The sequence below is a fragment of the Monodon monoceros genome, unplaced genomic scaffold (genome assembly GCF_005190385.1).
Source record: "Monodon monoceros isolate NGI ecotype Baffin Bay Population unplaced genomic scaffold, NGI_Narwhal_1 Super_Scaffold_22, whole genome shotgun sequence".
NCBI classification, from domain to species: domain Eukaryota; kingdom Metazoa; phylum Chordata; class Mammalia; order Artiodactyla; family Monodontidae; genus Monodon; species Monodon monoceros.
This window is the reverse complement of record NW_021703779.1, coordinates 82,645,881-82,717,969: the sequence shown is the minus strand read 5'-3', so window position 1 is coordinate 82,717,969 and position 72,089 is coordinate 82,645,881.

Below are 72,089 nucleotides of genomic sequence, written 5' to 3'. Positions count from 1 at the left end.
GCAGAGTTATTGAATATGATTATAAAATATAAATCACCACATAGCAACAATTTTCAAGGTCATTTAGGATTAGTGGAGTCACAATTGTTAAATCTGTGTACCATAATACACTTTTTTTCTGCGAGGAACAAAACTAATCTGCAGTATATAAACCCTATATTCAGAAGCTGTCAAATTAGTTACAATTTGGGGCATTGTCATATTTGAAGACAGGATTATATTTCTCCATTCTCACGCTCACTATCTGATGTTTGAAATCACTCTAAGGTCAAGCAGTAATGTAATTGACATTGGGTTCTTCTCAAACAAAATGCAACCAATAATGGTAAATTTATGTCCAGCCATTTTTCTCCAGACAGCCAAAGAGCTTTTCAATGGGGAAAAAAGGGGCTGGCATTCATGACAATATGATAAGGTATTTTGGCATCCCTGCAGTGTAACTTTGGCTGATATACAGATGTCAGAACAACACATCTTTATGGTGTGCACTAATGGAAGGAACATGATGAATGCCCTTGAGCAGAGTGTAAGGAGGAGAGAAGAAGCAGAGCCCAGGGACAGATGGTGCTGATTTATTACTCTGAAATGTCAGAGGGTAAGTGTTTTCTGCATATTGAGTTAGAGGTAATGCAGAGGTAATGTTTGAGATTACTGTGTTGGGCTTGATATTTTGATACTGAATTTGAATCAAAATCATCTCATCTCTTAAGCAGACTTATTGACAAAAGAGATGGCTGGATTTGAAAAGGCCTGACTGACGTCTTTGGGGATATGATCAGGAAAACAATGCCCTGGGTCTATGGCTCATGAATATATTTGAAATGAACACAGGCTTTTTTTTTTCATTGTCTTCATTTTCTGTGACAATTAGAGTGTGATTCAAAGTGACATAACCAAAATTCATTGTAACTAAAGCAGCTACTGTATTGTGTTTTGCCAATGAGATTAAATCTAAAAAAGAATAATGTGGTCAGAACATCTACAAAGCACAGACATCCTCTTGGTTGTTCCTTTACTGATCAGCTTTGTGGTATGTGGATTTGGTCTCAAAGAAACAACTATCAAATGATTTTTTTGACCTCTTCATTACTTTAATATCATTTATGATAACAGATGTCTTAAATTGTTTAATAGGTACTTCAACTGTATTAGGTTTTTGATACTTCCAGATTAAACTAAGCTTCTATAAATTGCTTGGTGATTGAATTTAAAATAGGAAAGAACTCTTAATTTCATATAATCTGTACCCTATTATCTGAGAAGGGGACAAGATTCTGTACTGTACTATATATTTGACCACATTTTAAATTAAGCTTTCTCATTTATGAACTCTGAACTGAAATGTACACTCTTGGACAAGATATGTTTGCCTATCAGTGAGGTTACTATACAGTTTCACAAACTCCACAGCTGAACATTCTATAACTTGTTATTTTCATTTCATTATTCATTAAGACATTTTCATTAATTTTAGTTTTCAGGAACAGGTGAAGAGGAAGATATGACCTACCACATAAAAATATCAGATTGAGAACGAGACTGAAATTCTATTCTCAGTTTATTCTCCTGCTTAATTTCTCTGACTAAAGTTCCTCACCTATAAAAAAGTAATCATTTACACTTATTGTACACTATAAATATTGTGTGGAACATTTTCAAAGAACTTTGACCTCAGCATAAAATGAAACCTTTAAAATTAAGTGAGTAGCTAATATATTTAGATACACAACACATTTGTATAGCACTTTAAAACCTTGGCACATATTTTTTAAATGTTTTGTATATTGCTATGTGTAACAATTCTATTAGACAGTCAATGTCTGTATCATTGACTCCATTTTTGTACATGAGCTGAGATTCAAAGGGAATAAGTGATTGATTTATGGTCATTCAACTATAAAGTGGAGCAGGCCGGGTAATCACATAGGTCTTCAAAGACAAGCATTTATTGTCCTATACCACACTGCTTCATTTTATGCACAATGGGTATATGTGCACTATCATCATATTTCTACATTATGGGTAATGACACGTCTAGTCTGCTAATCATAAAAATAGCAGAAAAAAATAATGAACAGAAAATAAACTATGCAGACAATATAATATTTGTTGAATTAAAACATTTGTTGAATTAAAAAGTAAATTAAATAGCTTAGAGGACATTTCTTCTCTCTAGAAGTTTAATCAAGACAGATGGGAATATTTGTTGAACATCTACTAAATATCAGTCCCTGTAAAGAACTTTATATGTATTCACAGATTATTTTGCCCTGTCTAGCTACTTTGATGCAATCCTAAATTCATTTTAAATGTTAAAAAAGATTTCAATGATATAATAGTATGAGGAGAATGGAATGGCACCATCTATCTTTTAACAGAGCCCCCCAAAATTAAAAAAAATAGAAAAAAATTGAGATTCAATATCGTGCCATAGAAAGATGGGGAAAAAGCAAGAGAGCTGACCACTAAGCATGCCAGCCTAAGGGATCACTAGCAGTAGGCAGAAAAGCAAAGATCAAAGAAGCTGCCTCAGGTTCACATGCTATTGACCGGCCAACTAAGGCGGAAGCCTTTGTGGATATGACTTACACCAAATCCATACTCACCCTACAGAAATGTGATAAGGCCTAATTAGGTTGTTCAACTCCAAAAGATAATATTAAAGGGGGCAGAAAAAGCTCACTCCTTGAGGATTTCTAAAGATATGGTACTTTTCTGTCTGGCTATATTGTTCCACAGCAGTGTTTCTAACATTTCTACCAGTAACTACCATAAAGATTCTTATCATCTTCCCACTAATATCCTGTGTTCTTCCCTCAAACCTCTCCAGCATTTCTGTTTACAGGTCTCTTCACCATGGGACATAAAACTAACAAATCCAGCCAGACTGGGGCTCTTCTTTCAAATACATTTTAAATTAAACATTTATTTTATTGACATTAGTTGTCCCGATTTAACCACAATTATGGGAGAGAAAATATTTGCATATTGGCTCATTGTAGACAACCTCACCAAGGAAAACCCAGGGTAATGACCACAACAGTTTAAAAAATTAGCAAATTAATTAATTGTACTTTCATATACAGATTTATTCTCCAAGTTAATGATTTGTTTAATTAAAATCATTTTCACTTAATTGAGTGGATATATGGCATATTCAATAAGCTTAGCTTTCTAATGAGAAATGTTAGCTTCAAAAGAAAAAGATTTATGGTTTTATATGACTATAAACGTAATCTATACTTATAGTAGGAAATTTGGAAAATAATAAAACGTATAAAAATGTAGTATAAAATTATCCATAAATTCATCACTCAGAGATGAACATTGTTAACATTTTTGCATAAATAAAACAAACACTTCTCTGACTATACACACACACAAAAGCAATGAATTGAGTGGCAGTCGGCAGTAACCAATGACAATGACTTTAGACCATCAAAAAGTTTAGATATTGCAATTATAAGACAGAGATTATAAGTTTAATATTTCTAAACCAATAAAATAAAGAACTGAAAGTAAAATGATCATAGTTAAAGTCTTCGATGTCCTTGCAATGTTTGGGAGAAGGACAAATATACTTATTAATTTTAGATTTTGATAACATTAGTGAAACATACTATAGCTATCACCAAGATAGAGCAGCCATATTCCTTCCAGGTCCTTTCCTTTATAACTAAAATTACACTGGACATAACACAACAAACAAGCCTAGGAAATCCCTGACAGATGGAAAGAAGAAGACGAGCTGCCTAGGGACCTCAGAACATGAGAAAGGATACAGTGGTGAGTTCTCTGGGTCTCCTTATTATCCCCCATATATACCAGACAGCGTGCTACAGAAGCCCCCAACCCAGAAATACCAACAGGCACAGGAAAAGAAAGCTCCAAGAAAAACCTGCTCTATGTAACCAAAGGACTAGGAAATGGTGGCTTAACAACTGGAAAACATTTTGGCTGTATCTGCTTATAAAAGTCTGCCCTGGGCTGCCATAACACATGAAACAAAAGCTGATAGCACTGACAGGAAGAAAAGACAAATCTATAATTATAGTTGGGGACTTCAGCATCCTAACTGATAGAACTATCAGACAGAAAATCAACAAGCATATAGAACTGAATAATATAACCAGTAAACAGGATCTAATTGAAATATATAGAACACCCTACCATAACAAAATACTACAGACTGCATGGTTTAAAAAAGAGAAATGTATTTTCTATCACAGTCTAGAGGCTAGAAGTCCAAGATCATAGGTCAGGATTGGTTTCCCGTGAGACCTCTCCTCCTGGATTGATAGCTGCCTTCTGACTATATCCTCACATGGCCTTTCCTCTGTGCACATGTGCACAGAGGGAGAAAGATCTCTGGTCTCTCTTCTTCTTCTTGTAAAGACACCAGTCCTACCAATTAAGGCCTCATCCCTATGACCTCATTATTAATTACCTCCTTAAAGGCTCTATCTCCAAATACAATCATATTGGTGGTTAGAGCTTCAACACATGAATTTGGAGGGGGAGGGGAATATAATTCAGTCCATCATACCACCCTACTCCAGTCAAACACCAATAGGAAGTACTCCCCCATCACCCACCCCTACTGTAGTTTCAGCAGGGCCAAGTGAGGAATTGATCTTCATCCCATCTTTCAGCCCTGTTGGAGCAGACAGCATGCTTCGATTCCCCTGCTGGGTGGTGTTGGTGGAGCCTAACAAGGAGCTAATCTTCCCTACACTGTTAATGGAAACAGGTGGTATTGGCACCTTGACAGGTGGTATTGGCAGGTCAAACAGAGGAATGATCTTCCATTCCTTCTCAGGAGAATCAGAAAGTGCTCCCAAACTCCCCAAGGGTAGTGTCTATGTGCTCTAATGGTGAGCTGAGTCTCCACTGCTACCCAGAAGTCATGAGACTGAACAAAGTGGTGCAAGTCAATGCTAGTAAGCACTCCACTTTGCCCCGACCCCAGAGATCAACGAAGTCCATTGGGAAGCTGAACAACCACACTTACCCAGCAGCAACAAGACTGAAGGGGATGATGTAAAACAGGGCTAGTTGACATGCCACCTGCCTCCCCCCTCATTTGTCACTAGGATCCAATGGTAACATGAGCTTCCAGTTCCACCCTACACCAACAAGTTGGTCCAATAATGGGAGATTGGCTTGGTGACATTCTGCTCTCCCCTTGCCTTAGGGTCAGGGGGCTCCATGAGGAGTTAAGTCTCCACCCAATATGACATCAAGTCATTGGAAGTTATGAGGAGTGTAGCTAGTTGGTACTCTACTTCCACTTACTCCCCTCCCCTGGTGTTACTGAGGTTTAGTGGGTAGCTGAGCGTCTGCTACCCACCCTGCAGCAACAAAATGGTGTAGGTTAGCCCTCCACTTCCACACTCCCTAATGGCAATGTGGCCCAGTAGGGAGTTGATCTTATATATCCACTTGGAGGCAATATAGATGATAATTATATCATCATAACTAAGAAGATGATATACTCAATAAAACTACTAATAAGTCAAGATAGAATCCTAAAACAAATGTTCAAATAACCCAAAGGAAAAAAAAGATAAATAAACAAATAATCAAAAGGAAGGTAAGAATAAAGAAACAAAGGAGCCAAACATAAAACAAAAAATAAAATGGCAGAGTTAAGCCCTAATATATCAATAATTACCTTAAATATAAATGGTCTAAATACATCAAGGAAAAGGAGATATTGGCAAAGTGGATTAAAAAAACATGATACCACAATATGATGAATACAGTTGACCCCTGAACAACACAGGTTTGAACTGCACAGATCGACTTTTACTCAATTTTTTTTCAATACTATAGTACTACACAGTCTGCAGATGGATGAATCCATGGATGCAGAATTTCAGATACAGAGGGAAGACTATAAGGTTATATGCAGCTTTTTGACTGCACAGGAGACAGGCACCCCTAACCTCCACATTGTTCAAGTGTCAACTGTATATGAAACTCACTTCAAATATGACATAGGTAGGTTGAATTTAAAAGGATGAAAAAAAGATATACCATATAAAATTAATCAAAAGAAAGCAGGAATGTCTATATTATACCTGATAAAGTTGACATCAGAGCAATATATATATATATATATATATCATATATATTTATCTTTCATCCAGCACTACATGTTCTTTATATATATATACATATATATGTGTGTGTATATATGTATGTATATATGAGAGAGAGAGAGAGAGAGAGAGTGTGTGTGTGAAAGGGAGAGGAAGAGAAAGTTGATATAATGTATATATGTATATAAATAGTAATCAAGGCTATGCAGTGTTGGCAGAAAGATAAACACAGAGATCAATGGGTCAGAATAGAGAACTAGAAACAGAACCACACAAATATGCCCACCTGACATTTTACAAAGGTGAAAAGCAATGAAATGGAGGAAGGATGGTCTTTTTGATAAATTGTGACAGAGCAATTGGACATCCTTAGGCAAAAAAGATGAACCTTGACCTAAACCTCACATCTTATACAAAATTGAACACAAAATTGATCACAAACATATGTAAAATGTCAAACTATAAAACTTTTAGAAAAATCATAGGAGAAAAATCTCTAGGATTCAGGATGAATCTAAAAGTTCTTAGACTTGACATCAAAAGTAGAATCCATTTTTTAAAAATCAATAAATTGGACTTCATCAAAATTAAAAAAAAATGTTTGCTCTGCAAAAGACTTCACTAAGAACACATAAAGACAAGTTACAGAATGAGAGCAAATACTTGCAAACCACGTTTTCAACAAAGGACTACTATCTAGACTATATAAAGAACTCTCAAAATTCAACAATAAAAAACCAAACAATTCAACTAGAAAATAGGCAAAAGACATGAACAGACATTTCACCAAAATAGAATATACAGATGGCAAACAAGCATATAAAAAAATGTTCCACCTCAAATGTCATAAGGGAAATGTAAATTAAAACAACAATAAGATACCACTACGCATGTGTAACAATGGCCAAAATCCAGAACACTGACAACAAATGCTGATGAGGATTTGAAGCAATAGGAACTCTCATTCATTGCTGGTGGGAATTCAAAATGATACAGCCACTTTGGAAGACAGTTTGGCAGTTTCTTATAAAACTAAACATACTCTTACCATACAGTATAACAATCATACTCCTTGGTATTCACTCAAAGGAGTTGAAAACTATGTCCACACAAAACCAACACACAGATGTTTATAGCAGCTTTATTATTAATTGTCAAAACTTGGAAGCAAGCACAATGTCTCTCAGTAAGTAAATGGATAAATGAACTGTGGTACATCCAGATGATGAATATTATTTAACATTAAAAAGAAATGAGCTATGAAGCCATGAAAGACATGGGGGAAACTTAAGTGTGTATTACTTAGTGAAAGAAGCCAATCTGAAAAGGCTATATACTGTATGATTCCAACTCTATGACATTCTGGAAAAGTCAAAGCTATGGAGACAGTAAAAAGATCAGTGGTTTCCAAGGACTGGAGGGAGGGAAGGGATAAATAGGTGGAACACAAATGATTTTTAGGGCAATGAAACTACTCTGTGTGATACTGTAATGGTGAATACATATCATTATACATTTGTCAAAATCCATACAATGTAGATTCATCAATTGTAATAAATGTACCACTCTGATGGGGGATGTTGATGGTGGAGGAGGCTATGTATGTGTAGAGGCAGGGATATATGGGAAGTCCCTGTATCCTTTCACTCAATTTTGCTGTGAATCTAAAACTGCTCTACAAAAATAAATTCTATTAATAAAAAAAAATGCTCAATATCATTAGCCATTAAGGAAAGGCAAATTAAAGTCACAATGATATATCATTACACACTTGTAAGAATGGGTAAAATAATAATGATAACACTTAAAGATGGCTAGAACATGAAGAAACTACACTTGGAATATAAAATAGGGCAAGCACTGTGGAAAACAGTTCAGCTATTTCTTATGAAACTAAACATGCAACTACCATACAACTCAGCAAGTGTACCGCTTATGCATTAATCCTAGACAAATATAAATTTAGGTTAACACAAAAAAACCTGTACACAAATTTTTATCATAGCCTTATTCCTAACAATTAAAAACTGGAAAAAAACCCAGATGTCCTTCAACAGATTAATGACCAAACTGTAGTATATTTATGCCATGGAATTCTACTCAGCAATATGAAGAAATTCATACATTCAACCACTTGGAAGAATCTCCAGGGAATTATGTTGAGTATAAAAAGTCAATCCTTAAAGGTCACACACTGTAAATCCACGTATATAACATTTTTGAAATGATAAGGTTATAGACATAGATAACAGGTAGGTGGTTGCCAGGGATGGAGGCAAGTGGGAAAGGAGGTGGGTGTGGCTATAAAAGGAGAACAGGAGGAATCTTTGCAGTGATGAACTGCTCTACACCTTGACTGTATCATTGTCAGAATCTTGGTCTTGATATTGTATTATAGTTCTTCAAGACACCACCATTGCGGGGAAATGGGTAAGTGAACATGGAATATCTTTCTATTATTTCCTACAATCTTTGTATTATTTCTTACAATTATCTCAAAATCCTAGGTTTTATAAAAACTCTAGGATAAACACTGAAATAATAAAATAGAAATATGTATTTCAAGATGGTGATGAGGAAAAAATGGAAGGAGAAAAAATAAATCTAAAAGAAGGAAATGAGGAGGAAAAAAGAAAAACAGGAAATGTGGGACAAAGTGCAAAACAATATGTTACAGATTAATCCAGTGAAAATATTTAAGTAATCATTTCTCTTAATTCTGATGGATGTTGCTCTATTGTTTTATAATATTTCGTATTGTAGAGAAGTGTGTATAGAAGTTGATTTTATTCTTTTGAAAGTAGTCTTTCCCTCTAGAAGTTTATGGGGTCACTTTTTGAATGTTTCACTAGGATAAACCTAGCAATGCATCTCTTACATATATATATATATATATATATATATATATATAAACCTAGCAATACATCTGTTATATATATATATGTGTGTGTGTATATATATATACATATATATACGTATATATATATATATACGTATATATATATAGTTTTTTTATAAGTTATCTTTCTATCTCGCTCTCTCTCATACATGGTGATTACTTGTTTGCAAATAGTTATGTTTCCCTCTCTTTCTGGGCTTAAGGTAGGATATCATTTGCCCACCTTCCATGAAGTTAGGGATGGACATATATGACTTGCTTTGGCTAAAGAAATGTGAGCACCAGTGGCTGTGTGTAACTGTTTATTAGTGAATTCCTTAGTGTAACTTGAAATTTATTATTTTAATTTCTTTAACCCTTTAAAAGCTAAAATCATCCCATCTATTGAAATTCCCAAATTGATGACTGTGTGTTTATTTCTAGACTTCTAATTATTGGCTCTTTATCATATCCACAAAGATATTTTCATATATGCAAAGACTTGAGATATATATTCTCTAAGTATTCTTCCTGAAAAGTAACTGAAGCTGTTCTATTTTTTATGAAGAAAGAAAACAATAAATCTTGATAAAATGTTATAGTAAGAACTGATAATGAGCACTGAACAAAGTTATGTAGATTTGCCCAAATATACATTTTGCTATAATATAAATATCAACAATTAGTATTAAAAAAGAATATTACATTTGAAATATATTTGGAAGACTTAAAAAGAAAAAAAGTTTAAGGAAATGGATATGCATAATATATAAAAGCCAGATAAAATATTGCCTTCCATGAGTTGCTTTGAGGTTCCAGCATCAAATATTTCTGGCATATTACTTTCTACTTCACTTCTTGTTATTTTTAGAGAATTAGTAAGCTTTATAAAAGTGCACAGCTCAAAAATATCAATTTTAATGGCAGTCATTCATCCCTACAATTTTATTTCTTTATATTTTGAAGCCTTTGCATCCAAAAGAGTTCTATTTGAAAAGCAAATTCTATTGAAGGAAGTTTCTCCTTAAAAATCAGTTAGTATGTTAATATATAGATAGAACTATAGCATAGGATGCTACATTGATTGAAATTGTCTATGGGAATGACAAAATAAAATAGGGCTCTGACATGAGAGGTGAAAAGACCAGCAAATTCAAATTTCACATTTATGTCCATGGTCTAAATCATACAACTTAAAAATACATTAAAAGTGTGGCCCTACAATGATGCGTTGATGCTACATGGAATTTTCAGTGGAAATCAGAGGAAATTCACATAATAGCACCAATGTATGTGATTCAGTATGTACTAAATATGATCTGAATGATCTAAGGACAAAAAAAAATACTTTTAATGGGTGGTCATGGAAACAACTGCCTTTCATGCCTTTATCTATACTTTCCTGTGTCTCCTGTATCTTGAGGGGGAGGGAAAATTTAAAAATTGCCCCCTGATTTAGTTACTATATCTGTCATGCCTTCAAAAAACATGAAGGTAGAACCTTGAAAATTATCTAGAAAATAGATATATCTGTGTTTTTCAAATGGATATACTTGGGTTATATTCTTTTGGTCACCTATATCTGATTGACTATTGAGACATTGCAGCTAAAAATATATATATATGGGACTTGTCAAAATACAATATCTGAGGTAAGTTAAATGATGCCACCTCACTGTAAAGCACTCAACATTCATTCAATAAAAATATATAGTAAGCAATTTGCTATGTACATGGTGTTTGATCAGCACTTGGGAATATGACGGTGAAAAACAAACAAATGGTACTGGCCTTCCTGGAACTTATGCAGTGATTCCCCTACATTCGAACCTTCAAGTTGTGAACTTTCAAAGATGCGAACTTGTGTCCATCAGTGTCAGGTGTGAGTGAAATTGCAACTTGCCCTCCATCTCCTATTGCTGACGATCCTTCAGCTCTATCATCCCCCACCTCCCCTCCCTCCTCCAGTCAGTAACTCTTCTTGCCTGTTCACTCGCTGCCAGCGCCTGTACGCCAGCTGTTGTACTGTACTACTGTACTTTTCAAGGTACTGTACTGTAAGATTAAAAATGGTTTCTTTATTTTTTGTGTTTGTTTTTTTATGTATTATTTGTGTGAAGAGTATTATAAATCTATTACAGTACAGTACTATATAGCCTATTGTGTTAGTTGGGTACCTAGGCTAACTTTGTTGGACTTAAATTGGACTTACGAATGCACTCTCGGAACAGAACTTATTTCTATGTAGGGGACATCCTGTACTCTTGTGGGAAAGACAGTTAAAACTACTTCCAGGGCTTCCCTGGTGGCACAGTGGTTGAGAGTCCGCCTGCTGATGCAGGGGACACGGGTTCGTGCCCCAGTCTGGGAAGATCCCACATGCCGCGAAGCGGCTGGGCCCATGAGCCATGGCCGCTGAGCCTGCGCGTCCGGAGCCTGTGCTCTGCAACGGGAGAGGCCACAACAGTGAGAGGCCCATGTACCGCAAAAAAACAAAACAAACAAACAAAAAAAACTACTTCCAAAATTAACTATTTAATTACAGTTTTGACCAATACTCTAGAGATGTTTAGAGGGTGCATCACAGGGGCATCTGCCCTAGACTGGGACCTGAGAAGGGGAGAAGGAGAAAGAAAATTCCAAGCAGAGGGAAGAGCATGGGGGAAGGTCCTGAGATGGGGAGGAACAGAGTTCATTGCAGGAACTGAAAGTCTATGTGGGTCCAATTCAGAGTGGATGAAAAGTGGTATGAAACGAGCACATAAGGGCCATATGAGAGGTTTTAATCTTCATCCTAACAGCAATGGGAAGCAATTACATATTTCTAAGAAAGAGAATGTCAGAATCCAAAGGCAGTTTTTTTTTTAATAAATTTATTTACTTATTTATTTATTTATTTTTGGCTGTGTTGGGTCTTCGTTGCTGCGCGTGGGCTTTCTCTAGTTGCAGCGAACAGGGGCTAGTCTTCGTTGCAGTGCGCGGGCTTCTCATTGCAGTGGCTTCTCTTGTTGTGGAGCACGGGCTCAAGGTACGTGGGCTTCAGCAGTTGTGGCACGTAGGCTCAGTAGTTGTGGCTCACGGGCTCTAGAGTGTAGGCTCAGTAGTTGTGGTGCACGGGCTTAGTTGCTCCGCGGCATGTGGGATCTTCCCGGACCAGGGCTCGAACCCGTGTCCCCTGCATTGGCAGGCGGATTCTTAACCACTGTACCACCAGGGAAGCCCCAAGGCAGTTTTTAAAGATTATTGTGATTAGAGATAACTAAGTTAGATGAGTATTTCCACAGTTTAGGTAAGGAATCATGGTAACTAGGACAAAGATGTGGCAGTGAGAATGAGAAAAGCAGACATATTTGAAAGATTTGAGAGATGTTTTAGGTGTAAAAATTGACAGGACATTTTTTTTAGTTAAACTTTTTATTTTGAGATAATTGTATATTCACATGCAATTATAAGAAATAATACAGAAAAATTCTATGTGTACTTCACCCAATTTGCCTCAGTGGTAACATGTTGCAAAATTGTAATACAACATTACCACTAGGATATTGATGTTGGTACAATCAAGATACAGAACACTTCCATCACTACAAGGATCCTTCATGTGGCCCTTTTATATAGCTCCATGTACTCCTCCCGTGATTTCTTCCCACCTCCACCTCTCCTTATTCCTTGGCAACCATTCTATTACTCTTTGTATAATATTTCAGCAGGACTTTTATGACTAATTAGTTGTGGGGTATGAGAGAAAAGAGAGGAGTCAAGGATGACTGCCAGGTTTCTTGCTTGCATAATTGGATATATAAAGTGCTGAATGAGGACAAAGTTTGAGGAAGGTGATGATTTGTTCAGCTTTGTCCATGCTGAATTTGAGTGGTTTGTGAAATATACAAGTGGAAATGCTGAAGAGAGTTGTAAATATGAGTCTGACCTTTACTGTAACTTTTCACAGTGCCCTGTGTTAAAACGTGTATAATTTCCAATTAAATTATTCAATTAAGTAGTTTTGTCCCCATTTTACAAGTATTACGTCACTGTGTCTCCATCTCCAGTCAATTGTTTTTCATCTTTTTTACCAGTTACTTCTCACAAGAATATGCTCACAACATTCTTGGTAAGCCAAAATTTTTGAATTAATGTCGTATATAAGAAACAGTCACCTGAAAATTAGCAGGCTAAAAATGAAAGAGCTGGAGAGTAAATGTTTCCGTATCTCCTTAGCTACTGCTGACTTACCTATAATTTTTCCTTTCTGGTTTGTCTCTTTAACAGCTGTTTGAATAAAAATGTTGATACGACCATCAATTCTAAAAATATCTTTGCTCACTGTCAAATCACTTGAACATTCATATCTTATGAAGACAAGGAATAAGAGGGGCTAGAAATATCCCATCAAGGATGCATATTTTTGAAACTAATGAAGAGTTGAAACTAATGAAGTTGAAATAAAAGCCACAGGTGTTGACTAGAGTACATAGCTTTTCCCATGTATTTTCAAACACAAATGTCTTAGTTCTTTCCTATGCCTAAAATAGGTAGCACAACCCATCTCTGAATGCCAGCAGTACTGCTTCAAACACACACAGGCTGTGGAGGAGTCACATGGATCATATTTGTGCACAACACACTGGCAAACTGTGACACAGAAAGGCAGGAATGTGCCTGCTGAGTGTTCACTTTACTTGGTCCTGTACTTCACAAAATGTTTTTCTAACACTCTTGATTTTTTGATTGCTGATGCAGCATCCTCCAGACCTTCAAAAAACGATTTGAAGTTAAAATGAGGAAGATATATTTTCAGAAAAATGAACACTTGGTGTTATGTTTTTCCATTTCCAGGAAGGAGCATTAAGAGAAGCTGAAGGGGGTGGGGGCAGAGGGCTGCAGGGATTCTAGAAGGCTGGGAATATCAGTTAGTAGGAGGTAAAATCAACTTTGGTTTCCCAAATGGTTCTTGTTTCTAAGAGCAATTTTCACAATGAAAAGTGAACATTGAGTAGAAAAATCTTAACCTTAAAGTGCTTGAAAGGAATATAAATTTTGTCCACATAACTTTAAATGGCTGACCTTTTTAGTTGTTGTTCTTCTTCTTTGGGATCACTCTTTTATATAATCTGTTAGAAGGTCCATTTGGTATACATTTTTCTAATAAGAAAAAAGAAAGAATAGGTAAATATTATTATGAAGATTAGCCATGTTATTTTTATCTGCCTATAAAAGTTCAGAGAAATAGAGAAGAAGAAACAAATGAACACAGAGCCTAACACTGACTTTTGGGTTCCCACAATCGTTAATCAATTTGAGGAAGATATGTGGTTACCAGAGGTGAGGGGTGGGAGGAGGGGGAATTGGATGAAGTCAGTCAAAAGGTACAAACTTCCAGTTGTTAGATAAACAAGTATCAGGGACATAAGGTGCAACATGATAAATAACATTAACACTGCTGTATGCTATATATGAAAGTTGTTGAGAGAGTAAATCCTAAGAGTGCTCATCACAAGGAAAATATGTCTTTTGTTCTGTATATATATGAGAAGATGCATGTTCACTAAACTAATTGTAGTAGTCATTTCATGATGTATGTGAGTCAAATCATTTTGCTGTACACCTTGAACTTATATAGTGCTGTATGTCAGTTATATCTCAATAAAATTAGAGGGAAAATACATATATACATACATACAATACATACATAAATTTGAGGAAGGGAAGGTATGAATGTTTGCAGTCTATGGATCACCATAGAAACATCATACTCCTTCCACAATGCCCGCCCCCCACGTCAACATGTTTCACCACATCCTGCTTTTACTCCCTTCATTTCCCACTCCCCCATTCCCTACACATCGGGTCTGCTCCAGAAGTCTCTTGATTTTGGGGAGCCAAAACACAGCTCCTTTTCTCAAAAAAGGTTGCCACCCTAAAGACTTCTTCCTATGAGAGGCCTACTATGCCAGCCTCCTGCTGAGAACATTTCCAGATTGATTCTTTCAAATCTCCATCAGAAGCAGGGAGAAAGAAAAAAAATAAAAAAGAAACTGGGACAACTCTATATTCGCTGATGTAATCTCTCCAAACTTAAGAAATTTGCTCACACATGGTCTCACTAATGGCAAATTTAACTTGCATCTGCACACAGTAACTCTCTTCTTGAGTAAAGTTCATCCCTAACAGCTTCCTGGAACACACTTGCCTTTGCCAAAAAGCATATGGAAAAGAGAATGTTATCTTTTACAGGCCATTTTCAGCTACAAAGCTCTCAAGGTAGAGAAGAAAATTAGTTTTATGACAGTTAGGATGGAATCCTGTTTCATTTTCCCTATCTCATTCTAACTCAGCCATACTGGACTCCCTGCTTTCCTTCTAACCTGGAGGCTCACTCCTGCCTCAGGGCCTTTGCATTACCATTCACCCTGCCTCAGGAGTTGTTCCCCCACAAACCTCTCTTTCTTATCTCACCTCTTGTCTAGTCCTGTCAACTTATTAGAGAAGTTTCTCTGTCTCCTTATTCAAAACTGTAGACCTCTCTCCTCCATTCCAACTCCCATTCTCTGCTTTTACCTCTCTTCAAAACACTTATCATTATATATACTATTTGTTTGATTTTCTTTTTCTGTTATCACTAGAATATAAGCCCCATGAAGGTAAGGATTGTTTTAACATCTTTATTGGAGTACAATTGCTTTACAATGGTGTGTTAGAAGGTAAGGATTTTGATCTGTTTTATTCATTGGTACATCCTCAGCGCCTAGAAGAGTGGGAACTCAAATATTTGTTGAATAAATGAAACAGTGAATGAGTGAACAAATGAGTGAATGAGGAAATTAATATTGGGCTAAAATAGCACTAGATCTAAACCTGCACTCTAACTATCCTGTACAAATAAAAAGTATTAAATTGCACTGCAAGTGACTCACCATCATATTCAACTTAATCTTATTTTGACTTATAGGCAACATCGTATACTTTGTGTAGGGCAATAATTTAAGTCATTCATTGATTTATTTGTCAATGACATCATGAATACAGAAGAAATTTCCAATTGTGTGCTAGTAATTTAGCTAGGCTTTGAAATGCTGAAAGATTTGGTGTTCTCTGATGGTGGTTATTGTGTTGTTTCCCACCCCTACTGCATGTTAAATTGTCTTCTGTCATTCCTTTTTGGTGCTATTAGATTTGCTGTCTGCCATTGCAGTAATGGACAGCTCAAGAACAGATGTTTCTGAAGTATCATTGATAACAATGTTGTGTGGAGTCAAAGGCCAACAAGCTTGACTGATGAGGAGGAGGTTTGGGCAGCTGATACATTGCCTCAGTGAGGGAAGTTTTATACTTCCTATGCCTCAATGGCTTCTGGAAGCAGTCAGCCATTTTTAACCAGGAGCCACAGCTGTGTAGCAATACCTGATCTCTTGATTTTTACCATTTTGACATTCATCATTCTCCAATTTAGCTATCTTTGCATTATTTAGTTTCACGGCTGCTAAATTTGTGTCCTCCTACATCCTCTTCAGTAAAGTTGCTTCTCAGAACCTGTAGTTTATGCTGCAGAACTCTGACTTACAGTATCACCTGACTAGACTTCTTTTGCCATTCTGTATGTGGTCAAGTTAGACTACTAGGAGAACTTTTAAATAGAGCACTCTTAGCTTACCAGAATAATCAAACCCCTCCCCCTCCCTACCTAAAAACTCTATTACACTATTGTGAAATACTCAGTGTTGCTGTTTTTGTAGTTTTAACTGTTTTGAGGTAGTATCAACATACCTGTGATTTCATATAATCATAGATTGCATGGAACATTAGAGTTTACCCATTTAAATGACATTAGTTTTTCAGATGAGGGAATTAATGTTCCCAAAATATAAGTCTCTTGTGAAAGATCACAAAGCACTTAACTTCCTACACGAATATAATTCTATAATAGAACCTGTGCAAACCTGCTCCTTAACTCTTGTTATCTAAAAAATAGATGTGTTAATAACAAAAGATAAGAATATGTGTAAAATGTATCACTATAATCCTAATTTCCTTCACTATTCTAAAACATAGTCATAAAACATATTACATTGGGAAAATTCATTCAGTCAGTCAATATACATTATGTATCTGAATTGTGCTTGGGACTGTGCTAGGGAGCCGGGGATATAAATGTTCTTAAGAGTCATAATTCCTGTCATCACAGAGCTTACAAGATCTGTAAGAGCTTACAAGATCTATTTCCTCTATAAAATTAGAGGGAAAATACATATATACATACATACAATAGATATAATTGTATGTATTATACAATAGATATATACAATATATAATTACAGTTAAATATAATAAGTAGCAATACAGGAGAGAAAGAGCAATAAGGGAGCACAGAAGAGCAGTACATATCCTAGACTTTGATGGCAGTGTGGGTCAGGGAAAGTTCTCTAGAAGAAGTGATTTGAAATTGAGATATGAACAATGAGTAGGATTTAGCTGGGTGAAGAGTTGGTTGAGGGTACTGCAGGGAGAGGAAGAGAAGATCATGCATGAACGCCTTGAGGTAAGAGAATACATGACATGCTAGCAGATGGAAAGGAGGCTTAACATGGCTGGAAAATCAAATGCCAGTAGATTAAGGCAAGAGATACAGGTCAAGAAATAAGAAAGATTTTATAAATTCTACAAAGGAGCTATGGCTTTATCTTAAGACCAATGAAGAAATCTTTCAAATAAGGGAGTAGCATGATAAAAAAGTAGGGTTAAATTATTCTAGTTACCAAAAAAAAAAAGAAGAAGAAGAATGAATTAAAGAGTGTAAAACCGGAGTCAGGAAGAACAGTTTAAGATGCTTGTTCAATAATCTGGGCCTGAATGAGGGTCAATATGGAATTCAACAGATAGATGCAGTAGGGCATGGATATTGACTTGATGTGTTGGAAGAAATCATATATGACTACCAGGTTTCTAACTTAATAAGCTAGGTGGATAACAGTGTCATTTGTTGAGATGGGAAACACCAAAGAGTGAAATTGAGTGTGGAAAGCAAAACAATCAATTTTAGACATGTTCCATTTAAGGTGCTTATAAGACAGCCACATAAATTTGTATAGTAGGCCATTGGATATACAGGTCCAACGGTCAGGGAAGATATCTTGGTTGGAGATGTAGATTTGAGAGTCATCAGAACATACATGTTAGTTGCAGCAATGAGAGCAGATGATATCATCCATTGAAAGAATATAAATTAGTAGTGAAAAGGATGAAGAACAGAATCCTGTAGACCATGAATGCTTAAGTAATGAGCAGAGGAAGAGGAACTAGGTAAAGGCCATGAAAAATGAATAAACATAGAAGTCCAAGACAATCATTGTCTTGGAAAACAAAGGGAGAAAACTTCTCAGGGAGCACTGGTTAAAAAAAAATTCTCATATGCTGCTGAGCAACCAAGTGAAATAAGAATTTTAAAACATCTATCAGATTTAGTAACAAGGTTATTAACATCTTTAAGAAGAACAGTTTCAGTTATGGGAGTATAATCCTGGTTGGCATCCATTTGTCCTTTTAGTCAACAGATATATTTATTGAGCACCTGCTCTTAGGCTGGTACTATTAGATGTTGCAGATGCAATGGTAAGCAAGAGCATTATCCTCATTCTCATGGAGATTGCAATCTAGTGAGGGAGACAGATATTAATAAAAGAGTCATGTAAATAAATGCTAGGTTGCTGCTCTGACAAGGGAAAGAGTTATATATGAGTATACATGAAATAGAGGGGCTGTAACCTGGAAGTTTTCTCTGTGGAAATGACATGAACTAAAACGTGATGGATATGTGTAAATCAACTAGGCATAGTAGAGTGAGGATACTGTGATGATTAGTGTTTTGGGTGGAGGAGAGGGCATTTGCAAAGATCTGGGACAGGAAGAAACATGGCATATCTATGGAATTAAAAGAAGGTAAGTGTGTCTAGGTATAGAAAGTAAGGGGGAGCATGGTAAGAAATGAGGGTAAGAGAGTTGGGATCATGCAGATCATGCAGCTAAGGATTTGTTTTTTATCTGAAAAGCAGTGAGAAGCCATTGAAGGGGTTTAATTGTAGGCATCTGTCTTGGGGGGAGGGGACAGAGTTGACATGATCAGATTTGCCATTAAAAGGGTTTTTCTGGCTTCTGTTAGTAAAAAACATTTGAAAGAGAGGAACCGTAGATGCAGGGAAAACTGTTAGGATCCAAGTCTGCAGTGGTCCATGCAAGAGAGAGCAATGGTATGAACTAAAATAGTAGAAATGAAAAGAAGTAAATGGACTCGAGTTTATTTAGAAGGTAAAATGGGTAGTAATTTCTGATTGACTAGATATGAGTTTGAGAAAGAGAGAGGTGTTCAAAACAAAAATAGAAAAACACTTTCCAAGTTTCTGTTTTGAGCAAAGACAACTGTAACATATTTTCTGAAAAATTTGGCTGAGAAATTGGAGAGAGAAGAGAGAGTAGCTGGGGATAGACATGAGGTTAGTGAAGGAGATTTTTCCTATTTGTTTTTGTTTTTTAAGATGGCAAACATATAAGTATGATGAAATGTTGACCTAGAGAAAGGGAAGAAAATTCATATACAGGAGAAAGAAGAAATAATCAAAGACAGCGTTCTCTGAAAATGCAAAAGGAAGCAGATTCTACAAGACTTAGGAAAGAAGGAAATAATGTGTGGGGCTGCAAGTAAGTCATAAAGTTGGTGATGAGATGATAAGGACATCCTCTTCTGATGGCTGCTATTTCCTCTGTGAACTCATCTGCTGAAAATGAAATGGGATGTGATGGTGTCAACATCTGTCACTGTGTTATTTATAAAAGTGAAGTTTTAAGAGCAATACAAATACTTACCATTGGTAAAATAGATTATGATATGTGTTACACTGTTTTAGTAGGTAGTATTTAAAAATCATGTTGTAGAAGAATATTTTAGATCAAAGGGAACTATTTACTATGTGTTGCACATGAAAATAGCAGTTTACAAAAGAATATGCATGGTATACTCCCAATTAAAAAAATAAACTTTGAATATTTACAAAATAGAAAAGACTAGAAAGATATGCTACAAAATACTAACTATATATATTATATATACATATAGATATGTAGAGAGATATACATATATTATCTGTGTGTATGTATCATTTTTGTAGTTTGTAATTTCCATGCTGTAGCCCTAGGGTGCCTGGCTCACTGTAAATGCTCCGTAATTGTTGTTAAATTGATATAAACTAATGCTTTAACTTTATTTCAAAATAACAACATATTGTATGCTATATATGAAAGTTGTTAAGAGAGTAAATCCTGAGTTCTCATCACAAGAAAAAAATGTTATTTTTTTTTCATTTTTTAAAATCTGTATAAGATGATCGATGTTAATTAAACTTATTATGGTAATCATTTCACGATATATGTAAGTCAAATCGTGCTGTAAACCTTAAATTTACACAGTGCTATATGTCAATTATATCTCAATAAAACTTGGGGAAAAATTTGCTACTGTGATAAAATAATGTAACAATTAATTAGTATCTTCCCTTTAACATCTAGCTCCTGGGTCATATGGACTGCCTTAATAAAAAGAAACTGTTAATAAGAAATAATTTTTTACATGGCAAAAAAAAGAACAGCATAACTTATTCTACTATGAAGTATAGAAAATGTAAAGAAATGGTTGTAAAATTATATTTCCATTGAAAAAGCATAGGGCTGAATTGTTCCTTAATCAAAATTTTAAGCCACAGGCCAGATACTGTGGTTAGTGCTTCACCTTTGCAATTTGACGAGAAGGTCAATATGATAGCCACTTTATGGATGAGAAAACTGAGACCTTGAGAGGTCATTTGGTCAAAATCATTCACCAGGAAGAGGCAGAATCAGGTTTGGAACCCAGGTCTGTGTGATCCTGGTGGCAATGTACTGCACTACACAGTGAAAGGAACTAAAAAAACAGCTTCTATGGGCCTGCCTCACAAACCTATACCTCTGCTAGCAAAATCACCATTTTAATTGAAAAAAAAAATCAAATGAACTAATAAAAGAAAAAAAATCCACTTGATTAATAAGTAAACACCATTTATTTCACAAAAGATATTTAGACAGATTTTCTGGCAGGAAAATTAATATCGCCAATGCTACAGAAACAATCACAAGCCATGTCTTATTTCTTAAATAATTAGTAATAGTTTAAAAGGTTTTTAAAGGGTAAAAATAAAAATCAAGTGAAAATTGAAAATTACACAAATGGCACTTCTTTGTCATCGAAAAAGCTTTCAACAACTGTAGATATTGTCTAAGGATACTTGCTAATTGTGCTGCTGTTTCAACCATTACCATCACCAGCTTTTATTCATACTTAGGATCGGGAACAGTAAGCAAGCTGGAAACAATACCCTTTTCTACATGTAAGTGAAGCCCTAAACCTATTCCCCTCATCCGTCTCATCTTTATTTTTCTAACAGACATTTGTTGAGCACTTACCCTGTGCTTGTTTTCAGGACTGCCACGTGGGATGTTATTCTGATGCAATTTGATTGAAGTCATGACAACTCTCAATTGATAAAGTGAAAAAGTCAATTAATCTTTATCATCAAGATGTTTGTAAAGGGATATTATTTTAATTAATGCTGTAGAATTTCTTTCAATGTCCTCTACATCCTGTCCTCCACATCAATCAACCAACCAACCAAATATGTAATTAAGAAAGAAGTGAAATATATGTTTCAGCAACCAGAAGGCAACAGATACCTTCTTGCTGTTAAATAGCCTTAGCTGGTGGTATTTGAGAGGATTGGTTTATTTGTTTTGATTGTTTTTTTTCTTGAATCCATTAAAATAATAATACAAATATTTACATCTTGCTCTTTTTCAGCTGAGAAGGTGGAAGGATTTACAAAATTGAATTCATCCATACAACCTCTATAAAAGCAGGAGAAAATGAGAGATAAATATCTACCATGTTAAAACAGAACTCATGCTATAGCTAGGAAGTAGTTTCATGAATGACAGTTTATCTTGTAATACAGTACATCAAATCATCAAATTATGCTGTATTTTAACCCTGATGGTAAGTTGATTAATTAGAATTGTTTGTTCAATAAATAGGGGAGTTAAAATGTAACTTCCTTGGTTGGCCATGCTGGAAGTCTGATGTGGGATATAACAGTGATTTATTTAGGCCCTTTAAATAAAGTAAGAATGTATTACTCTCATTCCTTGTCTTAGCACAGGTCTTCCCTAAAATCAGAGGCTGAGACAGAGACAAAGGCTGATGGAGGTAGTTGAGTCTCAGAGGGCAGGAGCAAGGGACAGAGAGAGGGAAACAGGAAGGAGGGAGAGCCTTATATAAGGTGATTTGGAGAACTAAAATTATCTGATCCGAACATTCATGCACTCCTTTCCTCTCTGGGACCAACAGACTCACTCACCCCCTCTAAATTCCTCCTTCTGAGGAATACTGAGAAGAGAACAATTCTGAGACCAGGACTTCATGGCCTGAAATGGGCCACATCACAAAGAAAAACAACTTCCTTCGACAAATTGCAACATCTGCCTGACCAAATCAGGCCACCAATCGTGCAATTGCACTCTGCTGTTTTTGTCTTCTTTCCCTGTAAAACCCTTATCATCCTCCAAATTCATTTGTCTCTCTGTTGCAACTGTTTGAATAAAGTACCTTACAGTTTTCGTGTTGGAAAATTTTTTGAAAATTTGACAGCTTCCCATCATTACAGGGTGAATGCTTGATCTTGAAGAGGACTTCTGAGGAGCCTTCTGAAATGCATCTCAGAATCATCTACCTAGGGAAAGAAAGGGATAAACATTTATCCCTTATGAGTCAAAAGTTGGCCTACAGGGAGCTCTAATTCCCCCACACAACTGGGTGTTACAAGCTTGAATGTGAATAGGTTTCAATGGGTGTTTCACACTTCAGCCTCAGAGAAGCTCTGGGGTAGGAAGACCAAGACTCAAGGTGCCGGCCCAAATTGAGGTACCATCAGGCTACACCTGTGAGGAACTGAGAGCACCTGTTTCCATGTGAACTGGCTGCTCTGGTCGGGGCTGCAATAGAGGTGAGGCTGAGAGGGTTTGAAGTGATGCTGGAGGTACCTTCATGTGTAGTACTTGTTTGGGTGGAGTTCTCACTTTCCTATCTTCTTGACCTTCTCAAAATCTCCCCCACCAACGTGTGTGGAGGGTTGCACCCATAGGCCTACAAGGCCTGTGCTTGCCCAGCTTCAAGACTGAAGAAAGAGCCCAGAGTCAGCAACAGAGACATCAATGGTTTAATGGATGGGGGAGCTTACACATCTGAAGCAAGGTCCTGGAGTGACACCCCACCCTGTGCAGTGGATGGTGGGCAGGACAGAGAGGCAATCTTTGCTCCTGGGGCTGGGGGGCCAGAGGGTGAGTAGGAAGGGGAGATTACCAGTTACAGGGTAATTGACGTCAGGTGGGCTCATTAGTTACCAGGGAAACCAGTAGAGGGGCACTCTGCTCACTGTCCCTTTGATAAGAACAATCACTAGCTGGGACCTGGGGCAATATATATGTAGGAAGGTCAGTCATGTGAGTAGAATGTAGTTGAATAAGGCACTGGTTGGGCAGGGCAAGCACAGGGTGACGGCTTGACAAATATCTATTGGAAGCCATATTTTTTTCTCAGCAACTTCCTCTGCCCTGGCTTGGTTCCCTCACTTCCCTATAGACCCCTCCAGAGAGTCTTCCCTCAATGAAGCACTTGTACAAGAATTCTGGCCTCGGACTCTGCTTCCAGGGAACCTAACCCAAGACAAAGAAAAGGAGAGTCAACTGCTGGGGAGTACTGTTCTCCTTAACCATCTCTATAGGACACCATGGGTAAGGCCCCCTGGCTACCACTCCAATCCTGCCTCTTGTTATAATAACTGTGCACACCTTGTCTCTGGTTAAGACAACAACCTGACCTCTATTATGTCAGGATCCCTTGACCTACTATTATTTTCAGGGGACTCAGTTCAATGACTAACTCTTATTATCAATCCTTGCCTACAGGTAATGGCAACCACTGTACTTCTCAGTGCTCATGGTGCCTGTTTCACCAACACATTCCTCATTACTTTGATCCATGGGGTATCCTCCAGACCTTACTGGAGGAACATAGACAGCTGGTGCATTTTCTGGTCATTCAGAATCAGTCCTCTCTAGCATGGCCACTTCACTAAGCATTTTGATATCTTTTTCCATCATCTTCCATGGCAGTTCTGAAAGTTTTACTTCATTTACTTTGGACCATGACTTTATCAAAAATCCCAAGTGCCATCCTAGCAGCACATTAGCCCCATCATCCAGGATCCTTGCCAGGGTGTTTAAATTGTATTAGAAGAGAACGTGTCAATATCGATAAATTCTCACTTCTCTAACTGAGAATTGAGATATTTGCCCACACCCTCCCTTGATCCAGCATCCTCGGGATACAGTCCCATACATACTTTATCAGATCCCAGCACCTGTTGGTTAGGTTCTTCAGACTTTGCCTTGGCCTTTTCCTCCCTTCCCATGCTCCACACTTCCACATCCAGTTTATATGTGACATAACTCTAAATATTGGTTTGATGGCTAGGAGGGGAGCTAAGGGAAGACCATAAAGGGCCTTTCTTTTTCTTGCAATAAAGGCCTCTGTGGGAATTCCCTGTTGGTCCAGTGGTTGAGATGAGGGCTTTCACTGCTGTGGGCCCGGGTTCGATCCCTGGTCAAGGAATTAATATCCCACAAGCAGCATGGCACAACCAAAAAAAAAAAAACAAACACTGCATCATTTTCAAGCAAGCTGGGAACACTGCCTTTAAGAGGGAGAAACAGATCACTTCTGCAAATCCAGAGAATTCAGGGGAATCAGAGAATTCAAGATGTCTCAAAAACAGCTTTATTGAGGTACAATTCACATACCATACAATTTACCCATTTAAAGTGCACAATACAATGCTTTTTAGTATATTGACAGATATGTGCCACAATCACCACAGTCTATTTTAGAATATCTTCATCAATCACAAAGAAACACTGTGCCCTTTAGCCATCCTCCTGTCCCCCTGCCATGAATAGAGACCATATATGGTCTTTGTGACTTCTTTCACTTACCATCATGTTTTCAAGGTCCAACCATGTTGTAGAAGTCAAAGGTGTCTACCAGATGTCCCCATCCCACATCTCAGGCCTCCTCTCCTTCTCAACTATGGGCTCCTCCTTTCTGTAATAAACATGCCAGAGATGGGAACATAACCCTTACCTGGACCTGCACTGTCGTTATAATTAAGTCCTGGGTCTGATCCTCTGGCTATAGAAAGTAAAAGTCTCTTTAAATGCTTCCAAGGCCCTCTGACTTTCACACTTCACCTTAAGTTGGTCATTAATCACCCTCAGCCTTTCATGGTTTTTCCCATGCATCTGTCACACTCAGCCACAACCGTCCATTGTCCATTGTCCTTATCATTCCTCCCAAACTCCTGAGCGATTGCCACTGCCAATGCATTCCCCTGCACCCTGAGAATTTTAACAATTATTTTGCTATAACATGCCAAAGGCTATCCATATACCACCTCTCACCAGAGGCAGCATTCTTATTTCCAGTCACCTGATGAGTGATCCAGATACAATATCCCATTTTAAAGTCTACTTTTTCAAAGCATGCCTACCACCTGAGATGCAATGTCAGGCTCTCCGTGAAACAGACTCTGAGATGAATATTTGAGTGCAGGAAATTTATCCAGGGCTGCTCTCTGAAACAACACCTATGAGGCAATGAAAGAAGCAAGATTGTGCAGAGAAAGGTCAGTTGCAGATTAGTAGTAACGAAGGCTTCATTTGAACTCACAGGGAGCTCTGGAGCTGAGATGCCCCCTCAGAGCTTTAAACTGACCATTCACTGAATGTGGGCTGCCCCCATGTAGGGGCATAACCTTGGCCAAGGCAGCTACCTTCAGTGGAGGGCATTGCCCAGGAAAAGACTCAAATGTTTGAACTCTTAGCAGACAACACTCCCAGAAGCTGGGAAAATGAGTGTCCTTGTTCTGAAAGGACGTTTGTAGCAACACATTAAAGCATCCACTGCAAGATCATAATTCAGAACTTGTCATTGACAATAACTGCCTTGCCCCCAAAATCTCAATTTCAATTTCCTATTCTTCAACCACCACCTCCTATTTTTTTAAATTTTATAACCTAAAATACTTTAACTCCAACAATCTTTGAACAGAGACTTCCAATCCACTCATCCTACTCTATATTTTCCATTCTTCACTCCCTTGAATTCCTCTCTCCCTCTACCCATCTTAAATCCATGATCAATTAATATAATCATTGACTTGTACATAATATGGGGTACTATTCCCTGCCTTTTCTCACACCCTTTTTTGTTATGTTTTTTTATTGTTGTTATGGTAGCCTGAGCTGACTAATACACCAGCTCTCTGCCTACTCTGTGTCTATACCTTTGCAGCTGAACCTGGCTAAAGAAAAATACCCACTCACACTAACTAGCTCACTTTAAATTCATGACCATGAATCTCAAGTACACAGTGATGCCTGTGAATCATAATAAACTTCCTAACTTTATTTAATCATCCCATTCTCTTAGATGAATATATCATACTTATTCTCATTCCTCAAACTCCTGACACTTCACTACCCACCCTCATGAGAGCTGCTGACTCTGCTTCTTCATCATTGAGAAAATTGAAGCAATCAGAAAAGTATTCCCACAGTTCCCACCCAAACTATAACAACCCTCCTACCAGTATCCACAACCATATTCCTTGCCTTCCCACTTGCTACCACAGATGAAATATCCATGTTATCATCTAAAGTCTCTCCCCCATCTTGTGTACCAAATCCCATGTCCTCTCCACTATACAAGGGGATCCATCCAACAATCCTCTTCCACTTCTTTTATTTTTTTCCTCTCTCTGAGATCCTTCCATCAGAATACAATCATGTGATTATTTCTCCCATCTCAAGGAAAAAACTTTAATCCTGATCTCTCCACAAAATATGCTCCATTTATTTGTTCCCTTTTCAGTAAAACTCTTTGAAGACTTGTTTATACATTACTGTTTCAAATTCCTCTCTTCCAATTCTCTCTTAAACCCGCTGTATTTCAGCTTTCACCCCCTGCTACTCCACTGAAAGTGCTGAAGGTCATCAATGACCTCCATGTCGTTAATTTCAGTGGTCTATTCCCAATCTTCAGTTTACTTGATCTAACACAGCAGTTCTCAAACAGAGGTGATTTTGCACACCTGGTGCCAAATATCTGGAGGCATTTTTGTTGTCACAGTTCAAGGGATTGTGGGGGTGGTGTCCAGGGGATGGTGGACCAAACTAGCATCTAGTAAGTAGAGTCCAGGGATTCTGTTAAATTTCCTACACTGCAAAGGACCCCCTCTCCCCACCACCACCACCACCAAAGAATTCTCTGGCCCCAAATGTCAATAGTGCTAAGGCTGAGAAACCCCAACCAGCATCATCTGACACAATAGATTTTCTGCACTTGGATTTCAGGGTACCACACTCTCCTGATTTTCCTCCTACCTCACTGTGTGCCCCTTCTCAGTATCTGTTGCTAGTTCCTCCTCTTCTCCCCAACCTCCGAATGTTTGAATGCCCTAGGGCTTGGCATTGTACTTTTTTATTCTTTATTTATACTCACTCATTAGGTGGTCTCCTCTCTTCTCATGGATTTAATGCCATCTATGTGCTGTTAACTTCCAAAGTTGTACTTCCATCAGTCCTTTCTCCAGATTTCTGTACTAATTTCTGTACAACTGCTTACTCACACCTCCACTTGATATCTAATAAGCATTCCAAAACCTAATATGTCCAGAATGAAATTTCTTACCTTCCTTTGCAAACCTGAGCAGAGAGTCCCACAGTCTTCTCTATCTTGGAAAATGGAAACTCTAATTCTTCTAGTGGCTTAGGCCCCAAATCATAGTCATCCTTGACTTCTCTTTTCCTCTTGTACCTTACATCCAATCTCTCATCTCGGTCTACCTTCACATTATATCAAAATCTGACTACTTTTTACTGTCTCAATTCTTGCTTCCCTGGTCCAACCCATCATCACTTCTTACCTCTGAATATAATCATCACCTCTGAATAACTGAAATATTGTTCTAATTGGCCTCTCCATGTCTACTGTTTTTATTACTGCAGTCTATTCTTACATAGAAGCTAAAGTGATCTTTTCAGAAGGCATATCAAGTTACTCCTGTGTTCAAAACATTCTAATGGCTCTCCATTTTGCTTAGTGTAAAACTCAAAGTCTTCATGATGGCCTACAAGTTCCTATGTGAACTCTTTCCTTTTTATCCCTCTGATCTCATCTCCTGCCACTCTTCCCCTCACTCATTCTGCTCCAGTTGCACTGATGTCCTTCTGTTCGTCAAATCCACCAGGCATATTTCTTCCTTAAGGCCTTGGTGATGCGATGCTGTCCCTTAGATATCCACATACTTGCAACCTCATACCCTTCAAGTCTTTGATCAAATGTCACTTTTTCAATGAAGCTTACCCAAATTACCCTATTTATAACTCCAACCACAACCTACACTCCCTATACTTCTTACCACAGTCTTATTTTTTCCTCCAGTGTGATTATCACCTTCTAACATACTATATAGTTTTCATATTACTTATTGCCTATTATCTTCTCCCCTGAGAGCAGGGATCATTGTCTGTTTTGTTCACTTCCATACTCTCAAGTGCCTATAAGAATGTCTGGGGCTTCCCTGGTGGCGCAGTGGTTGAGAGTCTGCCTGCCGATGCAGGGGACACGAGTTCGTGCCCGGTCCAGGAAGATCCCACATGCCACCGAGTGGCTGGGCCTGTGAGCCATGGCCACTGAGCCTGTGCGTCTGGAGCATGTACTCCACAATGGGAGAGGACACAACAGTGAGAGGCCCGTGTACTGCAAAAAAAAAAAAAAAAAAAAAAAAGAATGTCTGGCACACAAAATGTGCCCAAAAAATATTTGTTGAATTAATGAATTTTGACTAAAGCAAGATTTGGTACCAGATTCTGCCACTAGCTTTTACAATAAATTAATTTTTGATGGCAGTGGAAACTTTATTTTTGAGATTTTGTTTTCTTATGTCTTTCAGAAGAATTGTGATTAGAAGTTCAAAAAGTCTGTATTTTAAACAAAAATTTAATTTTCTCTTATGTATGATGATTCCAGGCATCAACTTTATTCCTCTTGGGTTTGGATGCATCTTCGTTCTTCTTTGTTCACTCCCAGCTGCTTTAAAGTTTGAGAAGCATCGATATTTCCTATTTCTCTTGCAGTTTATCATAAAGACTACACTAATTGAGTTCATTTGCACACCTATTAGTTTTGAAGCAACACTTTAGGTCTAGTCCTACTATATATCTCCCACCCTCATCCCCCACCTCACTTTTTTAGAGAGAAGAAATTGGCTTTTTCCAAAAGGTTTCTTTGAAATATACTGTTTCCTTTCTCTTAATCAGAATATAGAAAAACCTTTGCTCGTTCTCTTATGCTAAGAACAAAAAAAAAAATCTTGGAAGGCACATTTCATGACTCTAGGTACTGAGCAACTTCTATGGACAGCTTCATTTGAATCTTGGGAGATGACAACTGAATCCTTTCACTTGTCTGCATCCCGTCTTCTTTTCTCATTAATGTTTATTTTGCCTCAAATACTAAAGGTAATTCATTTAGTCACCTGGAAAACTCCTAGCATTTTATTTTTGACCTGACTCATTTCCAGATACTTCGTATAGGTGTCAACGCCCTTGCCTATTTTTTTGGCTTTTCTCTTCTAAAGATTTAAGTAAAAACTCAATGGCACATACTAAATTTTAAAAAAAGATACACAGTCATTTCTTCACAATGGTTAAGTGAATGAGGTCTGTAAACCTAAGAATTGACAAGCTAACTGACTTTTTGAGGTCTTATATAGCCTATGATAGAGCCAAGCCCAGAACAAATGTCCTAAATTGCAAGGCTTGGAATGGCAGCACGGGTCCTTTAGACTTATGCACTTGCTGCCATACCGTGCTCTGAAGCTGTAAGTCTCTTTCCTGACTGCTTGCATGTGTTAATTTTTATGTTTGCTTTCCTTTGTATAAGGAAATTATTAAAATCAAATGCATTCTGGTGATGTAGGTTTTTGTATTATGTTAAACTCTGAATTTTTGTGATTTATGATGTGATGTAAATTTTCTATGTATTTGCAGAAAGCAGTGTAGAGTTAGCATTCTAAATTTCTTAACTGTCTTGATATGAATGGAAGTCATATGAAAACATTATGTATTGGCAAGGTTCTGTCGAAAATCTACAACTGACCAAACCTGAACCTGTGTCAGTTTACTGTAGTCACCACTCTTGTCTAGTACATTAGCCAGTCCTGAGTGACTCTGTTGGCCACTGCCAACTGATATTCCCTCTCTGTTCTACAACCCAAATCCAGATTACTTGGGTTTAGAATTGATAGTCAAAAACATTCTTATTCCTATACATGCACATTTTGCTGATACCAATTAAGAATTTTGCTCAGTTTTCAGTCTCTGAGGTATGTGGGTGGGAAAGGCAACAGCAAAATAGTCAAGGGAATTGGAGGATCACTGGGACTTGGTGACACATTGGATGTGGGTGGTAGTCACTTGTAGAAAGCTACACAGGAAGTGCTTCCTGAGTCATTAGGCTAACTATCAAGATGTATCATGTTTACAAACAAATAGTAGGATAATGGCAAACTTGAAATTTGTTTTTCCCACTGCAATTTAAACAGGATAGAACTAATTTTAATTGTTCCATTCCCGGCCTCTCTCTGGAAATTTGATGGTCACTTTTCAGGCATTTTGTTAACATCGCAGTTGCAGCTTCATGAGAAGCTAGCTTTGATAAAGAGAATTTCTGAATACTTAGAACTGAAATGGAGTTCAGAAATTGTTTTTCCCATCCCTCTGATGTATACAGATAGAAAACTGAGGCACAGAGACTTGAAGGACCTGTCCAATCTATACATCAAAATTGGAGACAGAATAGAATCTAGAGGTCCTGACCCACATCTACTGTGTTTTCCTCTACACCACATTGCCTGACCTAGAAATTATTAATAATTTTAAAGCCTTCTTTTTCAGAAACTGGAAATGTGTTATCAGCTAGCCTTGCAAGTATATTTGAGTTGTGATATTTGGTCACTTGCAGCATCATTTTTAGATATCACCACAATGCTATAGGATTAGTTAAAATCCTCAGTGGGATTTGTTAACAATTTCCAAACATGGGGCAACTTCTATTTGTACTAAACAGTAACCATAGAAAATTTTCTCCACTGCTAAGGTTTATAACATATTAACCTAAGAGCTAAAAATGGCTATTAAAATAATGCTGCTTGATTGTAAGGCATTTATATGTGTTTTTCCCTAAGCAGTCTTCAGAAAGATCTACTAGATACCACTAAAGGAACATCTGCAAGACTTCTCAGGGGTGAAATCAACTGACCTCACTAGCTTGAAGGCTCCATCAGAGGTCACACCAAAGTGCAGAGGGTTCCCACACTGTTGTACTACATTCCCCATATAGCTGATTTGCTTGTCACAAATTAGAGCAATAGCCCTGACTTTCTGTAATGTACTCTCCATATTCATGTTCTACATTGCAATTAATACTTGCAAGAAAGAGAAATGAAGATAAGAAAATAAATCCCAGTAAATCACATTTAATCAACTTCCATTTTTTGGTTGCCATTGACTGCTTTGTCCCTCCCATCCCTCACAGCTTCCCAGGACTGCATTTGAAGCAATGCTTGTAGTTGCTTCTTTCTATGGTTTCATGATTGATTGGCAAGCTGTATAGCAGCACATTATTCTGCTCTACCATTTTCCCAGTGGGCGGTACTGCACAATAGTGATGGGGAACTGTAATGACACTGCATCAAAAGTCACTAAAATATAAATATGACACAAATTTCATTGCATTAAGCTGGATCCCTTTATCCATTTACATGCATCACTTTTGCATGTAGCAGTGATGGAAAATGTTAACCCTCTGCTTTCCAAACCTACTCAAATAGGATTTGAATCTAAATGCTTTTTGAAGACACACTTTAATATAGGTGTATTTGAGGACTTAAAGTATGGTCACTCTTTGTACTTATGCAGTCTCCCTTCTAAGCACTTCCTATCAGAGGAGATTTAAAGTGAGTGGAAATTATTCAATGTAGTTATAAATTGAAAGCTCATAAGCTAGCTGCTCTTCAAAGTGCTCAGAACACCTGGGCCACCAGAATTGCTGAACTAGACAATGACATTTATACTGAGATTACAGCATCATCTTATTCTAAATGGTATTTTTGTCTTTAGAGTGCATGAGAGATTCCAGCACTTCTCAGTGCTTAATTGGTTTTCTCCCTTGACTTTAATTAAACTTACCCTAAGCTTGCAAAACCCCAAGGCTGCCGCTTAAGGGTGAGAAGTCAGTGTTTCCAGCTTTGAATACAGTATGATAAAGAATCAACTGTATTGTTTGATTAATTGAATATGCAAATATTTTATGTTTTTAGACAGCAACATTGTTACATAATCAACAGCATTCTAAAACTTGCTCTTTTGTAGATGAAAAAGCATGATTTTTGTAAATCTCCAACAAAGATTTTAGAAAATATTTAACTTGCCAAGCTGTAATGTACATGTTCACTGCCCAGGAATGCATCATTTATATTATGCCCAATTATAAAGCTTCATTATTTACCATTATGACATTATTTAGGTATCATTCACATCATTTAAAAAGAATCTCATCTTCCGTATTTGTTTTCTTTAGTGGTATGGCAACGATCAAGGTATTAAGCATTCTGGACATAACCCAATTCCCATCTGCTTACTCAACCCTTTATTGGAAGGTCATTTGAATTGACTGAGTCAGTTGCACCTGAACCGGGAGAGGAGTCTTCTGTCTTTTCTGGGATGAGTCAGCACTCAGTTTTAATATTGTACCTGTACCTAGGGAATGGACAATGAAAACACGAATAGAAACACATATCCTTACAGCAGGTATCAGAGTTATGTATCACCTGAAGCCATCCCAGCCAGCAAACATAAATTAAATACTGAGTCAGGAAAAGAGGACAGAATAGAAACCTATCTAAAATGCTCCCACACTACATACATATAAACGTTTGAAACTCTAGAATAGCATTTCAGGAATGCAGAGTTCCTGGCCGTGTGTTTTCTTAATAATAGGTTCTGCTACTTCTTTAGGACTTAATATGCATCAAGCACTCTGCTGGGCATCTCAAATGTATTACCTAATTTAATATTTACATCAACCCTATGATGTAAAGAATATTATTATCCTCACCACTTAGACACAGAAACTGAGGCACAGAGATGTAAAGTAATGCACCCAAGGTCACATAGGTAGGAAGTGGTAGGCCCAGAGGAAAACCCTGGCAACCTGATGCCAACGCTTATATGTTTAACCACCATATTATAGCGAGACAGAATTAGCAGTTGAACAAATCTCAGTATACTGATTTGCAGAGAAGGGTGAAAGATTGCTTTTAAGCTCAATGACCCTGAAGATTAAACAGCTATTCTAGGAACATGATTAGTAATGTTTTAATAGCCCAATTAGAATTCAAGTAAATGTCCCCAGAAGCCTTATAGGCTGAAGACTGTGTTAATATTCTCATTATGCACTGTTCTCCCAAGAACATGACTGGGAAGAAGCACAACTGAATCAAAATTGAAGACCAGGTTCATCTTGTCAAAATTAATTTCAGCAATTTAAACATTCAGCAAATATTTATTTGGTTCCTCACTATGTGCTAGGTACCAAGCTAAGCAGTAGAATTTGCATTCCTCTCATCTGAAGGGAAAGCAACATTGTGCACTAGAAGTACCTGCAAGTTGAAACACAGAATGAAAACACAGCATGGGAAATAAAGCATTAAGTTCCATCAGGTTTATTAAGAGGGATAAGGCCTGGTGACTGCCTTTAGAAAGCTTGTATTCTAAGTGAAGAGACAAGACACACCCATGAAAAACTAATTAGTTTAATCTGGTAAAAATATAGACAAGAACTACTGTGGAAATGTGAAATAAATGAGAGATCACTATGAGCTGAAGAAGAGGTCTTAAATGTTCATTTACATGCAAAAACCTGGGGATCTTGTGAAAAAGCAGATTCTGATTCAGAAGGTCTGGGAGGGAGCCCAGGGTTCTGCATTTCTAACAAGCTCCCTAGCGATGTTGGTTTGTTTATCCACAGATCACACCTGGAGTAAAGAAGAGCTAAGAAAATTAAGAAGATGTTTAAGGAGAAGGGGAGGCTTGAGCTGGATTTTGAAGGAGGGATAAGATATACATAAGTAAAGAAATATAGAGAGAACAGTGGCAGGAGCATAGGGGAAAAGTATCAGACTGGATCACAATTTATGTTGCCAAATACTAGGTGACTGGTGGAAAAATAGGTTAGGACTAGATCTTGAGGAGGGGCAGAGACAGGTAGGATACACCCGGGATTCAGGAATTTGAGCTTAAAGAAATTAGGAAAGATAAATTATAATGTTTTAGATTTTTTTAAAAAATTCTATAAAATTAACTGCAAAAGTTTCTATTTGATTTTGATATTTGGACCTCTATTTCCTTGAGAAATGGTTTGAAATTATTTGCCACCCTAAAGCATTGAGTTCTGACTTTATGGAACTGTACACAACATAAAACATCCAGATACTAATTTTGCAAATATTAGGAAAATTGATCCATCATTATATTGTTTCAACAACCATGTTAATTGTCAATGTAGAGATAATGGCTTACTGAAGATGATTTGAGGAATTATTCTATTTACAGTGCTTCATTGCTGAATTTCCTGAAATTCCTACGAGCAATATTTTGTTTTCTTTTAGCTGTTGTAGACTTCTACTTCAAATGAGGATTTACCTACTATGTTGGAATAGTTTATTGAGAAGGAATTACCAAAGAAAGCTTAAAAATGAGGAAGAAAGACACAAAGATGATGTGAATGATTGTGTCACAATGCCTGAGACGTCAGCCTGCATCTTGTTCAGAATGCTAGTGGTGATTAGAATTCAAGAAAAGTCATTGAACATTTTAGTTTTATTTCTTATAAAAATAAAATGGGTGAGTTAGTGCCTATATGATGACAAAATATGTCATCAATTCACTGAAAATGAGTTAGTTTGTTATTTTTAAAATAAATTTACTTTCACTTTTCAACCGTGGTTTTGACCTTGAAGACATAGCTTTACAATATTTTTGAAACATTGAATATTGTGCTGTTCATTCATCATTAAAATGGTAAAATTCTACAGATGGTAGTTATTACTTGACTCTGCAATCTGGAGATAAGTAACACTAGAGTATTGGATTCTTCTTCTTGTATACAGTGAATAAATAACCATTTCTCTCATGTAGAGAAACTCAAGGATCTGAATACATTCTCTTCATCAGAAAAGTGCAGATTTTGTGAAAAGTCAATATAAAACACAAACTCCTGTGGCTATCCTTGAATTCTGAAGTCAGATCACAACAGCTCTTAAATGAACAAGAACTATCCACTTCAGACATTGGAAACACTAGACAAAGACAGAAATAAAACTCTTCAACATTGCAAATATGTGCAAGTCCTAGCTTTACAATAACTATAACAACTTTAGCAAAGAAACATTCATTTTATAATTGTATATGTATAAACACACTTCTCAGAAAATTACTCCAAATGATCAGACTCATAGTACTAAGCAGACACCAATCAATGTGGTAAACCTGCATGAGGTAAAAATCATTAAGATGTAAATTACAAATTAAACTTCAAAACAGTGGAATTCTTGTGGCCCATTTACAACACTGCAGATTATTATGCATACTTATATGTCCTCCTTGGCTCCTTTGCTCACAGGTCTCAAATGGAAAAAGCACTCAGGGAAACATCAAGTCAGTTGCCACTATTATTGAAAACGAAATTATTCTTGTATGTATTTTATAGAGCTGGTAGGTCTGTCTTGATTTCTGTGGTCCTTGTAAGAATTTACCCTGCATTTAAGGGCTTTTCTCAGGATTGCAAAAGCAATCCTGAGAAACTTGGAGACATAACTCTTCCAGATTTCAGACCATACTACAAAGCTATAGTAATCAAAACAGTATGGTAGGGGGGGATTTGAGAAGATGGCAGAAGAGGAAGATGCGGAGATCACCTTCCTCCCCATGGATACATCAGAAATACATCTACATGTGGAACTGCTCCTATAGAACACCAACTGAACACTGGCAGAAGACCTCAGACCTCCCAAAAGGCAAAACACTTCCCACGTACCTGGGTAAGGCAAAAGAAAAAAGAAAAAACAGAGGCAAAAGAATAGGGACGGGACCTGCACCAGTGGAATGGAGCTGTGAAGGAGGAAAGGTTCCCACACACTAGGAAGCCCCATCGCAAACAGAGACTGTGGGTGGCGGGGGTGGGGGGAAGCTTCAGAGCAACGGAGGAGAGCGCAGCCACAGGGGTGCAGAGGGCAAAGCAGAGAGATTCCCACACGGAGGATCGGTGCCGACCAGCACTCATCAGCCTGAGAGGCTTGTCTGCTCACCCACTGGGGCAGGCAGGGGCTCCGGTTTTGGTCAGATCACAGGGAGAGGACAGGGGTTGGAGGAGTGAACACAGTCTGAAGGAGGCTAGTGTGCCACACTTAGCCGGGAGGGAGTTCGGGAAAAAGTCTGGAGCTACCGAAGAAACAAGAGACTTTTTCTTTCTGCTTTGTTTCCTGGTGTGCGAGGAGAGGGGATTAAGAGCGCGACTTAAAGGAGCTCCAGAGATGGGCGCGAGCCACGGCTATCAGCGTGGACCACACAGATGCGCATGAGATGCTAAGGTTGCTGCTGCAGCCACCAAGAAGCCTGTGTGTGAGCACAGGTCACTATCCACACCACCCTCCTGGGAGCCTCTACTGACCGCCACTGCCAGGATCCCGTGATCCAGGGACACCTTCCCCTGGAGAACGCACAGCACACATCATGCTGGTGCAACGTCACACTGGCTTCTGCCGCCGCAGGCTCACCCCGCATCCATATCCCTCCGTCGCCCTGGCCTGAGTGAGCCAGAGCCGCCAAATTAGAAGCTCCTTTAACTCTGTCCTGTCTGAGTGAAGAACAGATGCCCTCAGGCGACCTACACACAGAGGCAGGGTGAAATCCAAAGCTGAACCCCAGGAGCTGAACGAACAAATAAGAGAAAGGGAAATTTCTCCCAGCAACCTCAGAAGCAGTGGATTAAAGCTCCACAATCAACTTGATCTACCCTGCACCTGTGGAATACCTGAGTAGACAACGAATCATCCCTAATTGAGGAGGTGGACTCTGGGAGCAACATATATTATTTTTTCCCCTTTTCCTCTTTTTGTGAGTGTGTATGTGTATGCTTCTGTATGAGATTTTGTCTGTATAGCTTTGCTTTCACCATTTGTCTAGGGTTCTGTCTGTCCGTATTTTTGTTTTTCTTTTTACTTTTTAAAATTCTTTTCTTAATAATTATTTTTAAATTTTTATTTTATCTTACTTTATTTTATTTTATTTAATCCTCTTTCTTTTGTTCTCTCTATTCTTTCTCCCTTTTATTCTGAGCTGTGAGGATGAAAGGCTATTGGTGCTCCAGCCAGGAGTCAGTGCTGTGTCACTGACGTGGGAGAGCCACTTCAGGACACTGGTCCACAAGAGACCTCCCAGCTCCATGTAATATCAAACAGTGAAAATCTCCCAGAGATATCCATCTCAACACCAAAACCCACTTTCACTCAACGACCAGCAAGCTACAGTGCTGGACACCCTATGTCAAACAACTAGCAAGACAGGAACACAACCCCACTCATTAACACAGAGGCTGCCTAAAATCATAATATGGCCACAGACACCTCAAAACACACCACCAGATGTGGAACTGCCCACCAGAAAGACAAGATCCAGCCTCATCAACCAGAACACAGGCACTAGTCCCCTCCACTAGGAAGCACACATAACCCACTGAACCAACTTTAGCCACTGGGGACAGACACCAAAAACAACGGGAACTACAAACCTGCAGCATGTGAAAAGGAGACCCCAAACACAGTAAGATAAGCAAAATGAGAAGACAGAAAAACACACAGCAGATGAAGGAGCAAGGTAAAACCCACCAGACCTAACAAATGAAGAGGAAAGAGGCAGTCTACCTGAAAAAGAATTCAGAATAATGATAGTGAAGGTGATCCAAAATCTTGGAAATAGAATAGGGAAAATGCAAGAAACAATTCACAGGGATCTAGAAGAACTAAAGATGAAACAAGCAATGATGACCAACACAGTAAATGAAATTAAAAATACTCTATAAGGGATCAATAGCAGAATAACTGAGGCAGGACAACGGATAAGTGACATGGAAGATAAAATACTGGAAATAACTATTGCAGAGCAGAATAAAGAAAAAAGAATGAAAAGAACTGAGGACAGTCTCAGAGACCTCTGGGACAACATTAAACACACCAACATTTGTATTATAGGGGTCACAGAAGAAGAAGAGAAAAAGAAAGAGACTGAGAAAATATTTGAAGAAATTATAGTTGAAAACTTACATAATATGGAAAAGGAAATAGTTAATCAAGTCCAGGAAGCACAGAGAGTCCCATACAGTATAATTCCAAGAAGAAACACCCCAAGACACATATTAATCAAACTAACAAAAATTAAGTACAAAGAAAGCATATTAAAATCAGCAAGGGAAAAACAACAAGTAACGCACAACGGAATCATCATAAGGTTAATGGCTGATCTTTCAGCAGAAACTCTGCAAGCCAGAAGGGAGTAGAAGGACATATTTAAAGTGATGAAGGATAAAAACCTGCAACCAAGATTATCCTACCCAGCAAGGATCTCATTCAGATTTGATGGAGAAATTACAAACTTTACAGACAAGCAAAAGCTGAGAGAGTTCAGCACCACCAAACCAGCTTTACAACAAATGCTAAAGGAACTTCTCCTGGCAAGAAACACAAGAGAAGGAAAAGACCTACAATAACAAACCCAAAACAATTAAGAAAATGGGAATAGGAACATACATATTGATAATTACCTTAAATATAAATGGATTAAATGCTCCAACCAAAAGACACTGACTGGCTGAATGTATAATGACAAGACCCATATATATGCTGTCTAGAAGAGACCCACTTCAGACCTAGGGACACATACAGACTGAAAGTGAGGGGATGGAAAATGATATTCCATGCAAATGGAAACCAAAAGAAAGCTGGAGTAGCAATTCTCATATCAGAGAAAATAGACTTTAAAACAAAGATTATTACAAGAGACAAACAAGGACACTACATAATGATAAAGGGATTGATCCAAGAAGAAGATATAACAATTGTAAATATTTATGCACCCAGCATAGGAGCACCTCAATACATAAAGCAAATACTAACAGCCATAAAAGGGGAAATCGACAGTAACACAATCATAGTAGGGAACTTTAACACCCCCCTTTCACCCATGGACAGATCATTCAAAATGAAAATAAATAAGGAAACACAGGCTTTAAATGATACATTAAAGGGCTTCCCCGGTGGTGCAGTGGTTGAGAGTCCGCCTGCCGATGCAGGGGTTGTGGGTTCGTGCCCCGGTCCGGGAGGATCCCGCGTGCCGCGGAACAGCTGGGCCCGTGAGCCATGTGAGCCATAGCCGTTAAGCCAGCGTGTCCGGAGCCTTGCTCCACAGCAGGAGAGGCGCAACAGTGAGAGGTCCGCGTAACACAAAAAAAAAAAAAAAAAAGAAAAAACAAAACAAAAAAAATGATACATTAAATAAGATGGACTTAATTGATATTTATAGGACATTCCATCCAAAAACAACAGAATACATACTTTTCTCAAGGGCTCATGTAACATTCACCAGGATAGATCATATCTTGGGTCACAAATCAAGCCTTGGTAAATTCAAGAAAATTGAAATTGTATCACATATCTTTTCTGACCAAAATGCTATGAGACTAGATATCAATTACGGGAAAAGATCTGTATAAAACACAAATACATGGAGGCTAAACAATACACTACTTAATAGCCAAGAGATCACAGAGGAAATCAAAAAATACCTAGAAACAAATGACAATGAAAACACAGTGACCCAAAACCTATGGGATGCAGCAAAAGCAGTTCTACGAGGGAAGTTTATAGCAATACAACATCTCAAATAAACAACCTAACCTTGCACCTAAAGCAATTAGAGAAAGAAGAAAAGGAGAACTCCAAAGTTGGCAGAAGGAAAGGAATCATAAAGATCAGATCAGAAATAAATGAAAAAGAAATGAAGGAAATGATAATAAAGATCAGTAAAACTAGAAGCTGGTTCTTTGAGAAGATACATAAAATTGATAAACCTTTAGCCAGACCCATAAAGACAAAAAGGGAGAAGACTCAAATCAATAGAAATAGAAATGAAAAAGAAGAAACAACTGCCACTGCAGAAACACAAAGGATCATGAGACATTACTACAAGCGACCCTATGCCAATAAAATGGTCAACCTGGAAGAAATGGACAAATTCTTAGGAATGCACAACCTGCCGAGAATGAACCAGGAAGAAACAGAAAATACAAACAGACCAGTCACAAGCACTGAAATTGAAACTGTGATTTAAAATCTTCCCAGAAACAAAAGCCCAGGACCAGATGGCCTCACAGGTAAATTCTATCAAACATTTAGAGAAGAGCTAACACCTATCCTTCTCAAACTCTTCCAAAATATAGCAGAGGGAGGATCACTCCCAAACTTATTCTATGAGGCCACGATCCCCCTGATACAAAAATGAGACAAAGATGTCACAAAGAAAGAAAACTACAGGCCAATATTACTGATGAATATAGATGCACAAATCCTCAATAAAATATTAACAAACAGAATCCAACAGCACATTAAAAGGACCATACACCATGATCAAGTGGGGTTTATCCCTGGAATGCAAGGATTCTTCAATATACACAAATTAATCAACGTGATAAACCATATTAACAAATTGAAGGAGAAAATCCATATGATCATCTCAATAGATGCAGAGAAAGCTTTCGACCAAATTCAACACCCATTTATGATTAAAACGCTGCAGAAAGTAGGCATAGAGGGAACTTTCCTCAACATAATAAAAGCCATATATGACAAACCCACAGCCAACATTGTCCTCTATGGTGAAAAACTAAAAGCATTTCCACTAAGATCAGGAAAAAGACAGGGTTGCCCACCCTCACCACTATTATTCAACATAGTTTTGGAAGTTTTAGCCACAGCAGTCAGAGAAGGAAAAGAAATAAAAGGAATCCAAATCAGAAAAGAAGGAGTAAAGCTGTAACTGTTTGCAGATGACGTGATACAATACATAGAGAATCCTAAAGATGCTACCAGAAAACTACTAGACCTAATCAATGAATTTGGTAAAGTAGCAGGATACAAAATTAATGCACAGAAATCTCTGGCATTCCTATACACTAATGATGAAAATTCTGAAAGTGAAATTAAGAAAACACTGCCATTTACCATTGCAACAAAAAGAATAAAATATCTAGGAATAAACCTACCTAAGGAGACAAAAGACCTGTATGCAGAAAATTATAAGACATTGATGAAACAAATTAAAGATGATACAAATAGATGGAGAGATATACCATGTTCTTGGATTGGAAGAATCAACATGGTGAAAATGACTCTACTACCCAAAGCAATCTACAGATTCAATGCAATCCCTATCAAACTACCACTGGCATTTTTCACAGAACTGGAACAAAAATTTCACAATTTGTATGGAAACACAAGAGACCCTGAATAGCCAAAGCAATCTTGAGAAGGAAAAATGGAGCTGGAGGAATAAGGCTCCCTGACTTCAGACTATACTACAAAGCTACAGTAATCAAGACAGTATGGTAGTGGCACAAAAACAGAAATATTGGTCAATGGAACAGGATAGAAAGCCCAGAGATAAACCCATGCACATATGGTCACCTTATCTTTGATAAAGGAGGCAAGAATATACAGTGGATAAAAGACAGCCTCTTCAATAAGTGCTGCTGGTAAAACTGGACAGGTACATGTGAAAGTATGAAATTAGAACACTCCCTGACACCATACACAAAAATAAACTCAAAATGGATTAAAGACCTAAATGTAAGGCCAGACACTATCAAACTCTTAGAGGAAAACATAGGCAGAACACTCTATGACGTAAATCACAGCAAGATCCTTTTTGACCCACCTCCTAGAGAAATGGAAATAAAAACAAAAATAAACAAATAGGACCTAATGAAACTTCAAAGCTTTTGCAGAGCAAAGGAAACCGTAAAGAAGACCAAAAGCCAACCCTCAGAATGGGAGAAAATATTTGCAAATGAAGCAACTGACGAAGGATTAATGTGCAAAATTTACAAGCAGCTCATGCAGCTCAATATCAGAAAACAAACCACCCAATCCAAAAATGGGCAGAAGACCTAAATCGACATTTCTCCATAGCAGATATACAGATTGCCAACAAACACATGAAAGCATGCTCAACATCATTTATAATTAGAGAAATGCAAATCAAAGCTACAATGAGATATCATCTCACACCGGTCAGAGTGGCTATCATCAAAATATCTAGAAACAGTAAGTGCTGGAGAGGGTGTGGAGAAAAGGGAACCCTCTTGTACTGTTGGTGGGAATGTAAATTGATACAGCTACTATGGAGAACAGTATGGAGGTCCCTTAAAAGACTACAAATAGAACTACCATATGACCCAGCAATGCCACTACTGGGCATATACCCTGAGAAAACCATAATTCCAAAAGAGTCATGTACCAAAATATTTATTGCAGCTCTATTTACAATAACCAGGAAATGGAAGCAACCTAAGTGTCCATCAACAGATGAATGGATAAAGAAGATGTGGCACATATATACAGTGGAATATTACTCAGCCAGAAAAAGAAACGAAATTGAGTTATTTGTTGTGAGGTACCTGGACCTAGAATCTGTCATACAGAGTGAAGTAAGCCAGAAAGAGAAAAACAAATACCGTATGCTAACACGTATATATGGAGTCTAAAAAAGAAAAAAAATTGTCATGAAAAACCTAGGGGCAAGAATGGAATAAAGACTCAGACCTACTAGAGAATGGACTTGAGGATCGGGGAGGGGGAGTGGTAAGCTGGGACAAAGTGAGAGAGTGGCATGGACATATATACACTACAAAATGTAAAATAGATAGCTAGTGAGAAGCAGCCTCATAGCACAGGGAGATCAGCTCAGTGCTTTGTGACCACATAGAGGGGTGGGATAGGGAGGGAGGGAGACGCAAGAAGGAAGAGATATGGGGATATATGTATATGTATAACTGATTCACCTTGCTATAAAGCAGAAACTTACAAACCATTGTAAAGCAATTATACTCCAATAAAGATGTTAAAAAAAGGCAGTATGGTATTGGCACCAAAAAAAAATGCAAATAGATCAATGGAACAGAATAGAGAGCTCAGAAATAATCCCATGCACCTATGGTCAATTCATCTATGACAAAGGAGGCAAGAATATACAGTGGAGAAAACACAGTGTCTTCAATAAGTGGTGCTGGGAAAACTGGGCAGCCACATGTAAAACAATGTGATTAGAACATTTCCTCACAACATACACAAAAATAAACTCAAAATGGATTAAAGACCTAAATCTGAGACCCAAAATGAAAAAACTCCTAGAAGAAAACATAGGCAGAACACTGTTTGTCATAAGTGGTAGCAATATTTTTTTGGATCTGTCTCCTATGGTAGAAGAAATAAAAGCAAAAGTAAACAAACGGGACCTAATCAGACTTAAAAGCTTTTGCACAGCAAAGAAACCCATCAACAAAATGAAAGAACAACATACTAAATGGGAGAAAATATTTGCAAATGATGCAACAGACAAGGGGTTAATATCCAAAATGTACAAAGAGTTCATACAACTCAATATAAAAAATAAAAAATGGGCAGAAGATCTAAATACACATTTTCCCAAAGAAGACATACAGGTGGCCAAGAGGCACATGAGAAGATGCTCAACATTGCTAATTATTAGAAAAATGCAAATCAAAACTACAATGGAGGTACCACTTCACACCAGTCAGAATGGCCATCATTAAAAAGTTTACAAACAACAAATGCTGGAGAGGGTGTAGAGAACAGGGAACCCTCCTACACCATTGGTAGGAATGTAAATTGGTGCAGCCCCTATGGAAAACAGTATGGAAGTTCCTTAAAAAACTAAAAATAGAGCTACCATGTGACCCAACAATCCCACTACTGGGCATATATCTGGAAAAAACAAAACTCTAATTTGAAAAGATACAGGCACCCCAATATTCATAGCAGCACTATTTATAATAGCCAAGACATAGAACCAAGCCAAGTGACATCAACAGACAATTGGCTTAAGAAGATGTGGTATTATCTATATTCACAATGGAATATTACTCAGCCATAAAAAAGAATGAAATATTGCCATTTGTAGCAACATGGATAGACGTAGAGAATATTATATTTAGTGAAGTAAGTCAGACAAATACTATATGATATCACTTATATGTGGAATCTAAAAAATAATACAAATGAACCTATGTACAAAATAGAAACAGACTCACAGACATAAAAAACAAATTTATGTTTACCAAAAAGGAGAGGGAGGGAAGGGGGAAGAGATTAGGAGTATAAGATTAATAGATACAAGCTACTATACATAAAATAGATAAGCAACAAGGATTTACTATATAGCATAGGGAATTTTTTCAATATCTTTTGATAACCTATATTGAAATATAATCTGAAAAAAATGCATATAACTGAATGACTTTGCAGTACACTGGACACTAACACTATATGTGTACATATATATACATATATAGAACTATATATCAACTATATAACCATAGTTGATATTGTAAATCAACTATACTTCAATAAAAAAAAATAATATCAGGACCTTTAAGAAATGTTAACTTGAATTTATTTTCTGCATATAGCCAACTACTGAATTGCCTTGAAAATTATAAATATTTCCCAGTGTATCTGGAACAAATTTAAAATTTTCGAGGTTCAGGTCATTATCAATTGCTTTCCTTCCCATTAAAAGTATTTGAATTTGTACTAATAGAACAGTGTGTGCTACATAAGGTGAGGAGTATGATATTTTAGGTTTAGAGAAAGTGGCAAAATATGGGCCATCTTTTTGATGAACTGAATCAGCAATATAAATTTTGTACCATGTTCAAATTGTAAAACAGAATTTTAACCTCTGGCCAAGATGTAGTAACAAGGACCAGATTTACTTTCCTGCCTGAAACATCAGAAAGCCAGTCGAAGTATATGTGATATAACAGTTTGTAAGACAGTCAGCATCAGATAGCAAGGGAGAGTGATCCCTGATTGACAGGAAAGAGACAAAGTGAGCCCTAGGATTGTTCCAGATTGCTGGTTTGAGAGCATTTATAGGCCATGGTTCAATGAGGGAAAAACTTGGCTGAGTCTGGCAGACAACCTGAGATCAGAAGATGGAACTAGAGAGGCCATGGCAGCTTGAGTTTATAGGACACAGTACTGGAGAGAAGAGAGCTGCCCAGAGAGGAAAGCCCAGAGATCTAGCAGAAGATCGCTCTTGGAGTATTCTGCAGAGTGCTGATCAGTGCATGCAAGTGAGGAGACTCAGAAAAAGAACCACATGAAAAGATTAGAGGAAATAGTATCCAGCGCTGTCACAGGGCCAACACTTAGTGCCTGTTCCCACCAACCAGACTAGCAAAGCTCCTAGCTCATGGGTCAAATACTTGGAGAGATATTGCCTCAGTAATGGGAAATAACTGGCCTTAGACTAAATGTGGCTGTGATCCTCCCTAACAAGTCTTAAAATCCAGGCCAGAAAGGATCAAACTATTCCCAATTAACTTATCTGCATCCCAGAACACAACTCAATAGTTTTATAGTAATACAAAAATATCCAGCATCCAGCATTGAGATGTGCTACTTAGACGTTCTTCAAGAGAAACTGCCATGAAGTGCCTACTTAACTGACAGCCTCCAGATGTGTTCTCTTGTGAAGGGTAAGGCCACAAATATGCCCTGTTTCTCTCAGTCAATGGGGGAGCATGGTAGGAGTACTAGTGCAGTCTCATTCCTGCCCAACTGGGGATTCCTCTAGCAGGCAACTGTGGTTCAGGGATTCCCAGATTGCCTGGCCAAGGCTTTCTCAAAACGGAGCTGCAGTCTAATTATCTTGTTGCCCCATTTTCCTTTATTCCTTCTCTTATTTCACAGGTGTCAGACTGGCACTGCATTCTGAAGGCTCTCCCTGTCTACTCTAGCTCCCTCTACTTTTATCTTTCACAGGTGTTTTCTGCAATTAATCTCTTGCTTTTCTAATCCTATCTTGGCATTAACTTCTTCTAGATCTCAAAGTAACACAATCCAGGAAGTCCTTAAGTGGATATATTATTTAACTAAGGCGACACACCGTGGTATACCATGCAAAATAAAAATGAGTGACACCAAGGTTATTATAAAGATATTTTATAAAGTTATACACCTATGCTATCATTATTATTATCAGTATAATTATGCACTATGTTCCATGTACTATTCTTGCTGCTTTCCATACATTATCTCTTTTAAGTCTCCATAATAATTCTATGAAGCAGATACTATCAATTTCCCCCTTTTACAGATGATAAAACAGGCTTAGAGAAATTAAACAACTTACCCATGTCCATACAGGTAGTAAATGGTTAAAATATATTACAAACCCAGGAAGTCTGCCACTATAGCCCACATTTTTCATTATCACACCATTCAGTCTATATGCCTCAGTGGCTTCTCCAACTGCATGACCCCTACCAGCTTCAGACATCTCAGCCAGGTTTCAGAGGTCATCAGTTTACAGGCTGACTCTTGACCCCAGGTGTGCTCTGACACAGATCCAGGGGTCAGTACAATAAAACATGGCTCTGTGCTGCCTTCTGACCTCAAAGCTGAGAGAACCTCAGGATCCTAAAAGACCAAGGATGTTACCCTCTAGATATCAAGAAAAGACAGCACAGGGCTTCCCTGGTGGCACAGTGGTTGAGAGTCCGCCTGCCGATGCAGGGGACACGGGTTCATGCCCTGGTCCAGGAAGATCCCACATGCTGCGGAGCTGCTGGGCCCGTGAGCCATGGACGCTGAGTGGAGCCTGTGCCCCGCAACGGGAGAGGCCACGATAGTGAGAGGCCCGCGTACCACAAAAAAAAAAAAAAAAAAAAAGACAGCACATTGGAAAACATGGCTCCCAGGAATAGATGATCACTCCCTTTGGAATGTGGTCTAAAGGAAAAAGAAAGAATTCAGAAAACTTTGTGCACAAAAAGAAAGATGACGATAATAACTTTTGCCTTGTTACTCAAATTACAAATGTTTACAAACATCAATTTCTTTAAAAAGTATCAATGGAAGTTGATGAATTTAAATTAACTTTTTGATGATTCTCGGAAGGTAGTGACTTAAATTTTTGCAGACTTCTGACACTCGTGTTGATTCTAAAACTTGGTTTCTAGGAGCCATACGTTTATCAGCATAAGTCTAAAGAATAAATATTCATGTTGAAATGTCTAGTAAGATGTGGTCATATGATATTTGCTTTATATATACAAATGCCAGTGTTTAGTAGAGGCTGAATGGAAAGCACCAGAACAAAATTACTCTTGTCTTGTTATACTCAAATAGAACCTAAGCTCCCTTCTGAATTGTGCAAAGCTTAAAGAAATCTTATTCTTAAGAGATAACTGGAAGAAAGAACTCCTTAAAAATTTCACAGAATTGACTTTTGAGTTCTTGGCAAATTCATATAGAATCACAAATGGATTATAAATGTTAGAAAGGTACGAGACATCAGTGTAAATCCATAACAAGGATGGACAAACCTGTTCAGGTAAAATTGGAATGAGCAGTCTGAAACCTACAATCTTTAACCAAATCAGAACCTCATTAAATTTGGAAGTTTCATCGAATATTTTTAGAAATATTCCTCTCCACATTTTCAAGTCTATTTCAAAGCAGAAATAAGACATAAGTAGGCTTATTGTGAGCAAGCCAGGTCTACTTTTACTTTTGCAAATGCTTGACAAGTTCAATAGATATTAAATCATAGTAATAGTCTAGGAAAGTCAGTTCTCAAAGAGGTATTGATGAACAGAAATCAGGAAAGATTCACCAATCAAGATAAAATCAGAAATCTTGGGCTTCCCTGGTGGCGCAGTGGTTGAGAGTCCGCCTGCCGATGCAGGGGACACGGGTTCGTGCCCCGGTCCGGGAGGATCCCACATGCCGCGGAGCGGCTGGGCCCGTGAGCCATGGCCGCTGAGCCTGTGCGTCCGAAGTCTGTGCTCCACAACGGGAGAGGCCACAACAGTGAGAGGCCCGCATACCAAAAAAAAAAAAAAAAAAATAGTGCATGAAAACACATCAGCAAATTTGATGGCAAATCTAAGAAAATGCAGACAAAAACAAGGTACAAATAAAGAATGAGTCTTTTCTTTATAAGCAAAGTTATTATACGGCTTGTCAAACATCCGAATACCTACTACAATAACATGGATGTAGCAAGTGCTCAGTAGACAGGAAGATAAAGGAAGTGTTATAAAATAAATAAATCATTAGGCTTATAGAAAATTATTCCTGGGTCCAGATCCAACCTATGTCATTTACTAGCTATTTGATATCACCTGGCCACATCATTTCTCTAATCCTGATTCTTCATTAGCAAACTGGGGATGATGATGATGATAATGCTTATCTTTTAAAGGGTGGTTTGAAAATTAAATTAAAATAGATAAATAAGTGGCTGGCATTTAATAAGTGATCAAAAATGTTAGCTCTTTTTTCTACTTAGTGAAGCTAAAGTAAATAACATACACAAAACTGAAGAATCTTTAAATAGTGGACATATAAGCAACAAAAGGAGACTTTCATGCACCCAAAATAGATGAATAGCTTTTCCAGGCACCCACCGGGATTTTCAACAAAACATAGAAGCATTAAAATATTGTCAAAAGTATTTCCTTTAATGTTGAGGGATGTAATATTAATATTTCAAGAAAAAATATTTCAGTTAATAAATCCTCACATATTTTCTAATTAAGCTATTCAGTTGTCTTTGTTTCTAATTGTCAATAGGTAATTTGTGTGACTTCATTTTATCATTTATATCATGCCTTAAAGTGAAGTCATTCAAATTTCTTCTTAATATGCCAACATAGCTAATTTTCCCTTTTGACCCATCAGGCTCTATTATCAAAAATTATTTGAGCTTGCTTAATTTTGAAAAGTAATCTACTCCTCCATCATATCTAAATAGTTATCTATAAAAGGTAGAATATAGATTCTATGTTACTCTTTCTGCATGGTTTTCCCAGTCAAACAGCAAACACATGTACATGAGATGAATGTAAACTGAGATCCAGATGATTAAGTACTGGAGATTGTGACATAAAAATCTGCTCACCTGGGCTTCCCTGGTGGCGCAGTGGTTGAGAGTCCGCCTGCCGATGCAGGGGACACGGGTTCGTCCCCCGGTCTGGGAAGATCCCACATGCCGCGGAGCTGCTGGGCCCGTGAGCCATGGCTGCTGAGCCTGAGCATCCGGAGCCTGTGCTCCGCAACGGGAGAGGCCACAACAGCGAGAGGCCCGCATACCCCACCCCTCCAAAAAAAAAAAAAAAATCTGCTCACCAGCCCATCATTTTTTTGTTTGTTTGTTTTAATTTAATCATTGGTCCAATTCCACTAAACATGTTTATGTTAAATTGCAGTTATTCGGTTAACCTTTGAAGAGCAAAGCTAAAATAGTGACAATAGTCAACAAAGCTTGAAATTGTGATGGATTAAACTCTAGAAAACTGGTGATTTATGTCAAATCCTATATGGACAACAGATATATCCTATTAAATACCAATATGTCTGATATATAATTTACTCATTATACAAGGGGGTGCATTTTTGAAAATATAATGATCAGTCTGGCAAACATTTTTTTTTTGTAAACAGCCTGAAGTTGATTTAGATAAGTTGATGTGGCACAGCACTTTTGTTCATTATTTGGTTTTTAAAGCATCACACGGTATAACTAAGATATCAATATTCACATTCAAATGGCTCTTGACATTAAATGTATAACCTTTGAGTGCTTTTAAAGCATTATCTATTTTTTTTTTTTAAAGCAGAGTTTAAAAAAATAGCTTCAACAATTCAAGGCATTTTAGTGCTTGGATCTAAATTTTTAAAGAACCACCTCATATATGCCTTTGCCAGGCTTTGAGATTTAACATAGTTGTCAGGCTGGATGAAGAGGATCCCTCCTGAACACCATCTTCTGCTCTTCCTAGCCAAGAAGAAGAAAGTCCTTAACTTAATTAACCCTGCCTTCCACAAGTGACAATCCATGCCTGTTCCAACTCTACGTGAGATGGTTTAGCATGGCTACATTGGTGTTACCATGCCAAACCCAGGCAGAAGACTGATTCATTTAGTGGGAAAACTTTATCTCTTTATACTTTATCTTCTAAAATCTCCAGTCATTTTAACCAGTTACTTAAGGTGGGCAGCACTCTACGGTAATTAAAACATAAATATCTTGCTATTCACTTCTAACTTCAGATCCATAACAGTCAGGAACAAGGTAAAGTAAGGCGACTTAAAATGGAACTTTGAGCTAAGCAATAAACCCTCAGTAGTGAGTTGTGATTTATCTTTTTTAGGATACCAGATATTCTCCTTATTTCCTAGACAACTTAGCTTTGAAGGGTGTTTTTATTTTATTTACTTCTAACTTTCTGACTGCCTTCTGACTGTCTATCTTTCAAGGCATCCTCTCTCTATAATGAAAGGATAAAATTATGTTTTCTGAACTCTTAAATTTTCATTGAGTCTGAAAACTGAAAGAGAATCATACCTGGGAATAGGAACTCCTGAGATTTATTTCCATTTTCATTCCTGGTTGTGACACTTAAGACAACTCATTTACATTCTTTTATACTCTCATTTACAATGTGCTCATGCACTGAAGTCTCTGTCACCAAAGTACAGGCAGTAAGAGATTTCCAACTAAAGAAGATAAAAATTGGAAATGAATTATGTCACTAGAGACAAACATGGACATCTAAAAACAAAGACTAGTCCAGGTCTTTGGGTCCCCACAGAACACCTCACCCAGTCTATAAGGACACTGTAACTCTCATCCCCCATGACTTTCCACTCCTTGAGCTCATCAGAGAGACCAAGAACAATGTCGTGACAATTAGCAATATATATTCTCTTTCCTAAAACCATCAATAAATACACTGACTCAAGTATAAAAAAATAAACTATAATCTTTCTGTCTGTGGTATATTATTTGAGTGAGGTTCAAAGGCACTGAATATTTGGCACTTATTTTCAAGTGTCCTTCCTCATTGTCAGAGTGAACACACATCTTATTCTTGTATATACATAAGTAGTCAGCCAACTGAATCAATGCACTGCAGGTAATAGGCAAATTCGCAAATGAAAAGCAACAAATAGAGGTTATTCTTTGCTGCTCACCAATCTTATTTTTTTGCAACTTAATAGTGACTCATAAAACCACACCCATGAACTATATGTTTCAGTAAAGGAACAAAATAACTCATAATTCAATGGGAAGCCAAGAAGACACCCAAGTCCTTCCTACCAGATTTACAATGCCCTGTCCACCCCATGGCCAACATTTTTATCACTTATCATGTGCTAAATTCTTTGTTGAGATTATGCCACTTGCCCCTCATTAAAACCCTATTAAACAGGTAGTATTATCATCCCTATTTTACAGTTGAGAAAACTGAATTTAAGCTACATTAAGTAACTTGTTCAGGTTAAACCAGCTGAACCAGGACAATTTGACTCCACACACTGTCTTTTTAACCACACTATTACCTCCTATCTCTTCTTGGCTTTCTGGCCCTGTTGTCCTAGTTAAGCGATTGGAAAACTCTTTTCTCTGTGAAATGCCAGGCAATAAATACTTTAGACTTTTAACTACATGGTCTCCTTTGGAACTACCCAGCTCTGCTGTAGTAAACTGAATTCAGCCACAGACAATACTGAAACAAATGGGCACTCCAGTATTCCAGTAGACTTCATTTATGGACACTGAAATTTGAATTTCATATAGTTTTCTGTATAAAAAAAGCATATTTTTCTTTTTATCTTTTTTCAACCATTTAAAAATATAAAAGTCATATTTAGCTTGTGGGCCCTATAAAAACAGGCAGGGGGCCAATGTGATCCAAAGGCTGTAGTTTGTTTGACCCCTGACTTAGCCAATCGCATAAGTGAGTTCCATAATGTACACTTGTAATTCTGTGTGTGCCTCACCTGCCCTGAGACCTCCTTTCTTATTCCTATGCCAAGGATGCCATTTGGGTTGGCTTCTAAAGCCATTTACTTCCCAAAGCTCCTTCCCTGACCAATCTCACCTTCTCTTTGACACATAAGCCTTCAGTTTCTTAAATTAATATTCTCCCCTCTCATCAATAACATCAGGAAATAGCTAAAAGTTTTGATAGTGAACTTTTAAAAAGATTTTGCATGCTTTTCTGTGGCAGAGTGCACAGTAATTCCAACTTCGTGCTTCAGTGTCTAACATCCCATAGTCAATCTGCCGTCAGTTCTCTTTGGAGCTCCTCAATATCATTAGAGCCACAATAGAGAGATTTACATTAAGTTTCAAGAATACTGTCCACATATCTTATTGGTAGTAATCTTGTTTTTATAAATAATGACTTAAGCCCAGACCATTTGCATGGTAAAGGCTATGAAAAAGGGCCATGAGTAACACATGGCAAGAACTGGTTGGTACCATTGTCTCTATCCCTTACTATCATGGAGATGTATGCATTTTGCCTTGTATATTTTATTTTTTAACTGTTTTTCTTGTTCCCTTTCTTTTTCTCTTCTTCTACATCTCTATTTTGTAATTTTGCCCCTATTATTACCTACTAGACTCAGCATGGGGTAGTGGAAGGAATCCTAAGCTTGTATTGCGAAGAATGCAGTGTCAGTCAGAACATTTTCAATTCTAAGAGACAGAAACCAAACTAAAACTAGCTGAATAAATTGTCAGGAGGGTAGGAGGAGAGTATAAGAATTAGTTGATTTGCATAACTAAGAAGTCCAGGGGGGCTGGAAATGTTTAATGCATACTTTAATCCAGTTCAAATAATAGCATTAACTGTTTCTTTCTCCAACTCTTGACTACAACTCTGCTTGTTTCTATTTGTCTTCTTTTCCAGGAGGTTTTCTCTATGTGGCAACAAGATAGTTGCCAGTAGCCCCAAACCCATGTCATTCTTACAGCTCCTAATTCCAGAAGAATGATAGCATACTTCCTAATAGCTCTTGAAAAATTCCAAAGTATGTTTTAATTGGGCTGTGTTGGGTCACATGACTATCACTGAATTAATCGCTCTGGTCAGAGTCATGATATATTTTTTGGCTAGTTTTGGGACTGTTCCTGTCCCAAGGCCATGTGGGAGACCAATGTGAATAAAACCACATAAGCATAGAAATATTGCAATGCAATGGGGAGGAGTGGTTCTCCAAAGGAAGGTAGGCTGAGAAGATGAATACATGTCCATGAAATAGTGTATGTGAATGACTTCCACTAAAGCAACTGTATGACACCAAATTACTCAAGGTATACTATAAAATGTGGAAAACTGTATATGCAATGGATCTGAAATATTTATATCTCTGAAATATACAAGGGATTATGGTGATTTAGGCTTGTCAGTGAACTCTAGGGTTACCCTAAACATTATTTTGCCCCTAGTGAGTATAAGGATCTAACTTTTATTGATTGCTTTCTTAGACTTTCTAAGAGGTAGACTATCACCATCCATAAAATTCTATCTATAGATTGTCTGTCTTATGTCATCCTGTGAGATTATTATTATATTAGCATCTTAATTTTATAGATAAAGAAATGAGACTCGGAGAGCTAAGTAGGTAATAAAGACAGGATTCAAACTCATTTTTGTTGTTTCCCCTGATTCCAATTTATGTTCTTCCCTGTTCCCATGTTGTCCTGTAAACTTCAGGGCTAAGGGGGGATTGGCTCCTATAAGCTCATTCTTACAGTATTTACACATAATGAGGTGTGTTCTACAGAGCAACTCCCACAAATGTGATCCTATAATTTATTTGGACAGTAATGTAGACACTTCATCAGGACAGTGATGTGTGGTTTAAAGGCTGGAGGGTTTTCAGGGTATGGATTCCTGTAGTCTACCAATAGTGTTGTCTTTCTCCTTCATAAGTTTTCTGAGAAGGGAAAGTTTTCAGTAGGGAAAGTTTTCTGAGAAAGTATAAATAATCAAAAATCTCATGCAGCCAGAATATCCTGCTGGATGCTTATTCTAATGAGATAAGATGGGTGGAGTAATATTCTATTTACACTATATAACAATTTGATCTTGATTTCCAGTTAACTTCAACTCAGTACTTAGAAGTTTCTCTCATAGATTGCCAGAGAAAATATTCTGCATAAATAATATTTTTGAGAAAGCAGAATATCCTGAAAAGCTCTCCCTTGGCCTTAGAAACTGGCAACACTTTTCAAAGAGCCTTCTTTACTTCATACTTATACAATTGGTATTCTTAAACCAGCAGAAAGTTCTTTCTAAGGACTCTTCTTGCAGCCTGTTAAGATATAATTATACTCTATTTTCAGATAAAATGACAGTCTATACGGAAAATTTTTAAAGACTTCTCAAAAAAAAACAATTAGAACTAATAAACAGGTTCAGCAAGGTTGCAGAATACAAGATCAGTATACAAAAAAAATGTATTTCTGTACACTAGCAATAAAAATCCAAAAATAAAATTAAGAAAGCAATTCCAGTTATAATAGCATCAAAAATAATACAATACTTAAGAGTAAATTGCACCAAAAGAGTGCAAAATTTTTACATGGAGAACTACAAAACATCATTGAAAGAAATATAAGACCAAATAAATGAGAAGATATCCCATGCTCATGGATTAGAAGACTAAATAATTTAAGATAACAATACCCCCCTAAATTGATCTACAGATTCTCTATAAAATTCCCAGTTGCCTTTTTTGCAGAAATTGATAAGGTTATCCTAAAATTCGTATAGAAATGAAATAGCCACAGAAGAGCCAAAGCAATCTTGATAAAAAAGAACAACGTTGGAGAACTCACACATCCTTATTTCAAAATATACTACAACACTATGGTAATGAAGACTTATGGTACTGGCATAAAGATAAACATATTGATATCTTTGGAATCAATGGAATAGAATAAACAGTCCTCATGTTTAAGGTTAATTGATTTTTGACAAAAAAGCCAACATAATTCAGTAGGGAAAGAATAGTCTTTTCAACAAAATAGTGCTAGGACAATTAGATAGTCACATGCCAAAGAATGAAGGTGAATCCTTGCTCTCCACCATATATAAAACTTAACTCAATATGGATCAAAGACATAAATATAAGAACCAAAATCATAAAACTCTTAGAAGGAAACATAGCTGTGAGCCACTGAGACCTTGGATCAGGCAATGCTTTTTTTAGATATGGAACACAAAACACAAGCAACAGAAGGAAAAATAGATAAATTGGACTTCATCAAAATTAAATACTTCTGTGCATCAAAGAAATGAGAAGATGTCCAAAGAATGGGAGAAAATATTCACAAATTATAGATCTGAAAAGGGAATTGTATTCAGATTATAAGAACACATGGAACTCAATAACATAAAGATGAACAACCCAATTTAAAAATAGGCAAAGGAGCTGCATAGATATTTCTCCAAAGAAGATATACAAATGGCTAATAAGCACATGAATAGATGCTCAACATCATTAGTCATCAGAGAAACACAAATCTAAGCTACAATGAGATACCACTTTATACCAACTAGAATAGCTATGATAAAAAAAGACAGAAATGAGTGCTGGTGAGTATGTAGAGACATCAGAACCATCAAACATTGCTGTTGAAAATATAAAATGGAACAGTGGCTTTGGAAAAAGTTTTGCAGTTCCTCAAAAATAAAACATATAGTTACCTTTCAACCCAGAAATTCCACTCCTAGGTATATACCCAAGAGAAATAAAAACATACTTCTACACAAAAACACGTATACAAATGTTCATAATGGTATTATTCATAATAGTCAAAAAGTAGAAACAACTCAAATGTCCATCAATGGATGAATGGATAAACAAAAAGCAGTATATTCATACAACAGAACTCTTTTGCAAAAACAAAAACTGAAAAGAAAAAGAAATACTGATATAGGCTAGAACATGGATAAGCCTCAAAAACATTGTGCCAATTAACATATTTCAATTAAATAAGCCAGACACAAAAGATCACATATTACATGATTCCATTTATAGGAAATTTCCAGAATAGGCAAATCTATAAAGACAGAAAATAGATTAATGGTTGCCTAGGTATGAGAAGAGAGGCGAATAAGAGGGAAATGCAGAATAACTCTTAATGTGTAGGAAGCTTCTTTTTGGGGTGATGAAAATGTCCTAAAATTGATTTGGTAATGGTTGCACAAATGTGTGTATATACTAAAAACTATACACTTTAAGTGGGTGACTTGTAGGGTATGTGAATTATATCTCTATAAAGCTGCTATTTTAAAAAGGATATAATCATAATTAACTTGCGTAAGCCATTCTTGAGTTATTTTGAGCTAGACTTTCTTGGCACTCCAAGGTTTCATTCAATTCAATGTATCAAGTACTATGCCACAGGGGCTGCAAAGATGAGGAAGTCCCGGTCTCTGCCCTCAGGGTAATCTTAATCTAATAGTGAGGCAAGACAAGCCAACAAATATCTTTAATATGAGGCAGTATGTGGTATACTAGTTACAATTATACTAGCTCCTTTAACAAATAAATCTCAACATTTCAGTGGCTTCACACATTTATTTCCGCTCACATAATAATCCAGTGCAGATGTTGGCCTTCCATATGGTGATGATTCAGGCACTCTGGTACCCTTCACTTTGTAGCTATAGCATCCTCTAGGGCCCCAGAATCATCAGTATCCAGCTGACAAAGGTAAGAGAGAGCAGGCACAGAAGGAACACCTGCTTCTTTACATCCTTAGTCCTGCTTGGTTCTTCCCATTGACAATAAGTGGTCCCAAGGTCCCACTTAGATGCCAGAGTAGCTTGGAAATATAGTCTCTGGCCAGGCAGCCACTCCCAAGTGATAACTGTATGCAATGGAAAAGTTTAATCCTGCTGAAACTAAAAAGGGAATTTACTGGCTTACATAACTAAAATTTATGAGAATAAGTCTCACTTCAGGCATGGCTGGATCCCAGGACCTAGCAATCAACTCAAGATTCAATGTCTGTATTTTCATCTCTGATTACCTCTGCATTAGATTCATTTTGAGATAGGTTGTAATATGTCAAGAATATCCTCTTGCAGTTCCTGACTTACATAGTTTTTAGAACTCACTCTCTCAGAAGACTAAAGATCCATTTTAGAGACTCATTTTCTATCAAAATTGATACCAATCACTATAAAGAACTCTGATTGGTCTAGTTTGTATCACATGACCAACCTTGAATTGATCACTTTATCTACAGTGATGAAGTGCTCTGACTAACAATTTCTGGCCCATGTGTCCACCCCCATGGCAGGAAAGTGGAGGATCACTGAACTGGAAGTTTACCAGGTGAACTTTTTATGAATTTTTACTCATAAACATAAAAGGGGTTCTTTATCAGAAGAAAGGGAGAAAGAGCATGGGCAGTTAAACATTTGTACCTTCTTTAGGAAGATATTCTGAAACTGTATGTGAAGCCTTCAGCAAGATTAACTGAAATTGATATTTTAAACCCAAGTGAAATACAAAGGTGTGACTTTCAAGATGTAGAGACTTACAAAGTAGAATGTGAAAAGGTTTTGAGGTTAACAAGAGACAAAGACCATCTAGACTAATTCTAAGGACATTGCTATGATCTCTGGCTTGGACTGAACAGTCATTGGCTTTTCTAAGTAAAAGTGGTCCCCAAATTTTTATGTATAAAATAACCCCTTGGGGTATGAAAAGAAAAATAGTTTGCTTATAATTTACAGGATGCCATCAACATAGTTAATTTTACATAAAACATTAAATAGTAGAATCTCTTCAATATAGATATGGTGAGTGGCCCGAAACTATTTTGTATTGTAGAGGTTCTTTGATTATCCTGTGGTAAGGTACTTAGGGAATTGTAGAGCTTAAATATATATTAGACATTTTTCTTTTACTGAAAGATAAGTGTTCCAAGTGTGCCGACCTTATTCTGATGACAAAAGACTTTCAGTAATGTGTTACTTAGAATGTACTTTAAAAATAATGAACACTCCATCAACACCTTCAAAAGAAAAGTGTTATTTTACCCATAATGAAAAGGACATCTGATTTTCAAAAGAAATTCACACAATGGAGAGAACATCTTAAAAAGGAATATTTGGAAATATCTCCAACATTATGTGACTTTATGGCTGAAACTATGGGTGTCACCTATAAAAGCAAATAATACACATATATGTGAATCCTTAAAAATTGAAAACACAATAAAAAAAATGACAAGAGACATAAACTATTTACATATAAAGAAAAACAAATGGTTCTTAGACATGTGAAAAATGCTCTCACATTTAATAAGGTATTAAAATTGAAACTACACTGAGATAGCATTTCTCAAATATGCTGACAACTAAGTCTATTAGCTTGATGTGGAGAAATAGGGACTCTTAAATTTCTAGTGGCTCTGCAAAATGTCAAACCCCCATGGTGGGTTATTTGCAACATCTAACAAAATTATATGTTTTTACTTTGTGACCCAGTAATTCAACTTCTAGGAATCTACCCTAAAGATATAACTCCAAAAATATGAAATATATGCACAAGGTTATTCATTGAAGCATTATTTGCAATAACAAAACTTGGAAACAACCTAGCTATCCATTCATAGGGGACTGATGGAATAAACTATGATACCTTCATACAATGAGGTACATGCAACCAACAAAGTAAAGAAAAGGAGGAAGATTTGCTTATCCTTGCAAAAAGAAATACAGGAAGGATGGAAGGACTAACTAGAAAATTATCCTAAACTAACAAAAATGGGAAAATGAAGTGGAAGGCATAGAGAAAGAAGCAAGTCTCCTCCTTGAGTATACCTTTTAATATAGTGTTGACTTTTGAACTATGCAAACACTTTATTTAAAAAACAAAATAAATTTTAAAAAGTATAAACTTTAAGCACAAATAGAAACACATGAGCATAAATATGTATCAAACATAACCATATAAAGAAAATGATTACTTAAAGTATTTTTTGACACAGTATTCTGACTGTACATCCTTAATTGGATATATTTCAAAGACAAAAGAACTGCAAAGAAAGTTCAGTAGATTTCTTGTTGTTAGTAAAATTGATTATAGTTTTGAAACTAATCTAGGTATGTCATAGGATAAAGTAAATAAATGTACAGTATATATATGGTTAGGCATCTATATTTTCGGAGTTAAGAAAAAGAGATGCATCAGAAAACTCTAATTAAAAAAAACGTGAACTGAAACCTGATATGAAAAATAGCATGGAGGTTCCTCAAAACTAAAAATAGAATTACCATAGGATCAAGCAATTCTACTTTTGGGTATATAGCTAAAAGAATTAAAAGCAGAATGTCACACCCATATTCATTGCAGCCAAGATTCACAGTAACCAAGATGTGGAAACAACCCAAATGCCCATGAACATATGAGTGAATAAAGGAAAATGTGGTATATCCATACAATGGGGTATTATTTTCTTATAAAGAAGGAAATCTCGCATACTACATGATGGATGAACTTTGAGGACATTGTGCTGAGTAAAATAAGCCAGACACAAAGAGGCAAGTACTGTATGATTCTACTTATGTGAGATATCTAGAGTAGTCAAAATTACAGAAATAGAAAGTAGAATAGTGGTTGCCAGGGGCTGTAGAGAGGAAACAATGGAGAAATGTTGTTCAATGGATATAGAATTTCAGGTTTGTCAACCCAATTAAAAAATGAGCAGAAGAACTGAATAGAAATTTGTCCAAAGAGAAAATGCAGATAGCCAACAGGCACATGAAAAGATGCTCAACATCACTAATCATCAGGGAAATGCAAATCAAAACCACTGTGAGATATCACCTCACACCTGTCAAAATAGCTATCATTAAAAGAACATGAATGACAAATGTTAGCAAGGATATGGAGAAATGGGAGCCCTCCTACACTGTTGGTGGGAATGTAAGTTGGTACAGCCACTGTGGAAAACAATATGTAGGTTTCTCAAAAAAACTAAAAGTAGAACTACCATATGGCCCAGCAATTCTACTCCTGGGGATATATCCAAAACAAAAACAAAAGCAAAAACACTAATTCAAAAAGATACACACACCCCAATGTTCATAGCAGCATTGTTTACAATTGCCAAGATATGGAAGCAACATAAGTGTACATCAATGGATGAATGGGTAAAGAAGATGTGGTATATATATATACACAGTGGAATACTACTCAGCCATTAAAAAGAATGAAATTTTGCCATTTGCAGCAACATGGATGGACTTGGAGGGCATTATGCTAAGTGAAGCAAGTCAGACAGAGAAAGACACATACTGAATGATGTCACTTATATATAGAATCTAAAAAATACAACAAAGTAATGAATATACAAAAAAAGAAGCAGACTCATAGATACAAAGAACTAGTGGTTGGGACTTCCCTGGTGGCACAGTGGTTAAGAATCTGCCTGCCAAGGCAGGGGACATGGGTTCAATCCCTGGTCCAGGAAGATCCCACATGCCACGGAGCAACTAAGCCCGTGCACCGCAACTACTGAGCCTGAGCTCTAGAGCCCGTAAGTCACAACTACTGAAGCCCTTGTGCCTAGAGCCCACGCTCCACAACAAGAGAAGCCACTGCAATGAGAAGCCTGCACACCACAATGAAGAGTAGCCTCCACTCTCCACAATTAGAGAAAGCCTGCGTGAAACAACGAAGATCCAAGGCAGCTAAAAATAAATAAATTAAATAAATAAATTTTTTAAAAAAGAACAAACTAGTGGTTACCAGTGGGGAGAAGTGGGGAGGGGCAAAACAGAGGTAGGAGAGTGGGAGGTACAAATTACTGGGTGTAAGATAGGCTCAAGGATGGATTGTATAACACGGGGAATGTAGCCAATATTTTGTAATAACTATAAATGGAAAGTAACCTCTAAAAATTATATAAAAATAAATTTTTTAAAAATTTCAGGTTTGCAAGATGAAAAAGTTCAAGAGATCTGTTACACACCAATGTGAACATAGTTAACACAACTGAACTGTGCATTTAAAAATGGGTATGAGAGTAAATTTTATCCTATGTGTTTTTATCACAAACTTTTTTAAATAAAATGAACTAAAAATATCAGTATGAACTGATAATTTTAAAAAGTATTTCCCCTAGCTCTGACATAGGTAATCCTAGAAACAATGACACCCCAGAAGCATTAACACACCTAGTGCACTTGTAATTCAATTTCCTAATCAAAGGAACCAAGGCTCCTTTGAGAAATGGTGATTCCATGTCTGAGGCAGGGTGAGACTGAGACATCTTGTGCCATAAAGAGCAAAGAGGTACTCAGAGATGGACAGGGACACGTCACTTCAGAAGAATACAGGATCCGGCTATAAGAAGCTTCCACTGGCCATATTTGAAACACTTTGATCATTCAAAGAATAATATCTATAATTATTTGTAACACACTGAATAAATAAAACCCATTAATCCATAGTGATACTTATTCCCTCCAAAAAAGAAAAAAAAGGAAAAAGGTGGATAAAAGGAGAGCTCTTCTTTATAGAATGCCAGTTAACAACTTAAATATAAAATGAATAATGGATTTAGAAAACCATGATGTTGTAACCTTCAAAGCAAAAATGGATCAAGGCAAGGATCACTGATGAATGCTAAAGCAATTAGGTGACAGATTGTTGCAGAAAAGAATATTCACCATGTGGAAGTGTACCTAGGGGAAGGGACCTTTACAGTGGAGGGGTCTGGAGGTCACCACCTTAAACAAGCGGTCAAACTTAGTCACTCGTATAGGTGCAACCAGACCTAATGTGCCGACCAAGATGATGCAAGTTGAATTGAACAAATATCACCTTTGAAATATTCTGCTGAAGTATTTCATCTTAATCTAATAAGCCTCTAGAGACCTTACTTTCAGTATGTAAGGAATACATGAGATTTTTACAGTTAAACAATACCAGGAGGAAACAACCAGATAAACCCAGAATCCAGGGCATTCTATGGGACGACAGTTCTGGGTTCTTAAAAAAAAAATGAGTATCATGAAAACTATACAAGGTGAGCGAGAGGTATTCTTTTCTAAAAGAGTCTAAAGAAACACAAAAATTATAATGTGTGAACTTAGATTGCACATTGGTTCAAAAAATAGAGCTGTAAAAAATATTTGTGGGACAATTAAGGAAATTTTAATATGGACTATGTATTAGGTGATACTAGGGAATTATTGCCATTATCTTAGTTGTGAGAGTAGAGTGATTATGTAAGAGAATGTCTTTATACTCGGTAGATACAAGCTGAATATATAAGAGTAAAGCACTATGATGTCTGCAATTTACTTCCAAATGATTAAAAACAAAAACACCTAATTTAACCAAAAACTGTTACAAAATTGGTGCTTGGAACTCACTATTGAGCATCAGTATTTAGGAAATGCAACCAACAGTACACTCCTTTCATTTGGATCTATATATTTTTGTGAAGTATCTTTTCAACTATTACAACCATTAAAACCAGGTATGAAAATATACTGAATTTAGAATCAGGCCATTAAATCACTGTATCACAAACTATTAAACCAAGAATTTAAAGTAATGAGCTACATCCAGTCTTGAGTAGGTAACTCTCACTAAAATATAATTATGTATAACATTTATAATAACATATGAGTGAGAACAAAAATGCTTTATGTACCATTAAAGATTAAATACAGAATATTTTCAGGCACTTTTATTTCAATTTTATCTCCTTTTTCATTTCTATTTGTAAAATATGCATTAGAATGTGCATAAACTGTTATTACACTACTATGTGTACATTCTTGAGAACAGTTCCCATAAATACACATCTAATCTATTCATGATTTTATTTTTATTAAAGATTTTGACTGGCTTAAGTGGTGCAATATGAGTCAATGTGTAAGGCTTAGCCCTTTGTGAACAAATCTTGAAACACAAAATTTTGAGAAAGACGCTGTATTAGTTCCTTAGGGTTGTTGTGACACAGTACCACCAACTGGGTGATTTAATACAACAGAGACTTATTCACTCAAAGTTCTGGAGGCTAGAAGTTCAAAATCAAGGTGTCAGCAGGAATGGTTCCTTCTGAGCGCTCTGAGGGAAACTGTTCCATGCCTCTCTGCTAGCTTCTTGTGACAGTGGCCGATCCCTGGCATTCCTTGCCTTGTAGATCCATCACTCCAATCTCTTCCTCTGTCTTCACATGGCTTCTCCTTATGTATCTGTGTCTCTTCTCTTCTTATGAGGACATAAATCATATGGATTAAAGGCCCACTCTAATCCAGTATGACCTCAGCTTAAATAATTACATCTGCAGTGAACCTATTTCCAAATAAGGTCATGATCTAAAGTACCAGAGGTTAGGACTTCCACATATCTTTTGGGAGGACACAATTCAACCTTCAGCAGAACCTAATGGATGTTTTCTCCATCTTGTTCTATGTGCTGATTCTCTATCTTAGTCTCTTCCATATTTTTTACATTCACATATTTGGTAGAGAGAAATCCAAGGAGAAAGGGGAAAGAAAGCTCAATATGTCTGAAGACATATTTTGTGTTGTGATTCATTTTACAACATTTGAACTAGAAATGATGAATTATTTTGAGATGCTAGAATTGTTATTATGTCTTATCATGAAATAAATTTTTTCTTTTTCCAAATACTAGAATTAAGGACTGTGAATTCTATCCTTGCAGTTTCCTAATCCACATTATAAAGCATGACTCTTTTTTATCAAATTTTCTGTAGTCCTTAAATTCTCAGCTTCACCCTTTAGCACTATTATAATTCTTGTTCTCTTCAAGTTTTCAGATCCAACGTGTACAGTGTCTCTTTAAAATGACTTTTCTGCAGATTATTACCTTCGAAGTCTAATTTATCTTCCTTTAAACTATGGCTCCTACTTCCTTTTACATGATATGTTCCTACATTTTGTTTCTAACCAATAAATCTTAAGGCTCATCAGTGTGTGACCTGTTTAATTGATTGGATGCATTTGCAACTGCATTCCTAATAGATACAATAGGCTCAAGCTAAAAGGAGGAAATGTTTGGTTTGTTGTTCTCAGTTTTTCTAAATACAGAAATGTGGACATTAATTCCTATACCCCAGTCTGCTTCAAGTTGCTCTGTATTGTTTAATATGGTTTCAGTTTGATGGGAAGTAGGAAAATCTTATTTAACACACAAATGTAAAGAAGAAAAACCCCTTCTGTAAGAATAAAGCCACTATGGTGGCTACTTAATAAATATTAAGTAATAACAGCAGTACTCATGGGGGAAATAGCACAAAATAGTCTTTTATTGTTGGACAAAAAAAGCAATCACACTTTTTAAAGGCCAATTGACTTGGAAAAGCATGCTATATTTGTAAACTGTTAAATAAACATTTATCCCATTTATTGAAATTCCCCTTTTAAGGTGTAAAGCATATTGTATTTAGGAAGCTGTATTTTCTATTCTACAGGTGAGTGCACTGTGCCAATTCCACAACTACACATTGCAGTTCAAAGATTTCTGGTCACTAGTTCAGGCCTTCAGAAATATGTAAAGTGCAGCTTGTCTTAGAGTGATTCTTATTGTCTCTTTTTCTTTCTTCCCTCCCCCTTTCGTGCTCTCCTTCTCTCTCTTTAGCTTTCAAAATCTGCCCTCAGGAAACTATCTGATAGCTCATTTACACTAAACCAGGGGTGCTCAAATAAAGGGTGATTCCTGTAACTTCAGCATCTGCTGGGAGCTTGTTAAGAATTCACATTCTTAGTCCCCACCCTAGACTGACTGAATCAGAAACTCTGGGGATGGAGTCCAGCATTCTGGGTGGTAATATGACCTCCGGGGGATTTCAATGTCCCCTGATGTTTGAGAACCATTCCACTTTCCCATAAATGACAGATAGGTTTTTATGTGTTAGCCACACCAGGAATATTTACATTATTTTTAAAAAGGGAAAAAATTGAATTTTTAATTAAGAAATTTTAGTTACTAGCTGTCTTAGTCTGCTTGGGCTGCTATAACAAACTACTATAGACTGGGTGGCTTATAAACAGCAGAAATTTATTTCTCACAGTTCTGGAGTCTGAGAGCCTAAGGTCAGGGCACCAGCATGGCGGGGTTTTGGTGAGGACCCTCTTTCAGACTGCAGACTGCCAGCTTCTTGTATCGTCACATGGTAGAGAGCAGAGAGGGGAAGCAAGTTGTCCTGTGACTCTTAAAAGGGCATGAATCCCATTCATGAGGGCTTCATCCTCATGACTTTATCTAATCCTAATTACTTCCCAAAGGCCCCACCTCCTAACACTGTTACCAAGGCTGTCACCTCAGAATCAAACACTTGCCCCTCCCTCGAATAAAAACCAATTACTCTTATCTAAGTTTCAGGAGGAAGCTGCAAAGAGAAAAAAATAAGAACTGGTTAGAACCAAATAGACCCAAGATGGCAGAACATTTGACTTCCAGTAAACCTTGAACCTCATTATGCACTCATTGTAATACATTAGCATGCTAAATGACACAGCCACCAGCACCATAACAGTTGACGGTTGCCATGCCAACAACCAGAAAAACCCATAAGGGACTGAAAGGAGAGTTACATCAGTTCCATGTCCAAACTACATCCCTGTTCTCAGATAAGTCATGAATATTCTTCCCACTCTTTCCAATTCCCTCCCTTTTACCTCAATCCTCTTATATATTTGGTATCTACACCCGAATTGGGTTGAGAAGTTAATTTGAAAACTAGGTTCCCACTTATCCATCCTTTAGCCATTGAATAAAGCTTGCGCTTTTCCAGTCTCAGCATCAGTTTCTTTATTGGCTGCTCAAATCCGATCAGAAAAAGAACCTCCCTGGCCAAGAAAAGATGTCTTGGCTCAGGCTAGGACCCCAGTGTGGGTCCAGCTGACCAATTCGGTAACAATACTATCACATTGGGGGATAGGGTTTCAGCATATGAATTTGGGGAGACACAGACATTTAGCTCACAAAAACAATCAGTGGGGAAGGTGATCAGAGGTGGGATGCTTTGAAGGCCAATGGCAGTAATACTTCGGTGACAATCCTGCTTCTTTCCTGCCTACATGAGAGTTGCTTGTCACTAGGATTCCCAACTGGATTTGCTAGGGTCTGTGGGTCAAGTGATCCTGAAATCAGTAAACTACATTTTATGATGCTTTTTATGGTTCATTTTGAAGGAGTGGTGGGGATTATCCCAGATAACCTAGAAGAGTAGCTCTCAAAGTAATCAAGATTGTTTAGGCTAAAAGACAGGAGTTGTCTTTAAAATACTATTTTTTTTTAAGTTGGCTGCCTTTGTGTTGTTCTTGTTTTTATAATTTGTGCATATCACACCAGAGCTCCACTAATTTCTGTCAGACTGCTAGGTGTGTCTTTTGTGCCATTAGAATTAATGTTTAAATGGCAAAATCCCTGGGCCAATATACCATTTCACTTTAATAGTAAAATTAATCAAGAGCATCTTGTGTGCTGAGTATGGCTGAATGAATCTTGAGACCCTGATTCTACTAAATACAAATTCTTGAGAAAATGTTTGATCAGAATTCATAATAGATCCCTCATACATGGATTTTTATAAAAACAGGTTTAATAAATAAAACAATATTTAAAATATTTTAAAGTATCTGTTACTATCAACTTTCATTGAATTTATGGTGTCTTAAACTTCCTTGTGGATTATAAACATTAAATGAATCCTATAGACCTTTGTATTCACCTTGAGGTACTTTTAAATAGAAACATGATATTTCTTTTTACTTAAGAGCCTATTAATTTTAATAGAGACCAGTAAATATATCAGTTGTGATTAACACTCACTCAACAAATATTTGAAGGCTTACTATGTGTACTTAATGCATTTCATATTCTCTCCACGAACACGGGCACCATCTCTATTTTGTTTGCCGCTGTTGAATAAATAAATGAGTGGGTGAAGGAACAAAGGCTAAGAGCCATGCGAATATAAAGATAAATGCCAAGTAGCCCCTGTCCTCAAGAAGTGTATATTCTTACTATGAAGTAGCTAAAGCCTGGCTCATTAACTGAAAAGTAATAATAGATAGGTACCATGAGAGAAAAAGAGACCATTTCTGTTGGATTTCTGAGGCATGAGAGGTTACATTAGGCTAAAGAATCGGAAAAGTCTTCCTGGAGGAGATGAATCTGCACTTGGAGAATTTGAATATGTGGAAGGGGGGAGGGGAGACATTTTGGGCAGAGGAAACAGTTTCTACAAAGAAACTGAAGCAGGAAATACAGAATATGTGTGGAATGTAAAGTGTTGAAAGAAAAAGTAAGAAGTAAAACAGAAAGGGGTGGTTGCAGCCAAGCAAAGTACTTTAGAATGCTTTCAATCATCAGCAGGAAGCAGGTGAAGTTATCTGACCAGAAAATAGAAACTATTACAATAACCTGATGAGAGATCATGGCCCAGACTAGAATGAAAATGGGAAAGAAAAAAAAAAAACAGAAAAAGACTACTGTATTAACCTGTCTCTGATGAACATTTTGCAAGGTCCTCAGGCCCCTAAATCCTCAACTCGATTTCTGCTGGAGCCAGTTTCCTGAAGATTAAATGTACAGGGAACACTCCAACCAAATGCATGCACATCTCCTGGTCAGAGTTTTGACCCCAAAACTCCTTCCCTGGGGTCAGGAATGGGCCATATGTGAATCTTAAAAAGCTTGATTTTGTCCCTAAAAGAATCTCTGACCCTACCCCTCTAGATTCTACCATTTCACTGTGAGAAGCACAAAATGCTGAAAAAAATTCCCTCCTTTCTCAACCTGGGGGAGAACTACCTACTTCCTTCTCTTCTGCCTCTGGGCCCCACCCAAACCAGAGTCAACTCATTATACCACAGAAAAATGGCCAAGTTCCAAGGAAAGTCAGAAGGTGGGCCTTCAAGGTGGGTCAATTTGGGGAGGAGAAGGTCCTCTGTCAAAGAGAGACAGAGAGACAGAGAGATATACAGAAACAGAGACAGAGAAGCTCCCAGAGAAGACAAAGCTTTTACTATACACTTTCCTCTTTCTAGAAGAAGCACCATCCCTTACAAATCCTACTAAAGAGTTTAGAGCAATGGTGAAAATAATGGGACATTGATGCCAGCCTGACTGGGTTCAAATCCTATTTCTGACACTTATGTGTAACTTTAGACAAAATACTTACAGCTCTCTCTGACTTAGTTTCTCCATGTTTAAAATAGGGACTATAATATCAATAGTACACCAAGCTTAGTGTATTGCTATCATTAAACAAGGCAGTGTTGGTACTTAGCCCTTTCCATGCTTAGTTGATGTGAGGTGTTGCTTTTCTAATTGTGACTCTTAATGCATGTCAGGAGCTACTGCTTCTTGGAAAGAGTTAGGAGCAAGAGACCTGAGTACTATTTAAAATTAGAACATATGGCTTTTAGAAAGTTTATTGGTACAAGGATCATAATTAAGGAAGGAATGGTGGGTGGACACAGGAAGAAAATAAAAAATTATAGCAAAGATTTCCCACCTGGATAACTAAAGACACAAAAAGTTGGACATCAGGAAAAGGAGCAGGTATTACAGCATGCATGTTGTTTACTTTCAGGTTCATGATGCCACTCTAACTACCACAGGCAAATTACAGATAATAAGCACATATTATCAGTCAGCTTAGGTTACTCTGTGTTGTAGTAACAAACAATCACAAAATCTCACTGGCTTAAAACAACCAAAATTTATTTTTTCATTCAAAGTACAGGTCTACTGTTGGTCAGCTGCAGCTATGCTCCATGATGTATTTCCTCTGGGACTCAGATAAATAAATAAGTCCCTTTCTAGGATAGTTCTGATCTCATGGTAGAGAGGGAAGGTGAGCATAGAATAGCGCATGCTGGCTCATAAATCATCTGCTTGGAAGAGAGTTATACTTCATTGGCCAAAGCAAGTCACGTGGTCAATGCTGGTATCAATAGAGCAAAGAACTCCCTTACGGATGGTTCTTAGAGATTGGGATCAATTTATTCTCAACAGAAATACAATTTACCACACCAGGACTTTGTGGTCTAAGATCAAAGAAAGAATAGATGAATCCAGTCTACTCTGGTACATGGATTATGGCCTTTCTTTATGAGACAGAAATCATCAACAAAATGTTCTAAGTTGGTTAAAACCTGGAAGTAAATTTAGGTACACTACAGGGAAAAAAGCAAATAATTTGTGAATAAGAGGTTACTTGGGCAAAATTGAAGATGAGATGTAATGAATGGGTATAGATCTCCAAGATCATATTATACATTCAGGTTTGAGTAGGAAATGAGCCATCAAGGTCCTTGTTAATATAATGTTGGTAAAGGTTAAAGAAGAGATTAAGGATTGAGAAGAAGGTATGATAGTTAAATGAGATGTCCAGAAACTAAGTTGATCTGAAGGAAGAGAGAAAGGAAAACACAGGGTAAGAGTCTGTGAGTGTGTGTGTGTGTGTGTGTGTGTGTGTGTGTGTGAGAGAGAGAGAGGGGGGGGGAGAGAGAGAGAGAGAGAGACAGATGAAAGAGCAGCATTCGGCAGTTCAGTTAGTAAAGGACACAAAAAGCAGCAAAGTCAAAAATCACAGGAGGAGATGAGGGGAAGAGTAAGATGCAGAGATCACATTCCTCCCCACAGATACACCAGAAATACATCTACATGTAGAACAACTCCTACAGAACACCTACTGAATGCTGGCAGAAGACCTCAGACCTCCCAAAAGGCAAGAAAGTCCCCACGTACCTAGGTAGGGCAAAAGAAAAAAAGAATAAACAGAGACAAAAGGATAGGGATGGGACCTGCACCAGTGGGAAGGAGCTGTGAAGGAGGAAAGGTTTCCACACACTAGGAAGCCCCTTCGCGGGCGGAGACTGCGGGTGGCGGAGGGGGGAAGCTTCAGAGCCGCAGAGGAGAGCACAGCAACAGGGGTGCAGAGGGCAAAGCCGAAAGATTCCCGCACAGAGGATCGGTGCCGACCAGCACTCACCTGCCAGAGAGGCTTGTCTGCTCACCTGCTGGGGTGGGCGGGGCTGCGAGCAGAGGCTCAGGCTTCGGTCGTAGTGCAGGGAGAGGACTGGGGTTGGCAGCATGAACACAGCCTGCAGGGGGTTACTGCACCACGGCTAGCCGGGAGGGAGTCCAGGGAAAAGTCTGGACCTGCCAAAGAGGCAAGAGACGTTTTCTTCCCTCTTTGTTTCCTGGTGTGCGAGGAGAGGGGATTAAGAGCGCTGCTTAAAGGAGCTCCAGAGACGGGCACGAGCCACGGCTAAAAGCGCGGACCACAGAGACGGGCATGAGACGCCTAGGCCGCTGCTGCCGCCACCACCAAGAAGCCTGTGTCCGAGCACAGGTCACTATCCACACCTCCCTTCCGGGGAGCCTGTGCAGCCCGCCACTGCCAGGGTCCCGGGATCCAGGGACAACTTCCCCGGGAGAATGCAGCACGGCGCGCCTCAGGCTGGTGCAACATCACGCTGGCCTCTGCCACCGCAGACTCGCCCTGCACTCCGTAGCCCTCCCTCCCCCAGTCCTGAGTGAACCAGAGGCCCCGAAGCAGCTGTTTCTCTAACCCTGTCCTGTCTGAGTGAAGAACAGACGCCCTTCGGCGACCTACACACAGAGGCGGGGCCAAATCCAAAGCTGAGCCCCTGGGAGCTGTGCGAACAAAGAAGAGAAAGGGAAATCTCTCCCAGCAGACTCAGAAACAGTGGATTAAAGCTCCACAATCAACTTGATGTACCCTGCATCTGTGGAATACATAAATAGACAACGAATCATCCCAAATTGAGGAGATGGACTTTGACAGCAAGATTTATGATTTTTTCCCCTTTTCCTCTTTTTGTGAATGTGTATGTGTATGCTTCTGCATGAGATTTTGTCTGTATAGCTTTTCTTCCACATTTGTCATAGGGTTCAATCCGTCAGGGTTTTTTCTTTTGTTTTTTTGTTTTGCTTTTTCTTTAAAAAATTTTTTTCCCTTAATAATTTTTTTTCTTTCTTTCTTTCTTTCTTCCTTCCTTCCCTCCTTTCTTCCTTCCTTCCTTCCTTCCTCCCTCCCTCAATCCTTCACTCCCTCCCTCTCTCCCTCCTTTCTTTCTTTCTTGCTTTTTTTCTACTTTTTCTCCCTTTTATTCTGAGCCATGTGGATGAAATGCTCTTGGTGCTACAGCCAGGAGTCACTGCAGTGCCTCTGAGGTGGGAGAGACAACTTCAGGACACTGGTCCACAAGAGACCTACCAGCTCCACATAATATCAAATGGCAAAAATCTCCCAGAGATCTCCATCTCAACAACAGCACCAAGCTTCACTCAACAACCAGCAAGCTACAGTGCTGGACACCCTATGCCAAACAACTAGCAAGACAAGAACACAACACCACCCATTAGCACAGAGGCTGCCTAAAATCATAATAAGGCCACAGACACCCCAAAACACACCACCAGACATGGACCTGCCCACCAGAAAGACAAGATCCAGCCTCATCCACCAGAGCACAGGCACTAGTCTCCTCCACAAGGAAGCCTACACAACCCACTGAACCAACTTTAGCCACTGGGGACAGGCACCAAAAACAACGGGAACTACAAACCTACAGCCTGCAAAAAGGA